We start from the raw sequence: 54,792 nt of genomic DNA, 5'->3' as shown, positions 1-54,792 counted from the left end.
GTTTTGGAAACCCTTTTCTTTTTGCATTACACCTCTCCCTTCTCGCCAAATTTTCTCCTCCTCGGCCCTATGTGTACCACCCGTTCTGTTTGATGCATGCATCTCTAATAGATGCTCCAAGTGACCTTCACTGTCTCACAGGAGACGAGAAGAGGGCCGAAGTGGACGAAGACCACAAGCAGCAAACACGTTCACAGGAAGACAACTGGAACCAGAACCACACTGCTGCAGTTCCCATAGCGAATGCCCACTACTTGGCATTGGTTCCCGGCAACAGGAGACCCATTGATCCGACCCTTGCGGAGCACTTTGCCAAGATTGCTCCCCCTCCACCTTTGATCAAGACCAGCACTGATAGTTGGGTTTGTAGAGAACAGCTGAGGAGGCTGGAGCAGCATCAAGAAAAGCTGAGAGAGATGCAGCATCGTCAAGAGCAGGAGAGACAGAAGAGGCAGTGGCTGGAGGAAGAGCGCCTCCGGCTGGAGCAGCAGAAGCAGCTGGAGAAGCAGCGCAGGGAGCTCCTCCAACTGCAGCTGCAGCAGCAGCAGCAGGACCACCGCCACCGCAGGCAGGTTCTGCAGTGGCAGCTGGAGTTGGAGCATCAGTACCGCATGCAGCAGAAACAGATCCAACAGCAGCAGCAGCTGAGGAGGAGCCCGACCGGGGTGATGCTGTCCCCGTCCTCTGGGCTCTGCACCATTTACGAAGCCATGGAAACCAGCGACGAAGAAGACCAGGCAAGCTCGGAACCGAATAGGAACACGCAGGTGGCGGGGAAGGGGATGCAATCCTCCCAAAACATCACGCAGGATTTCCAGAGGCAGGAGCGTCCCGTGCCTCCCCAGGACCTGGAGTGGAATAAAAAAGTGGACATGGTCCAACAGCTCATCAACCAGGCTTTGATTCTGTCTGGGGATGGAGACTGTCCTCCCCTCCTCCTCCTTCCTGTAGGGACTGGGGGCACCCTCAGTCCCTTAGAGAGCAGCATGTGGCCCAGCCTGCCTCCACAGTTCAGCCCTCCTGCCGCTACGGTCACCTCGGTCAGCAGCTACTCTCCAGACAGCCGCAGCAGCTCTCCCTCTGGAGACTGGACTGTGGTGGAGGTGGAGACCCAGCACTGAGGGCAACAGGAAGGAACGCTGATGTTTTTCTAGCTATTTATCCATGCATTCCAAACTGATCTTTATTTCCAGCTGTGCACCCCAAAGCTAATTAGTTCCCAAAATGTTCATCTATCCTTTTCATCATCAGCGAGTAATGCATCATAAGACTGAAATATTCCATATCTACTGTATTTAAGCATATCACATATCATCATAGGTGAAACTATACAGAAATATTTAGGATTAAACTAGTGTTAATCACTCGCTCAACTGATTTTAGGTAAACTCTTAAGTCACTTGTAGACGCCCTTTGTCAGTGAATACAAAGCCTCTCTTTTATAATTGTGTCCTTGCATTGCTGCATGTTTCCTTTTCAGAAGCACGTCGCATCACTCCTCAGCCATCTTAGCTTTAGAAATACTGATGTCATGTGTTGTGTGAGATCATCTCTTTTTGTATGAGAAAACTGAGGCCAAGCATTGGTTACCCCTCACAAATGAGGGATTACGCTATGACAAATTGCACTAATTTCCTTTATTTATTTATTGTGTGGGCTGAAGTATCTCAGCAGGTAAGTGGCCGTACCGTTAATGGAGTCATTTGTTTGGGAGGTTTTATATCGGCACTCCTCATGGTGGAATGTTGTGAGGGATCTTAGTAATCTACCGTGTCTCCCCCACCCCGTGGTTACAGCCCCCAGTCTGTGGTCAGAATACCGTGTTGCTGCGACTTCACTTTATATAGACTTAATAGAGCTGTCATTCGTGGAGGAGGAAGGAGTGAAGAGGAGAAGGACCTCCTTGTTCTGGTGTGAGGAACGGCTTTGTGGGCAGTGGGGGGTTGCTGCAGCGGTCATCTTCCCTCGCACATTCCAGGATTGTCGCCTCATTTCCCCGGTTGGCCTTTATTCAGGGGACTCTTCGAAGGTTACGGATGATGTCACGATGAGAAAAATCAGTAGGATGTCGGGATGAGACGATGGAGCAGTCTGGATGGGTACCCGGCTAAGGCCGTTAGGATGCGAGGGTGGAGGTTCGGGGGGTGGTATTCAAGTACATTTCTTTACATTATTATTATTATCATACGCACTATAATGAATTTCTGCATATATTTTCTCCTGTTGAGTGTTTCAGTGATTTGTGCAATACTGTCCCAAACATATTTGATGTTTGCGCCAGGATGAATCGGGTAGTCCGAACTTGGCAGGATATCTCGTGTTTGTTTTAAATGTCATGAGCGGCGAGGGGTAAAAGCCCCTGTGCGTTTCTCTTTGTGTCTGCAAAAGGTAGGTGATGTCTGTCCGAAGTCCCAGAAGCAAAGAAACACCGCTGCCACCTGCTGGCTGCATCAGTTAAACACCAAATCGCAAAGATCTTTTATGATAAGCCATTAGGTCTGTGTTCTGTACTCGTAATCATAAACTAAACTGTTATGAACTGCTATCATTGGTCAAATGCACTTTTATATGAGGCCTAACAGGAACCTCAAATGATTATTGAATAAATCATGACATTTGAGAGCAGTTTTATGTTTCTATTGCAGCTAGACCATGCATGACTGATCGGATTGTGTTTGTGTAGAAGGTATGTAGCCCCTGCTGTATGCTGCTATATTTGATATTAAGAGTTTTTACTGGTTTATCATGACTCTGTTATGCTGCATGCAAATATAAGAGTAGGCCTATATGTGCACCTATGTTGTTTAAATAAAGTCTATAGTGCCTCGAGCTCCTTTACACTGATATTTTTGTGCACCTTTGCATTGAAATTTTATATAACGCAAATTAGTATGCAGTGGACTGTTTCTAATCTGGATTCTGTGAGGTATTTGTCATGATCCTCTTTGGTATTGCAGTTCATGTGGATGTGGTGTCCGTGCTCATCTTGTTTTTGGTATGAAATTAGAAAAAATAATTATCTAGTATGAAATAAATTTGCTTGAAATCTATTACACATACTTGTCTTTTACTGCTTACGACAAACTTTTAATGCAAACTTCCATGAATGGTAGAATGATTGACCTCTTGTATGAGAGTCATTGGAGGATTGATTTTATTTTTATGAAAAGGAGACATTTGGTTTGCATCCATCAATCTATTTCCTTCCACTTATCTTAGGTTGAGTTGTACAGGCAACAGGTCCAGAAGGGAAACCCAGACATTCTTTTCCCCTGCTCCTTGTGGGAGGTTCTGAGATGTTATGGGGCCAGAAGGAATATATGATACCTTCAGCAAGCTCTGGGTCTACCCCGGAGTCTCCTCTCATGTGGTCATATTGATTCTGCAGCCACCTTATGCATGCTCTCAGGTCAATAACGCTTCCAGTCATCCATCTGTTGATGTAAAATGCTGCGCAGGCTCGCAAGGATTCCTTAAGTTAAATGACTGTAATATTATGCAAAGACCTGTAACTTATATTAACTTTACATTTAACTGAAAAAGGTACAAAGACAGCATTTTAAAATGATGAAACATGCTGAAATAGCTAAATACATATGCCCATTTTGAATTGCCCGGTGACACACTTAAACTAAATTTGAGTGGTGGGAAACAAAAGACAAGTTGTGTATTGTTAAACAACACCTGTTGGAACATCTCTGTACTAATTACGTTAATTGGTAACAGGTCATCCAGGAGAGGATGAAGCTGCCTTCCACACCACACAATGTACACGAACAATGCCCTCTATCCCCTGTTCCCTGCTTAGGAAATGCTGCGAATGAACTTCATCCACCCATCCATTTTCCATACTGGCTTCATTCTATTCAGGGTCATGGGGGGACTTTTGGGCCTGTTTTTGTACTGTGGGAGGAAGTTGGTGAGGGGAACTTATCTTTTTTTTTTTTTTTTAAACACCCTGCAACATCACAGATTCAGACAGAACTCTCTCTGTGCATCAAACAGGTCAGCCAATCACCTGAGATATCAATTACTACTGCTTTAGTAACTTTAGCACCAAAAGCAAACATTAACAGTCCCACAGCTATGCTAAGCTAGGCTAATAAACGTTAGCTTTACTTGCTAATGGGCTTGTGGGTTTGTTTTTGTTTTTTTTTGTTTTTTTATAGGTTATGGGAGTTTTAGTGGCCTTTGTTTACAGTCGGGAGAGAACAAGAAAGCAGCCACAGAGAGGGGGATGACACATAATAAGGAGCCACAGGCCGGGACTCCAACCTAATCTTACTGTAAGGAGGACTTGCAGTTTCTGTACACGGGGGCCACTCTATTTGCGGTTCCGAGCATATCAATAGCTTGAATAGAACTGTTTTTATTTAAGGGGATTATCGAAATACAACTTTGCAAATCCCAGCTGACCTGGTAAAGATTAAATAAGCACAACCTAACATCTGTCCAGTCTGACCAGGCAAACAACAGAACTATGTGACTATGTGTCCTTGATATTTCCACAGATTAAAGTGATTCCTGAAAATGAGTTTGTTTTTCCTCTTGTGGGTGTCCACTGCAGTTATTGTTTCTTTTTCTTCCTGGGGGTTTTCTTTCCTCAGGACAACTGTAACCAACGTCTCCCACTGATCATCCCATGCCGCCAGTCTAAGCTATACAGCCTCTTTTATCTGGTAGTTTTAGACCAGTAATGGATCTGTGTCTGATTCACCATTCTTTTGTGGTGATTTTTGAAAAATATCGCTTCAGATTTGTTTCTCTTCTCTTGCCTGGTGTCAAACTCCATTCTGCCCCACTGCAACAGCATGACTCAGCAGTAAAACAGCCCAGGTGCTGAACAGGCCTACCTGCAATACAGGCCTGTCACCCACTGGCATTGGACACATTACGAGTAAAAAAATGACCACAATGGAGAGTTCGAACAGTTGAGTGTTTGATATCCTACATTAAGCGGGAATGGGAAAACGTTTGCTTAAAAAAAAAAGCCAACGCTGCCCTGTCCCAACTTATATGAAACGTAAAGCACTCCTGGGATCACGTTCAAAGCGAGGCTGCTTTGTGACGGGATCAACAGGTTGAAGCAGGAGGGCGCTGCGCTGCCGCAGTGAGATTTTTATCAGCCGCTTCAGGAAATGTGCAAACACAGCACTGTTGGACCGCTGCGGGTTCAAAATAAAAGTCTCCCAACAAACACAGGCGAGAACCCTGTTACCAAAACACATTATAGCAGTTATTCTTTACGAAACAGTCAGAGGTGTCGAACACTTCGACAGTGAACATGGTAGATACGGACAGCCTATTTGCAGGTGCGGGCCGTGTGAACCGGCTACCAACTATTTATCAAGTGAACCTTTTATTCTGAAGGCCAAACCCGGGAAGTTGCTCTTGTGTTCTGTGGAAGACTCAACACTTGTTCCCCACTCCCCAGCAGCATCACTCGCGGCTGTCAGCCCACCCCAGAGCCGATCAGAGGTGCACCGCCACAGGGAAGATGTCCTCGGTTTCCTCCTAGCGATTCAATCAGGGAGTTCCGGTCAGTCCCGGCGTGGTTTCGGCTCCCCACGCGGTCCTGTCCACCCTGACGATGATGGGAAAGCCCCGCGGCAGCGCTCGCTCTCGCCCTGCAGGACAGCCCGCAGAGTTGACACCCTGCGGTCAGGAGGTGACGGTGTCCTCTCCCCTCCGCTTACCGGCTCCTCTGCTCCGTCTCATCACTTAAGGCGCGCGTGATCCGTTTGCGTTGCGCGTAACTCGCTCCATCAAACCTTCACCGGGACTATCGACGGTTCATTTTTAATTATTATTATTTTTAATTGCAATTATACAGGACATCCAGCGCTGGACTGCTTGTGTTTAACCAACGGGGGGATTTAAGCTGGCATTTCTACAATGATCCGACGGCTTTAATGTGACCCAAACGTCAACAGAAGTCATCTAACAGCTGATGCGCACGATGGCCAATAACAACGAGCTACAAGTGAGTTTCCTAACTTTTTTCCACGCTTGTACCACTACACACGTGCAAACTCGGCGCCTTCTCGTGCGATGCGATGGATTTCACACCGCACATCTGTGGAGTATTTTTAAGTATTTGCTTTTCAAAAGGTACGTTAAAACCGACACTGTGTTGGTTTTTGGCCTAAAACATCTCATAAAATTCCTTTTCGTGAAGCTCTTACCAGTTCAAGAATATTCAAGAGAATAGAAAATATCCCCAAAATCGGGAAATTTAAGAAGCAAGAAGCTGAGTTTACATTATTAATGTGACTGCTCAGTATTACCGTTTCACACACCAGAGAGTCTGACAGATAGAAATAACCACAACTGCTACTGCTTCCACTTCAGTCTGGCTACAAATCACATTCATTTAATCCCACGTTTTCGCAGCCAGACACTGTGTTCGTCCTCGGGTGAGTGGGGGGGTCTCAGGGTGACGGTGTCAAATGGGCACAGTGGACAGAGTGGAAGAGGGAAATGTTAAAACATTTAAAGGGCCGAGTCCTGGGCAGAGCTCTCTGTGGTTGGAAGCCCGCGTCAGAAGGTTACGCTGCTGCACAGAGCATGCGCAGTTTGTTTTTGTAAATACAAAATTCTGTGACCTGGAACGCAGAGCTGAAATAGTTGTGATCGATGTCTGACAGCAAAGCAATTACAGACACACACCACTCACGTTTCCCTCTTATGTGCCTGCACCTGCATGCCGAATCAGTTGTGGGAGACACCACAATTCAACATGGAATTTAGAAGTTTCCCCACAGGAGGAAGGTTCCTTCAGGTTTTTTTCCTTTTCTTGGAAAGCTGCTTTATAGATGTGGGTGTGTGGATCAACACTAACAGTTTATGTGGGCTGAGGTGAGCCACCAAGTCTTGCAGCGCCCCAGCTGTTGTTCATGGAAGCAGAGTAAGTTTTAGTCTTGGCTTAGCTGTAGGGGGTTCAGAGAAATGATGTATGAGACAATTGGCCTTTTATGTTCTTATTCATTTTTAAACTCTGAGTCATAAGGCCTGTCTGGATCTATATCTTTACCTGGCTTTCAGTAAAGACACTCTTTGAAAGTTATGTTGCATTTTGGTCAAAATACTATTATAGGATAATAGCATCAGTAACAGGAGACACAAAATCTATTTTTTTCACAAGTTGACACTAAATGTCTGTGATAGTCTTTGGTCAGAATACCACAGAGACACTGTACGATGCCTCCCTTTTAAACCATGAATGTACAGCTCTTTTCAAAGCAACTGTCTTTAGGATGTGAAGCGAGCAACTCGACTCTACTCCATTTGTTGAGTTCTCTAAAATATTTACGTTGCAGGGACAGTTGGCACTGATTCTTTATGTTAGGCACTGGACTGGAGATAGACGTTGTGGGGTGACGAGCCAGATCCAAGGTTGCCATGCCAGTCCAAAATAATGTAATTGCACCGTCAAATATCAGCTCCGAAAACCCTGGGGCTTCCCTGTTGCTCCAATCCTCTGTGTTTTGTTTCCCAGCTTAGTCAAATTAAGAGCTGTTGCTTATGTGGGAAATGTTTAACCCAAGTTTGCTCTTCAAACGACACAGAGCGGTGCATTCAGTGGCAAATGGGAAATCGTACTTTTACAACATTTTGACTTAGATTAGATAAAGAATGTCAGTAAGAAGTCAGGTTTCCCAGTAATGATATTAAATATTAAGTTAGGTTAATAGCAAATAAAAAAGCAAGATGAAAAGAGGTTCCTCTTCCGATGTACCGTGACTGCAGCATGATTTGAAGACAAAAGATGAGGAAGCTGAATATATCCTCTTTGAGTTGGGGGCATGACGTAGAAATCCACTGCAGACCTGAGCAGCTCACTGAATGAGATGTAAGGAGATATTCTCACACTTACACTGAAAAAAATAACAACTTATAGAGTTTACTTTTAAGAAAGCCTTGTAGCGGTTTGCACAAGAGATTCGGTTTGATTACATTGTTTAGAAAAATATGTGAGCAGTTTCTACCGGCTTGAAATTTCAGATCACAGATAGATGAATCTCTGTTCTGACTTTTCACACCAAAGACAAACAAGAATAATGTTTGAAAAAATGGTCATCTTTGGAGTTGAAGCGTTATTACACTGTGATTGTAATGCTTGGAAGGCAGCCAGTCGTGCTACTGTAGATGCAGCAGCTAAATAAGCATTTATTTATCTGCGTTTCCACCTACATGAGATCAATACAGATTGAGCATGTTGAGCCTTGCACTGCAGTCTGTGACGACAGCTAATGCGTTTATAGTGGAGCCACCGGTGATTGAAAAGTGTGAAGGTTGTCTTCGGTTTTTGACCTCTTTTAAACGTTCTGGCCCAGTTTGTTACGCAGGCTTCCCAGGTTTCTTTATTCAAAGAAAGACCCCCCCACCCCCCAGGGTGTCAGACAACATAATGTTCTTGACAGGTTCCACTTCTTATGCATTCAAACACACCGTTCATCACTGCGCCACAAACAGCACATGATGAGTCATACCCGGCCGTTTGCTGTAGAAATTTGCCCTGCTGTGCTGCAGACACCTTTAAATCTTCCCAGCCACCTGACTGGATCTATATAAAACTCCGTATTGATAGCTGCAATTGAGCAGTTTCTGCCAGGAGTGATGAATTCAGCCTCCTCAACGACTGCAACAATGACAAGGGCTCAGTCATCAGCCCTGCAGGCCGGCAGACAGACAGTGGGGGCGTGGGGATGGCTGATTGAGATCGAGGGGCCACGCTGGTAATGATGATAGGCTGAACCTGTCAGGAGTGCCCCATGACACATCAGTATGATGGCTATTCGCCCACTTGCACTTTCCTCCATTTATCTATCCTCAATACATCATCAAGGCTGAACTGAAGCTTGGTGAAGGTCATGACTGCTGATGTTATCAAGGAAAACAACTGAAATGGCCCATCTCTCACTCCTCTCATGCGCAGAAATGCGACTTTTCTGCCATTGTTGGCGCTCCCGAATTCATCGATTCGCAGCCTGTTTATGTGTTGGCCAACCTCCCCTTCAGATGGCCGCGAGGAATGCAAATCAAGCCATCTGTTGGGGATGTGGGCTCCGCGCTGATTCGATAACCCAACGTACACTTTGAGGGAGCCGTGCACTCTCATGAATTCTTTATTTCTCTTGGTTTCCTGGAGTCATTATCGGTAAGAGGCACGTCAGAGGAGTTGTTGCTTCTTCTCTCTGTGTTCAGGAGCAAAGACTCCAAATTACTTTTTTTATCGATCCTCCAAGAGAATGGAGGCAACCTGGCCAGCTGATGGTCTCACGTGCCTTCTATTTCACACTGGTGTTTTTGCATCACACCCACAACAATATTGCGCGTCTCCAGCTGTCATTGCTATGGATAATAGGATTAGGAGACTGTGGAATTCACTCTGTCTGACCTCCTTGGAGGGGAGCATTAATGCCCTCTGTCACCCACATAGGCTCAAACTCATGTATACCACCCAGCGCCTCCTGCTTGAATCCAGGATTATACTGTGTATGCACAAATCTGTCTGTCTCATAGACACCCCAGGAGACAAGCTTATGACTGCTGCATTACAGCTTCGACGCCGTTATGGGACATCTCGGAGGACGTGCGTCTCGCGCTGAGGAGGAACGCTGATATCGTAGACGCCAACGTGGCAAATAAAATCTCCAAAATGTCAAATGTCCATCTGAGCAGGATCCACAGCCCCCCTGTTTCAGTCGATTGGTTTCATTCAGCACTCCCATTCCCATTCAGCTGACCAGCCCAAACACCAGCTGTTGCACCCAGCAGTCTCTCAGAGGATTACTTATCACTGAAGGCAAGCAAAAAGAAGGAGACTGGTGAACCATAAACCCTCACTGACTGCTGGTCATACCAGTTACTTGTGCTCAGTTATATTGTCGTTTTGTCTCAGAGTTTTACGGGATTGTAACGTTGCACTATGAAGAATGGAGCAGATTCCACCTGGAAATGATAAATCTGTCAGTTTTAGTCAGGAATAAGAAAGTCCAAAAGAAAAGATGAGGCATTTGTTGGCCTGAGGAGTCAGCATCGATCGGTTCCTGAAGCAGTTTTGTAATGTCAAAGGGCTTTGAGGCTCTGTGTTGGTTGGGAAATAGAATGCTCTGTGGCTTCTGGTCTGTTTGTCTCTGGAAGAGAAAAAGGGAAGAACAAAATGAGGATGTAAATTTAATTTAAAACGTTTTTGTTTTTTTATTAAGCAGTAGTAAAAAGGATTATTAATAACCTGTGCTGGAAAATTAGAAGAAGAATAAATTCAACACTGAAGCAATACTGTGATATTATGTAAGTAAAACTGTGTTTTTGCTTTGACCACATGTGGTCTGGCCCCTGTATTTTAGCGTTAGTCGTTAATGTCGGCTACAGCGAGCTGACAGTCACTGACTCCCTCCTATACAGTTTATCCCATGGAAATTGTAGCTGTTTTTAAACGTATTTGGCCAATCAGTGCCTACAAATAAAGGTGAGATACTTGAAGACACCCTCAAGAAAATAAGCTTTATTACTGAATTATTATTCAACAAAAATATTACTTGATATTCTGATGTGGAAGAAATAAGAGGGACAGTTACACAGTTGTCCATCAGTGTCTGACATCAGCTTGCTGACATTTTTGAGCACTCTGTTAAGTACATTTTTCTTTTTCTTTCTTTTATGTACTACACAACTGTATCACTGTGTTTTTTGTCACAGATGCTGCTGTGATTCAGATCATCGTCTTTTTGAGAGGTTCTCATTTGGTTTAGCTTCAGCTAGTGGATGAATGGCCTCACATTCTCTTAAAGCTTTTTTTATTTGATGCAATAAAAAATGTATTTTATTTATTTTTTAAGTCTGTGATTACAAACTTTCCAATCTGTGCAGCAGCAAGGCAACCTCAACCCATGACACTTCCACCACCGTGCTTGACAGCTGTTATCAGGTTTCTGGTTTCTCTTACACTAACAGCTGCAGAGTTACATGCAGATATTGTGACAAAGTTTAGGGGCTCTTTTAAATGGCCATGCACAACTAACTAAGAAATTAAGAAACAGCATTTTCTTTCAAACTTGGCGTTGTATCAGCTGACCGAGGAAATATGACACATTCTTCCTGCTGCTGGAAAAAAAACCAAAACTGTGGAGTAAGCACTTCCTCAGTGCCGAAAGGTCAGTCTGTCCCTTTGTACAAAATCTGTGTTGAAAATGGAGCAACTATTGATTTGAAATTAAAAGAAAAAGTCTAAAGTAACTTATTTAATAGAACCAAAGAGATTTGATAAAAAGGTATTATGCAACTGGGCTGCACGGTGGTGTGGTGGTGTGCACCGTCGCCTCACAGCAAGAGGGTTCCTGCTTTGAATCCCGGCTGGAGATGGTTCTCTGTGGAGTTGGCATGTTGTCCCAGTTCACGCATGCATTCCCTCTGGGTACTCCGGCTTCCTCCCAGCGTCTAAAAACATTCATTAGTTAGGTTATTTGGGGATTCTAAAATGGACCCTTGGAGTAAGTGTGAGTGTGCATGGTTGTTGGTCTCATTTGTCTCTGTGTGGCTCTGTGATGGACTGGCGACCTGTCCAGGGATGTATCCTGCCTCTCAGCCAATGGCAGCTGGGATAGGCTCCAGCCTCCAACCCTGATTTATGTTTGAGTTGAAACTGAAGCATAGAGAAAGAGGAACCTTGGCAGTGTGACCCGTTTGTGGTTACTTGAGGCACAGAGATGAGTTGTTCTGCCACCCTACGGAGGTCATGTGATAGTCTCTGTGTTGGTCTACAGAAATGGTTTTGGGTTAATGGGGAGTGTTGGGCTGAGACTTCATGGGAAACGTGGTGCGTTTGGCGAGGATGTCGCCCTCAACAGTGGACTGTCTGTTCTGTCGGCCCAGAGGCCTTAAAAGTGAGACAGAAAGAAAAACCCCCAGCTATTATTACCTTCTGCAGAGTGAGACGCAGAGGTTGTTGCAAGTTAACCCAACTGCAAGCCGACCCTTCTAACTGTAACTCAAGCTGCAGCTTTTGTTATAGAGTCTCTGAGGCTGGACTGCTGGAACAGTGGGATGATGAGGCACAAACGGCAGCTGGGTGCCATTGTTAGCTCGACTTTTTTCACGCACCGTTCACAATTGACGGGATATGATGAGAGTTGTAACCGAAGGAGTATAAATAGCTGTCAAAGAATAGAATGCAGCATCTACAGAGGGAATTTCCAGATAAGAAAGTTGTGAGGAGACCTAGAGCTGGCAGTTTTTGGCATGTGACTGCGGATCTTTTTTAAAGATCACATTGTCCTGTTCTTCTTCAGCCTCTGGGACCCACACAACTAGATTACAAAGAACTGCTTCGGCACGCCTTGAGTTTTGTGCTGATTATACGTTTAATCCTGGCATTTTTGTCCCACAACCTCTCTTCAGTAATGGGGAAGACTTCTAATTGTTCAAACTGTGAACTAACAAGACTGTTCTCCTCCTCAAAGTGCGTCTGTGTTGTGAGCGCTGCTGTAATCAGCAGCATCGGTAGAGAGGGATAATCATCTACATAACAGAACGGACCTCTTATTCTCCTCAGCCCGTCTGCCATAATCATTTTTAATCTTCCTTGTCCATTACCATCATGCCTTCACTGTCCACCCCTCATGTCCAGCATTAACCACTGTTTGTGACTTGCTTGAATCTTGCGGGAGTTTAAAGTATTTGTAATAAAGTATGTCATTGACTCATCAGAGAGAGCATTACGACACAGATGTAAGGGGGATGATGTCTTGTTCACCACAGATTTAAAAGCATCTGTTTGATATTCTGGTGAAATCTCGGGGGGACATCCTTGCAGGATTTACACAACATCTTAGTTTGGATGTGTCCCAAGGATGGGGCATGTAGTAAGGAATGAAATCCAGTAGTATTCTGTATCTCATTCATCTTTTAGGCCGCCTGATTCCTCTGAGATTTCAGTGCTGTAAGATGCTGAGTAACTCGTTTAAAGGCATATAAATTTCTGGAAGCACCGTGTCGATGCTCAGTTTTATTGCAGTGATGAAAGCAGGTCATGCAGCAGCATGGCTATCTGTCAGGGGCCACCAATAACTTCCACTAACTCCCTGTGAGTTCACATCAATGACAAGAAGTTATTTTATAGTGACTCAGGGTGGCCTTAACACTGCACCATCCACCAGATGACTTCTTTACATCTCATTTTCAGATGATTTTCCCTTCCTTAAGGCATGGCTCTTAATCTCCCAGCACCGTCCTTACCCCTTTGGAAGCATACAGTCCTGGTTAAAACTATTGACATCCCTGAATTGTGAGCAGAGAATTTAAATCTCCTCAGAAATGAATGCCAATGAGCCGGTTGTATATAATCAGAATATTTTATCATGTCCAAAGTTACTGAGCGACACAAACCAAAACGGCTTTTGTATGCTGACTTAGAGAACAGAAACATAGAAAACATCATGGGTACAATTATTCACACCCTCCACTGAGGCCTATACATTTTCTTTTAGCCTTAGATATGCCTCTTGCGCTGTTTGTTGGTAAAGTTCTGCCGCTCCTCTGTTACTGCTATGTTTTAGTTTCAGTTTTCAGTAGTTTTAGCACTCTCAAAAGACTGTTATACACCAAGCCAACAAAAAGCCATCAAGAACATCTGGAGTGACGGTGAACGGCTACTCAGCATAGCCAGAGAATCCATGGTTTTACCCATTAACTGGTTTACAATGCTGCATCTTCCCATCATCTTCCAAAACTAAAAGGCCAAGTGATGCCAACGCCACTCCCACAACAAAATGATCACTATCCATATTACTGAAATACACACAAACTTCTATAGTCAGGAAACAACAGTGGTGTGATAAAAAGCAATAAGCATTTTTTTAAACTAAGCTGTCTTCCGGTTTCCAACTGATTACTGCCCCCTGCTGCACTGGAGAGTTATTACCTCTGGAAAGACGTAGATAGTACGTCCTCGCAAGCTTGTAGTCGAACGTAGCCTTTATGATTTGTTTGAGAGATCAGACACTGGTGGACACCCACTGGGGAGTGCTTCCATCTCCACTGGTCCCTGATGTCAGTTTGGTGTATTAGAACTTTATGAGCTTTCAATAGGATTTCAAAACTGTTGTAAAACAACAGTTTCTGTCTTCTCCTCCTCAACAGTTTTTATCATCGTTGTCCTCTCAAAAGTACCAAACTCTCGTCTTCAACTTGGCTTTCTGTCACTGGGTAGCACAGCTTTCTCTAAACACGCTTTGGTAATCTTGTGATTACAACCTGCTTGGTTGTGCATATTTTCACATTTTAAACATATGATATTTTTGTTGTGGTTCACTGACTTTGGAGATTCTATGAACATATTTTGATTGTACATATTTCTTTATTTGCATTTACCTCTGATTTTTCTTCTAAATTCTGTGGATGCAGCTCAGGAGAGTGAGTGGTTAAAGACGCTCTGGGTTGGGAACCACAAAGAGCCTCACGACTTCTGCTCTCTTCGTAAGATCCTCATTCAAGTTGACTTTTGCAGGTCAATAACTTTAGTTTCTACTTTTTATATATGCAGATGGTGCTCACTGAAGCATTCAGAGAAAAGTAGGTTATGTGTGTTATATTCAACACCTACTACGATCTCTTTTTTAAAACACACTTTAGCCTGAGTAGAAAATCTCCATCTCTTGCTTTAGACGAAAAACCTCTGGAAGTTATGTTTGGATTGTCTCACAGTCCTTCAACTATCTGTTTTTGATATTTATTTTCTTAAGCTCCTGTTCCGTGCATGTCGGGCAGATTAAGGAGGTGGACTGCTGAGCTCTTCTCGTCTGGGTTTTATTCCTCAGGCTCCTGAACACAGCGCCTGTTTGTTGCAGGAGCCCTCACAATGGACAAAGCCGGGAACACAAACACATAACCGCTTTACTGAGGCCTCTTGAGAAGATAGACTCCATCACAAAGATGCCATTCATGCTGATCTGCTCCTCCCCAGCTGTGGAGCCGACTCTGCTCCAACACACACTCACGCAGACACAGACAGATGTGAGCACAAGCCCTCATAAGACTCTCGTTCCTGCCAAAGTTTAAGCACAGTTTCTGTCCTGTTTGCTCAGACTCGTGCATGTGATGCCTCCGTGTTGAGCTCACATGCATAAGGCAGCACTGCATTTTGTAAAACAGCGAAAGGAGATTTGGTAATAGAATTTATCTGGAATATGAGGGATTTTAGGGATTAACAGGGCAGCAGACACACGGTCCAAGGTTCATTTAGTAAGCTGTTAACTCATTCAGAGGGGCACATTTTGTTGTGAGACCTTGAAATTGCTTGGAGTTTTAATGGATCTCATAAAGAAGGACCTGCAAGGATTCACCGTTTCTCTTGGATAAAGTTTGCAGACATGCAAAAGACTCATTAAGAGTAAAATATCCTGACTGCAGCCCTTCACTGCCCATTATGCTATAAGGCTGAACACGTTTTGCTGTTGTTTTCAGTATTTATGCTAATTTAGACTACTTCCTGCAGCCATGTAAGTGGTATGAATTGTCTCACCTGAGGCTAATCATAAATGTCAAACTTTAACTGCTGCATTAAAGTGACATACTGAGCACATTCTACTTCATGTAGCGCTGTTCTCCTGGGCTACATAAGTCAGCTCAGTGTCCTGAAGTCAACACAATGCATCTGAATGCTGCTCCAGTCTGATCTACTGTGTTGACATAATAGGGAGCAACATTTCCCCCTATTAGCACTCTCAACATCGAGCTGATATTGTCTTGAAATGCTGTTTTATTCATTATTAGCCTGGTAAAGTACTTTAGGCTTGTGACTTTGAGTGTGTGCGTGTGTGTGTTTGCAGGACAGACACAAGTCTTAACGTGGTTGTGGGCTGAAGCTCATCCTCTGCCATTTAATGTGTTTACGATGTTCTATTGTGAAATAAAATATTGCTTTATGACATTAGCGAATCATTGCATTCTGTTTTTAATTTAGATTCTGAGCAGTGTTCCAACTTTTTTAGATTATGGTTGTGCGCTTGTGATATTTTCATGTCCATCGCTGTTTTCAGCTGCTGGGCAGAAATGTGTGTGTACAGAGAGATTAAGTGGAATTCACTCCCCCACCTCCCCCCACAACCTCAGCCTCCAAACAAATCCCCCAGCCCCTCCTAACCCAAATCCGTGAATGGGACTGTGTGAAGGCACCAAGATGTGAGGAGAATATGAAGTTGCATTTATTTTCTCTCAAAGCATTTCTTGTTCTCTCTTCCACGAGCCGTGTTTAAGTTTAGAACAAACACCATGAAAGGGGTGAATGGCCCTGTTAAAGGAAAAAAAGAAAAGAAATCTGACCTCTGAACTGTACTGTCTGGTTTCCTTTCCACCTTTCTGTCTGTGCATCCACTCATACTAAAGCTTATGTAATGAATAAATAAACAAGTTTTCATCATCTGTGACTTCCACGAAATACAAATCCCGCTTCCAAAAACACCTCCTCATGCCAAACCTGGCTTAGCGTAAATTTATCAAATGATTAATATTCATAATGTGATTAAAATAATCGGGATGACAGTCTGTTCTCCAAGCCCCATCATTATTATAGCTGCATGGGAATTCTAGGTGTTGGTGCGAATCAGACATAAAATAACACTGAGGCCTCTTCCTGTGCCTCCACTCTGACAAAATGAACTGAAACTCAAACTATTTTAGATGTAGCAGAGTAAAGGTTAGACCATTAAAACTTAATTGCAGGTTAGGTTTTTCTATCACACACTGCAGCGGTGGTCAGCTTGGAAATGAGGTCAACAACAACAAAAAAAAGAGAAAATCTTAAGGTCTGCAGAGAGGAAAGCCAGACAGGGAGTTTGTTTATCTCTAAAACACGCTTTTATCTAAAAAGAGACCTACAATTAGCAGACAAGTCCTGTGCTACACACAGCGGGCTGCCCGATGCCACCCATGAACTGCAGTCCAACAGCCTGTTTGTGTGCTTTGTGATCACTGGACAGCTTCTTTTTTCTTTCCATCATCAGTATTTCCTTGGTTCGCAGGACCAAAGGTGATGTTTGCAGATGTTCAGTGAACATAAGCTTAAAACTTCATATTTAGAAGAATGAGAATAAGAGAAAATCAGCAAGTAATCACACACTGAGAAGTCAGAGTAAGGGAGAAAGCTATTTGCTATTCTTTTGCATGAGAAATAACCAGTTTTTAGACTAGTGAGAGATATTCAAAGCAATCAGCTTCTGTTCTGTTCTCTGTCAAGACGATCCCACACTGCTTCATTAATGTTGAGGTCTGGGCTCTGGGGAGGATTCATCCCTCCATAAGACCTGCTGCCACTGATTTTCAGTCCACTTCTTGTGTCATTTGGCATAGCTCAGCCTTTCTCCCTGTTTCCCTTCCTTAAGAATGGCTTCCTGACAGCCACCCTTCCATGGAGACCATTTCTGATGAGGCTTCAGTGAACAGTAGATGAATCAGCTGAAGGTCCAGATGCATCTCTCAGGTCCTGTGTCAGAGCTGCGCTTGATGTTTTCCTGTTTCCTAAGATTGTTTTTTTGGCCTGTCACTTCTTCTTTTGTCCTCTACTTTTGCTTCCTCACATTTCTTTAAGGACACAGTGCACATCATGCTGAGATATGCCAAGTTTTCAGTTAATAGCTTTTTGCTGCAAACAGACTATTTTAAGTCTGTCGAACTGTGTTGTCTTTGGTGCAACTACAGAAATGGGACCAAATGATGCGCCTTTGTTTAAAGATTACTTTTAAAATGGGTGCTTTGATAAGTTGTCTGTTAAGTGTAGACACAACACTGGTTCATTCTTGAAGCAAAGGGTACTTTTTTATGTTTTAAATGATACATAGGTCTGTTTGGCTTAACAAACAAAAAAACACAATCTACTTACAATCAGATACAAGAACTGCACTGAAGAAGAGTCAGAAAGCAGCCGGTGTCCAAAGAAAAAACCTTCCGAAGGCCTTTAGAACTATTGTTAAAGACCACTTTAAAAAAGTCTGGCTGCTTGGAAGCAAAATATAAAGAAATAACAAGTGGCCCAAGGCTCTTGCATGGTACTGTACTTGAGCACCTGGGTTCTACTTTACTATCCTTCATGCTCTAACTTATTGATAGAGGCAAAAATAATCAGTCCAGTGTTATATGAGGACACTAAACTGTCAATTACAGCGATGTATTCTGTGGGCAAACATCTCAGTCAAAGTCAAGTGTTCATATTTTTGTGGGATACTGGATCAATAGAATAACCTGAGCCAATAAATGATCTGCACTCTTTCTGCAGCACAGCTCTCCACCCGTAGAGCAACAGTTTTGCTTCATGGGTGCTTTGGTGTGAGGTTTCCTCTCCTGTCTGATATGCCACAGTCATCTCAGTTAAAATCTTGAAGATCTGGAAAGCTTGATTTTCTATTAAAAGAAAAGAACAAGTCCCTGTCAAACCCTTAAAGATGAGAAAGAGGCCCTTGATGTAACTTTTTGATTTGGAAAAAAACTTTATTTGATTATATTATGTGGAAATGGATTTGTGCTTGATGCATATATGTGTTTCTATGCACATCCACATTCATCCCTCTGAGAGCTGTGTTTTTCCCCGCAGAAATTTCCCTCTAGTGCATTGAAATATTTGAACTTCTGCAGTGGATTTTGGAGAGTGTGCCAGGAAGTTCGATAAACAAAGTAGCGAACAGGCTAACAAGTTACTAGCTTTACGGTCAAACTGACCTCTACGTGTTCAACACACTCAAGTTTAAACTTCACAGTCGTATTAAGCCATCATTGAATGGGAAGCTGCGTAACAAAATAGAGAGAATGTACTAAAATGATCCCTTTCTTTGGACTTACCTCTCCCCTTATATGATAAGTGCAGGACATTAGCCTCTATTAGTGAAACGAAATGTATCCACCCAAAAAATGTATTTCCCTACATTGAACACTCGGGGGCATAATGAGTATACTGTTGACCGAACACTTTACGAGGGTAAAGCAGGATGTTGATATGTAGAATATTTGCATTTGATTGAGTCAAAGGTTCAAGGTTTTGATATACTCACTGGAGAATGTCTATTCTGTATATTTAAATTCAGTTCAGTTTATATAGTGCCAAATCACAACAAATTTCATTTGAAGGCACGTCAATGATCAGTCCAATTCAAGCCAGTTAGAGTCCAATCAGTGTAATCACAATCCAATCCAATCCAATTGATTAAATTCAAAATTAGTCCAATTCATACATACAGAACTAGTTTAAAAACAATTTCCTAGCTATGGAAATCAACAGATTGCACCAAAACCTTTCAGTCCAATCTCCTGTCCTGAGCATACATGAGGCGACTGTGGAGAGAAACAACTCCCTTTTAACAGGAAGAAACCTCTGGCAGAACCTGACTAAGGAAGGGTGGCCATCCGCCTCGACCAGCTGGGGTTTGAGAGGACAGAAAAGAAGGATCAACAAACACCATAACAAAAAAGAGAAACAAGTTAATGACAACAATAATGCCAAATGTACATGATGTCATATGAGGAAATAAAAGGGGGAAAAACAGAGCAAATTGAGGAAAGGTGTGACAGATGAGGCCCCCCAGCAGTCTAAGCCTATAGCAGCTTAACTATGGGATGTTTCAGGGTCACCTGAGCCATCCCTAACTATAAGCTTTATCAAAATGGAAAGTTTTAAGCCTAATCTTAAACTTAGAGAGTGTGTCTGCTTCCCTGACATATACTGGCAGCTGGTTCCACAGAGAGGGGCCTGATAACTGAAGGCTCTGCCTCCCATTTTACTTTTAGAAACTCTGGGAACAACAAGTAAACCTGCAGTTTGGGAGCAAAGTGCTCTGTTAGGAAAACATTTTACAATGAGATCTTTAAGATATGATGGAGCTCGGTCATTAAGAGCTTTATATGTGAGGAGAAGAATTATAAATTCTATTCTGCATTTAACAGGTAGCCAGTGAAGAGGAGCTAAAACTGGAGAAACATGATCTCTCAAGTTAGTTCTCATCAGAACTCTGGCTGCAGCATTTTAGATCAGCTGGAGGCTTTTCAGAAAATATGTGGGACAGCCCAATAATAAGGAATTACAGTAGTCCAATCTTGAAGTAACAAATGCATGGAGCAGTTTTTCAGCATCAATCTGAGACAAGATGTTCCTGATTTTGGCAATATTACGAAGGTGAAAGAAGGCAGTCCTAGAAACCAGTTTTATAAATTCTGGTCAAAAATAACTCCAAGGTTCCTCGCTGTAGTACTAGAAGCCAAGGAAATGCCATTTAGAGTAATTATATAGCTAGATAGTTTTCCCCCAAAATGCTCATGTCCAAAGGTAGCAACTTCAGTTTTGTCTGAATTTAGAAGCAGAAAGTTCTGAGTCATCTAGGTCTTTATGTCTTTAAGACCAACCTATTGGTTCCATAGATAAGTACAGCTGAGTATCATCAGCATAGCAATGGAAATGTATGCCATGCTGTCCATGTTTTATTTGAACTGTGTAAGACTGTAACTTTAAGAGTTGTGTGCGTAAAGTTATGTGATCTTAGTTCCTGATACTGTGGTCAGCACAGTTTTAGCTGTTGCTATATTTCCCAGGTAGTGTGAGTGAGGCAGTTTGTGAGTGCTGGCATCGCAGCAGTTCTTGGACAGTTCTGAAGGTTTTAGCGTGATCACTGTGGAGGTAACAATGACAGCTCAGCCGTCACTGTGACGGCGACAGGCAGTATGGATGCATGGGGGCTGCAATCTCTGCAGCCACTTGTCCACTTCACGCAGCAAGCAACGAGAGTCACAGCTGCTCGGTAAGAAAATGTGTTACTACCTTTAGATAGATACAGACACAGCTATAAAAAAGATACAGAGCACAGAGTATTTGTGTGCTTAATCTAACACATTCTCAGCAAGAACCTGTGCATGAATTGGCTCAACTTCATGTTGTTTCACTTCCTATTCCCCTATGGCAGAGTAAAGAAGAACTAGATGTGCTTTTTGCCTTTTTATTTTACGTTTTACACGTCTGCCCTCTCTGTGTGAGAGTGTAACATTTTGTGGAAAGCACTGGGAGTCAGAGAGGGCCATCTGCAGCGCAGTGAGGGCTCGGAGGGCCAGTGACTCTGCGCTGCTGACTGTCCAAAGGCAGATGAGCTCATGACCTGCTTGCCTCTCACTGACAGGAAGAGAACAGAAGTCAGAGAGGAATGAGGCCGCCTATAGCTGTTTAAAACCACAGAGGGTTGGTGATCAGTCAGTGCTGTCGATATGTGATCTCTGCTTTGGAAGTCACTTCTCTGCTTGTTAGTTTGTGTGCAAGCTTCCAGTTGTCTTTCGGTCCATTTCTGCATGCAGTTTGCCTCCATGTGGCGTAGTCCTACCTGACATCAAGAACAGAACTCAACATGCAGGTGTTTCATGTTTGTTTGTGCACGTTAGGTTGAGAAGTCAAGAGTCGGTGTATTATTTTTTTCTAGATTTTCGTTATGTTGGCTTGGTGGTCTGATTTGCCCTGTGGCCCCATCTCTCAGGCTGATATATCCTCATGACTCATCTTTTTTTTCTAACAGTGTGTTCTCATAAGTGCTGCTAACTTGGTGGAAATAATGAGTTGTAATTCCACACACACACACACACACACCAACATCGACAAGGACAGGGTCTGATAGTCCGTTTAACATGACCGTATTCTGTCACAACAGCCTGTCTCTCAGCTTTGGAGACCCAACAGCAGGAAGCAGAGTGACTGTGATCTCTCTCACTTACAAAACCAACCGAACGCGTGTATGTGTGTGTGTTTGTGTCTGCACAGAGTGCATGACGCCTCAGTCTCTATCTGGCAAAGAGCAGAACAGGAAGTAGCGAGGTGGGGCGCAGTCTACGCTGTTCTCTCTTCCTCTCCTCCGCCTCGTTCACTCGCTCCAGATTTAGACTGTCTTTTGATTCCTGGCGGGAAGGACATCCTGGATTTTGAGGATACAGGAATAGCGCTCTGGTTCTGATTGGCACTGCTCCTCAGCGCTGAGTGTGTGTGTTTGGGAGTGTGAGCAGTGAGGAGGCCCAGCGATGGCCAGTGAGGACGTATTGGAGGTCCTACCAGGGGATCAGCCTGTTGACTCCCCGGTACCCACTGAGCAGAGTGACGCAGAGTCTTGGGTAGGCAACTGTACCCAGCGCCGGCCTCAACGGTGCCGCTTTCCCTGTGCTTTCTGTCAATCCATTACTGTGGCCATCTTTTCTATCAGCTTCCTTGTTCACTTCCTGTAAAAACATCTGCTCTCTGACAGCAAATCACTTGTGAGTTTTCATTCCTGTCTGCTGTGGTGATTTCACTTCGCTGTGTGAGCTGTCTTACACCTCACTCCAGAGGTTCTTTGTTGGAAAACACCAGGGATTTGGTTGCATTGTGTTAAACGTCAGAGCAAAAACTCTCCCTTCCTGTCGCTGGCGTTGTGTCGCTGGCTCTGCTTTCCCTGCTGCCGCTAATGGCTGCTGCCTCATCGAGAGCGATGTGTGCCAATGATCTCTAACAACGCTATTAACAAAATAATCCCATTTTGCAGGGGTGTTCATCTTCGTAACCTTAGTCCACCCCCAGCATAAGAAACCTGTTCAGTAACATGGCTGCCAGGTTGGGCTGTGACGCAACATTGCATTAAAGAAGCAGTTAAAAGCCTGCAAACGCTCAGCCTTCAACATGTGGTTTGGCTGGCAGCTTGGCCTGTGCCTGACTTATGTAGTGCATTGTGCTGCAGATGGATTATGGCTTTAATGAGAACAGAGCCGTGGCCCCAGCCTACGTGAAGCGGGATGGACACAGAGACCTAAGAAGTTGTAATCAGATCTGTTAAGCCTGCACGATGTAGTGAAAGGCCCAGAGCAGCCCATTATACTCTAGCAGAGGGGAGGGGACAGTACTCAGAGTCCGAGTGTGTGTGAGTGTGTCTTTGTTTTTATATCTTCATAAGGTCTGAAAATGAGGAGCTCAAAATACTTGTGGGGTCCAATGTGTTTTATGGGGACCAAATGATGGGCCCCATATATTTAATGGCATTTTAAGGGTTGAAAGTTGGTTCTATGGTTCAGGTTAGAATTTGTATTATTGGGTTAGTTGGTCAGTTATAAGAGTTTGGGTTAGGCATTCAGCTGTTGTGGTTAGGTTTTAGGGTATACCTTATAGCAACATTTGGTGAAGCACCACAAGGAGAGAAAAACAAGTTTGTGTGTGTGTGAGAGAGAGCGAGCAAGAAAGAGAAATAGAGAGCAGGAGAGAGAAAGAAAGAAAGACATGATAAGATACGGCGCCACAACAGTGAATGTACAAATGACATCTGACAATTTTCAAGAACTTTCAGTGGTTTGATGAAAAGCATCTACAGATAGCAAGGCATGGACACAGTATCACAACCAACTGTTTAATGCTTCATTCAACATAAAGTTTTTTAAAGTTTTATAGCTTTATCTAAGCATTACTGATACATCTGGACTATTTTATTTTTAGACCTTCAGTGTGACGATGTTGACTGTTAACTTAGTTGTCCCTTGTGTGGTGCCTAGAATAGTTTAATCATTTTTATTATACATGAATTATTCGGTATCTAAACAATGGATTTGTTGTCACATGTTTACATACAAAAATATAAAGACGAATACAGCAACTGTGTGAAACTCCAGTTTCAGGGGCAGAGCCAAGGGATGGCCAGGGTTGGCCATGACTGCTACCCACACAAGTCTGGCCATCCGAGATAACTCGTGGCTCAGTCCCTCAAAAGGCAGCTTGTGTACCCACAGAACTGGAGTTGCATCTAGCTACACTTATTTTATCAATCAATCAATTAATCAATCAGCCAATCAGATTTTGTTTGCACAACATCTTTTTTATACAAACTGAATTAGCACAAATTGTTTAAAAGCAAAGAATAATAGAAACAGTAGAAATAAGCAATAAAAGCAATACTTCCCAACCGCCACAACCCCACCCTATTCTCCCTGTTTTGTGTGTTTTTTGGTCCTGATTACTAATCTCAAAACAACTGAAGCAGATAAATTAATTGCTAAATTGTTCATTTCGGGGGGGAAAGAGCGTACTAATAGACCATTAACAGAAATCCAATTAAATTAAAAATATATTTATTTTACAGCACACATTAGAGATAAAAGAAACAGATAAACCAGAGAGTAAAACAATAAAATCGAAAGGATAAGAATAAACAGAGTTCAGTTAGAAAATAGACAAAAAGTGCAATAAAAATACCTGAATGTGCCAAGAAGTAAAAAGATAAATATTTAACACATTTTTTACGAGAATTATTTGTAAGTATTTCATGTTCTTTTAACGTAGAATTTTCATCTCAATCAACAATTCACAAAGCTTAACATTGAGAACCGGTCATCATCTCAATGACCGATCAGGAGTCACAGTTTACTTCTATATGCCATCCATGCCTTCATATGTGAATAGGAGGGACCAAAAAAATTTATCATATACCCCACACCTATTCCCCAATTCATTTCCCCTAAGAGCCGAACTAGATCTAGCATACCAAGAGAAGCTTTAACGCTTACACACCCACCAACAGTGAAAAATAAACATCCTGGAACGCACACACCTTGAGATGTCTGAATGAAACCAAAGGACTTATTGACCAGCATTTTATATTTGCCACATGTTTGTCATTCAGAAAAGAGAGGATCGACAACAGCACTAGTTTAAGTGGTGTACTGTTAACTTTCTGCAAAGGCCTGACATACTTCTGCGTATCATACAGTACAATGATGTTGATTCATCGTTAAAGTTATATCCAATAGTGCCCACCATAGACGGAGTCCCATCAGTGACAACAGACACAGTTCTGCTCATATCCAAGCCACTCTTTTCTTCAGTTTTGCAACTCCATGTTAATCATGCACTTTTTAATCAACTCAGCATTCCGCGAAAGGACTCTTAGCTTTGGCAAGGTGCCAAGAAACGTGCAGCGCTGTAAGCTCCCGCTCCTTTGTGCTGATGTCCAATTACAGATAGTAGAAACAGAGTGCTTAAGCGATCTTATCACGCTTGCTAACCTCAGTTTGATCTGAATTTGCAGGGGAGTTGACATTAACAGTGGCTGCAGGCAGAGTGTTGAAGCGTCACTTCAAACAGACAGCTACGGTCTGTAATAGTCTAACCATGGACACACCTGGAAAAAGTTTCTGGCTCTGTCACTGGTCACTGTGATTTAATTTGTGAATATACATATATTTTGCATCTTTGATCTGCAACACATTCACACAAAAAAAAACTCGAATACGGATCGATCAGACCACAGCACACGTTTCCTCTGATCCCAGATGCCTCCGAGCCCAGAGAAGTTGACACCACCTCTGGAAAAGGTTTCTCTTGCAAACATGACCCCCATATTGTGGTTTTGTAATTGTATTGCAGGCCAAAAAAATGACTAAAGCAAAAATGAATATATGTTAACAAATTAAACTAAGTTGAGAAAAAAATAGTAGGATTTAGAACAATATATCATAATAATAATAGGATTTTGAATACCATCCCACCTTTTTTTGATATGGGATTTTAAAAGTTTGAAAATATCCCAAGAAAGTAGTTTAATTTTGATCAGCCACAACATTAAAGGTGAAGTGAGAAACCTTGATTATCTGGTTGCTATGGCACCTGGCAAGGGTTTGAAGATATAAGGCAGCAAGTGAGGAGTGACCTCTTTTCGTTGATGAGTTGGAAGCATGAAGAAGTCCAAAGCTGGTCACATGGCCTAGTCTTTTATTTCACATCCTGTGCATATCGATGACAGTCTAAAAATTTACCCCATATATGTGGTAAATTTTTTGGACATAGACTTCGTTTATACAAACATATACTTTGGACATATATGTTTACTTCTTCCATTCAGAAGAAGTAGAGACCCGATTGATTTTGGTCTGTATTAATGCTGTTCTAAGCTGCTGTAATGTTGTTAGTGTTGATCGGCAGGAGAGCTGATGTGAGCACTCAGATCTTTACGTACTTAAACGGTGTCTCTGCTTTGATGCTGCCTGGCAGATTTCACATGCTCAGAGTTACTGTTTGCCCACAGTGCTTCCCTTTATTACAACCTGTGCAAACATATAAACCCGTGACTCGTGGAGGATGCTCATTTGACAGTTTCATTTTGTAGAAGGAAAAAAAAATCACAGTTATGACACACAAATGTGTAATCTGACAGATGAACATTGTCACAGTGTCTTTGTAAAACATAACTCCAAAACTATTACATGAAATACTTGGCAGTTACAGCCTTTTTTTTGGTCGAATCAACTTTACACAAATCATCTTTAACACTTACCTGCACAAGTCTGTATATGTAAATGAATGCAGAGCCATTGCGCTTACACTATATTACCAAAAGTTTTCACTCACCCAGCCAAATACTTACATTGTTCAGGTGTTCTAATCACTTCCATGACCACAGGTATATACATTCAAGCACCTAGGCATGCAGACTGCTTCTACAAACATTTGTGAAAGAATGGGTCGCTCTCAGGAGCTCAGTGAATTCCAGCGTGGAACTGTGATAGGATGCCCCCTGTGCAGCAGGTCCAGTCGGGAAATTTCCTCACGACTAAATATTCCACAGTCAACTGTCAGTGGTGTTATAACAAAGTGAAAGCAATTGGGTACGACAGCAACTCAGCCACGAAGTGGTAGGCCACACTAAATGACAGAGCGGGGTCAGCGGATGCTGAGGCGCATAGTGCGCAGAGGTCAGCAACTTTCTGCAAAATCAATCACAACAGACCTCCAAACTTTATGTGGCCTTCAGATTAACTAAAGAACAGTGCGTAGAGAGCTTCATGGAATGGGTTTCCATGGCTGAGCAGCTGCATCCAAGCCATACATCACCAAGTGCAATGCAAAGCATCAGATGCAGCGGTGTAAAGCACGCTGCCGCTGGACACTGAAGCAGTGGAGACACGTTCTCTGGAGTGAAGAATCACGCTTCTCCGTCTGGCAATATGATGGACGAGTCGAGGTTTGGCGGTTGCTATGAGAACGGGACTTGTCTGACAGCATTGTGCCAAACGTTTGGTGGAGGAGGGGGAGGGGGAGGGGGTGATTTTCAGGAGCTGGGCTTGGCCCCTTAGTTCCAGTGAAAGGAACTCTGAATGCTTCAGCATAACAAGAGATTTTGGACAATTTCATGCTCAATTTGGGGATGGCCCCTTCCTGTTCCAACAAGATTGCGCACCAGTGCTCAAAGCAAGGTCCATAAAGACATGGATGAGCCAGTTTGGTGTGGAAGAACTTGAGTCCTGACCTCAACCCGATAGAACACCTTTAGGATGAATTAGAGCAGAGACTGCGAGCCAGGCCTTCTCGTCCAACATCAGTGTCTGACCTCACAAATGTGCTTCTGGAGGAATGGTCAAAAATGTCCTTAAACACACTCCTAAATCTTGTGGAAAGCTTGCCGAGAAGAGTTGAAGCTGTTATAGCTGGAAAGGGTGAGCCGACGTCATATTAAACCCTATGGATTAAAAATGGGATGTAACTTAAGTTCATATGCGTGTAAAGGCAGATGAGCCAATACTTTTGGCAATATAGTGTAGCTAATTGGCAGGAAACATGGCACCAACAGGAGAACTGACAGCGGAAACGATGGAAACGATTTGACAACTCTTTAAAGAAGCTAAATCTGCTCATAGCGTGCAAAAAGATTTTGGTCCTTCCTGGTTAGTTGTATCTAAAATTTAAAGCTAGTACAAACAAAATGGGACTGTTTTAAAACGGAAACATACAAGTAGACCAAGGAACACGTCAAAGCGGCTGAAGGAATTAGGAAACGTGAACCACCAACGTGATGCGTTTTTGTTCAGGAAAGACACTTTAATGATGTAGCCATCAAACAGTCCAGATCTCAATCTGATTTCAAATTAATTGAGAAATTTGGGGGGGGGGGGGGGTCCATAACAGCTGAATGAACATCCTCCAAGAGTGGTAATGCTACATTTTTGCCAGGGGTTGTAGAAGTGTGCAGGTTGACTGTTTCCAGACTTGTCTGATGTAACCTCAGCCCTTTGAACTGGTTTGAACTCAAATTGAAGAATCTCTATAATACACAGTGGGCTAAATTCTTTCTTTTGTTCACATGACATCTACTCAACACACATCTACTCGACACATCTCCTCTCCTTAATCAAATCACCCTCCTTTTCTCTCTCTTCAGACTGATCCGGACGGGCTTTCGGTTCTCCAGCAGCTCGGTCTGGACCAAAACTCTGACTTCTCAGATTCCAGCGTGCAGCAGCGTCTGGATGAGCACCGTGAGAAGATCCGGAGGGAGATCCGTAAGGAGCTGAAGATCAAGGAGGGTGCAGAGAATCTGCGCAGGGCCACTACAGACAAGAGAAATGCCCAGCAGGTGGACTCGCAGCTTCGCAGCTCTAAGCGCAAGCTGGAGTCCCTCCAAGCTCAGCTCCAGGAACTGGATGCACATATTGTTGTCAAGGGCCCTGACGACAACAAAGGTACTGTAGCCACCAGGGAGGAGGGGTCTATAAACCTGTGTGCCACTGTAGGATGTGCAGACTGTCTTTTTTAAAGCTGGGAAGCACAATATTGCATTTTTGCCATGTGTTTATCGCCCAGTGCCAATGACATGATGATGTAATTGTGCATCCGTCCTTTAAAGCATTTTAGTCATCCTTATAACAGCATCACTAATGCATTGGTCTCAAAAGCAGTAGACTTTGGGAAATAATCCATCATACTGTTTTCTAACAGTACAGCCATTATATCAAAGCATAAAGCAGTGATTGTCTTACTTGATTTCCTGCTTTCTAGCAGACATTTGTTTTCAGATTTTTGAAAAATGTTCTTGGATCAAACCTGCTCAGATAAGTAATCCTCCCAGGTTGATCCTCAAATCCTCAAAGCTGGAGATCTGCTGGAGCTGAGGAAAGAGCAGAGACGGCCTCTTCTTCTTGGCCATCAAAAGCACAACTATGAGTCTTTACACTTTCAAAAAACTTCCATAAACCACCTCTGATTGACTGTTAAAGGAACAGTGTCTAACAAATTCTGACATCTAGTGATCAGGTTGGAGATAACAACCATCCCAAATGCCATCAGTTCACTATCTAACAACAATCCGCATCTATTTTAGCGGGCTAAATTACCATTGAGGACAAAGCAAGCAACGTCAGCATCGCTCCGGCGACCTTTGTTCCTCGTCAGCACTTATCATTAAGCCACTTCAGTATTTGTTATTATCTTCAGCCTACACCTATCTCACATTTGTTCTCCTCTTTATGTGTTCTCTTCTTTGAAGGGGTTGATCAACAGCTGTTTATTGATTGCCAGTTTTTGCACTACCTATTGCATATGATCCTCCATATTTCAAACGTCAGCCACAACCACATTTCTCCACTTGCCCTCTGAACAGTACCCTTCTTTTATGGTGGTAATATTCTCGTTTCTCACTTGCTGGAGGAGTTAGGGTTAGTTCATTTAGCAAATAAAATACATTAGAATATAAACATAGATTAGAGTGTTGACTGATACTTGAAACCCAGTTGGATACTAAAATATTCTTTGAATAACCACAGTGATGTGCAAAACTTTGGATCCACCACTCATTTGATTTATTTTTGTTTTCAAGGCGCTTTCTTGTAAAGTGGTTTTCAGCAATAGTTCCCCAGGCTTTCTGAAGGTCTACAGCAGATTAACAGTATCTGAAAGTGATGTCCTTAAGAAAAAGGAAAACATCGAGCAAAGACCTGACACAGGACCTGAGAGGTGCATCTGGACCTTCAGCTGATCCATCTGCTGTTCACTGAAGCCTCATCAGAAATGGTCTCCATGGAAGGGTGGCTGTCAAGAAGCCATTCTTAATGAAGGGAAACAGGGAGAAAAGGCCGAGCTATGCCAAATGACACAAGAAGTGGACTGAAAATCAGTGGCAGCAGGTCTTATGGAGGGATGAATCCTCCCCAGAGCCCGGACCTCAACATTATTGAAGCAGTGTGGGATCATCTGACAGAGAACGGAACAAAAGGCTGCCAACATCCAAAGAAGAGCTTTGGGAGGTCCTTCAAGGAGTCTGGAGAACTGTTCCTGAAGACTAATTAAAGAAATGACAGAAAGCTTGTCTAAGAGGGTTCAGGCCGTGTTGGAGAATAAAGGAGTTCAGACCAAATAATGACTTTCAAACTTGTTATAATCCACAAACTCTGTTCCTGCCCTATAAACAATATTTCCATTAATGTTTACATACGTTACAACAAATGGCTTGTTTCTTGTTTTTCTGGCAATATGTAAAGAAACTTAACATATTTTTTTTAAAGAGTTTTGACACTATACTTTGTGTGTGCATTTGCTTTTTTAAAAGGACTACCAGCACACTTGTGAGAAAGAGTGAAACTAAATCCCCATTATGAGGAAAAATGTACTTAGAATATCATGAGGGAAACTAGGGCTTGTTCAATGAGAATCTGTCAGAGCAAGAGATGTTTTGGAACCAGCACCTAGTGGTCATCAGTGTCATTACACTTGAAGTCAATATTTCATTGCTTTAAGTCTGAAACCAACAAAATCCATCTTTTATATAATGTCTATGAATAGTATAAGATGAAGCTAGACACCTTTTTAAAAGGTGAATTGATATAAAAATCTATCCTATGCTTCTGATGTAGTTATGAGCAATACTTTGTGAACTTAAGTATACATAAATCTCTTCCAGTAACTTAATCTTCTGCCAGATGATGCTAAAAACAAATGCACCAAAAGTAACCCGACCGTTTGCTATCCATCTGTTCTCCTTGGCAGATACCGCCAAATCTCCAAGCTCAGTCAATCGGACGTCGGCCAACCAGCACCGCATTGCAGCTTTGGAGCGGCAGCTAAACATTGAGCTAAAGGTCAAACAAGGAGCAGAGAACATGATCCCGATATACGCCAATGGGGGCACCAAGGTACACTGCTTTGTCACCATTCTCTGTACATTCTAATGCTCAGTGTGTGCCTGCCTGTTGATCTCCCTCTGCTTTCCACGACGCTCTTTCAGGACAAGAAGCTTCTCCAGACAGCTCAGCAGATGCTGCAGGACAGCAAGACAAAGATTGACATCATCCGTATGCAGATTCGAAAGGCCATGCAGGCCACGGAGCAGTCTGAGGACAACCAAAGTACTTATCAAGCCTTTGTTTTTATCCAGTCTCTCATCTTTCACCGCCTCTTTCATCCCACCTGCCATCCTCATAAACACTGCATATTTTATGATGCGAGTGGTAATCGATCGATTCCTGCTTCAGAACATCACAGTGCAAGATCTTCCAGTCAAACACACACATGCTCGCGCTCGAATTGTCCATTACAGCCCTCTCACCCTCTCAGGTTAGAGCCTTATTGATGTTCCAGCATCCCCTTGATGTTGTCCAACAACTAAAAGCCATGCTTCATGTAGCAGAGGTTAGGGAGGAGGCAGGACAGATGCAGGGGGTTCAGGAAGGGAGTGAGACACACTGACTCAGAGGACTGAATCAGAGATGACAAGAGAGTGCAGTGCAGGCGTGGAAGGATCGAGACATGAAAGAGGGAATAAACTGAGAGCTTAAAAAAGCTGCAGCAAAGATTCCTAACTCACTGACGCGAGCACTTAACTTATGAGATTATTTTGTTTGTCGTTCTATGGTTTCTCCACATGCTATCACTTTACCTCTTAAAAGCCGCTGAAATCAATATTTGCACATTAGTGTTGGCAAACATGGGCCGCTCGCATGTGAGAAGAGTCTTTCACTGTGATTAGAAATTATCTCCCAGCCTTGCAGATCTCTATGGAGATTTTTTTTTAACTAATTTGAATTCAAAACAGCTCAGCACCAAACACTACAGAGACATGGCTGCTAAAAAAGATAGGAAGTTAAGCAAGAAGTTTAAGATTTCACTTCGGAGCTGAAGGTCATAAACAGAGATAAAGTAAGACGTTAGGCACATTTTGACCAAAAGCACCCAAAACTTAATGGTCTGAGGCTTTTCTCAAGAAGCCACAGGATTATTTTAGCTATGATTCTTCTGTATTTTCTCTAAACTCTAAAGTACTAGCTGTAAAGGCTGACCAGCCTACAAAGCAGTCAAACCGGGAAGTGCGTTTCAACTGTATTGATGCAAAACCTGTTCATGTTCCACATTTCTACGGGTTTTTCTATGTACTAGAATGTGACCGCTGTCAAACAATTGGAGATGATTGCATTCTGACTCAGATTTACTGCTTCCTTGTCACGGTTGGAGTGCTCTTTTCCTCTCTCATTCTGGAGCTTGCTTGACCACCACGACTCGCAGTGCTGATTGAAGCATGTGCGAATGTCGTGTTTAACGGTAACAACAGTTGCTCTGGTATATTCCGACACACCGGATTTTACAAGCTATCGTTGGTATTAAACGTGAGATTAAAAGTGAGAAATAAAATGATGGGGATATTCCACCAGTCGAAGACGATTAGCTCTGCAAGCCCGAACACAAAAGTTCAGAGTAATCTCAAGATTTAGTCTAGCTGTAAAAATGCAGACTGCAACAAACTGCCTTACTAAGCATGAATGTGGCCACTGAGGCCCTCTGCAGAGTCAGTGTTTGGTTATTCCAGAAAACTGGTGATATCTATAAATGTAAATGGCTCAAAGATAACTAAAATACAGCTCCTTTTTTCTCCATGATTCCACATGCATGTGAATTTTATTCGACATTTTTGACAAATACATCCCCATAAATATCACACTGGAACTTTAAAAGCCCTTCAGTCTGTGTCGTTCCCATCTTTTTGTCCGCTGCCAGATATCTTCACTGCATGTTGCCGCGTCATATGCTTTCGACTGAATCTGGCACCTTTTCCCAGGTAAGCCGGACCTGTGTGGGGTGGAGCTGCGTGTGGAGGAGCTTTGGCATCACTATCGCGTAGAGCACGCCATGGCCGAGGGAGCCAAGAACATGCTGCGCCTGCTGGGTGCAGGAAAGGTCCAAGATAAGAAGGCCATGGCTGAGGTCAGAAAACAGAGAGGAGTGACGCTTCAGAGACTGTGAACACTAAATAGCTTTCTGATTCTGTATAAATATGACCTGAAACACCATCTGCTTTTTTATCCATGTCCTAAGAGTAGAGTAAGAACACCCATGTAATCAAATGAGGAAAAAAAAACACTTGGTCATTTATTTAGTCGGGAAAATTATCTAATATATATAATGATCTAATATACATAATGCATATGTAGGTGAGAAAAATATGTGAACCTCTGGGTTTTGCTGTCTATTTAAAGGTGAAGTCAACACAGGAAGACAACACATTCACAGCACATGTTCCAGATAGCAAGTTGGCAAAAATATGATACATCTGTAGCTTTCTTTCACCCACATTCAGCCTTGACTATCTACTTTTTTTTATATGCTGCCCAAACTCAGCAACAGCTTCACGGGAGATGTCCCAAGGATGCATTTTCTGTGGGCCTTTGGGCCACAACTGGTCATTGCAACACTCACCATAACCCCAGTCAAAGCCAGCCTGGGACATTTGGCCCACATCTGGCCAGAGCAACACATGCCATAGCCCAGGTTTGGCTACAGCTCACAATCTTTGGGCAGTGTGTGACTCACGAAACACTTAAAACGCAAATTTTTGATTTTGAGTTTTAGTCTATAAAAGCAAGGTTAAATAAGGATACAGGTACATTTTGCATTTCATCCTTAAGGAGTGGTGTGAATGGTTTGAAACAGCCGCTGCTCTTAAAGAACATCGATGCTGCTTGTCTGCATTTTGCTAAAGAGAAGGTGGACAAGTCAAAAAGCTGTGGGAGAAATGTTTTGTGGAAGTGTTCGTGTAGTGTTTGGGCCTTTTTTTGTTGTTGCTTCATCTGGGTGGAGACAGCATGCCATGAATAATGAATTACGCCTGTAGATTCTAAAGAAAAATCTCCGGATGCTTATCTGTGAGCTGATCCTCAACAGAAATTACTCAAGTTGTTTGCGAAAGAACCTAAAGTGAGCAGTCCATGTGAGAAAACCTACTAACATGACAGAGAAACTGTTCAAAGCACTGATCACAAGTTAATGTCAGTGTTCATTTGTTGTTATTGTGACATGAAGATTACACGGCGTGTGTATGTGTGAAGCAAAGGCTCCCTCTCATGCAATTAAATATTGGATAATTTTCCTCAACAGACAAAAGACCAAGTACTATTTTATGGTTCTATCCGTTGAATGTGTTTATTCTCAGTAGTTTTAGTACAATAAGTGTTTTCTTTTATACTGTTTCACATACTGTTACACTATTTGTAATATTCAGGCAAATTCTATATATATCAAATATATAGAATTTGCCTGAATATTTATTTATCATTCCATTTATTATCTTCCAAAAATGATGAGTTTTAATGGTGCTGGTATTTGGATTTTCTTGCTCACAACAAGAAAGTGAATCAGTGTGTTTAGCATATTATTCTTCATAATGACCTAATTTCATGCGTCATTACCTTTTATATGTGGTCTGTGGACTTTAAGCTTTGATTTGATTGTGCCATTGTCCCTTATATGAGAATTTTCAGTTTCGGAAGCACATTCGCATTTTTCTATTTGTACTTAAGTTTTCCTCTTCATTATTTGCACTTTTCCTGCAACTATTTAACGCCCTCACCAAGGTTAAAACGTGAAGCTTTGCAAAAAAAGAAAAAAAACCCTCTGTCCTCTGCAGGCTCAGTGTGGCCTGAGCGAGTCGTCCCAGCGTCTGGACCTGCTCAGGTGCGCTCTGGAGCAGCGGCTGCAGGAGCTGCCAGAGGATCATCCAAAAGCCTGCCTCATCAAGGAGGAGCTGGTGCTGGCCTCGTCGTCAGCTTTCAGCTCCCGCCACAGCACCCCATATGTCCACAACCAGTACAGCACGCTGAGCAAACCATCGCCACTCACAGGTAGATGCAGAAGTTACAAAGGGCTCTCTGTTTGGCAATAAATCGAGTCGTGGTTTATTTTCTCAACACTGGATTGTGATTGGATTTGTTTTTCCTTCCCAGGTACTCTTCAAGTTCATCTTCTGGGCTGTGTTGGGCTGTTGGAGGTCGTTCCGGGGAGGAACAGAGGAACCCCAGTGGTTCTTCCTTCATACTCCCCTGCAGACGGACGGCCCTCGTTCAAACTGAGCGGCCTCTACAGCCGCAGCACCAGCAGCATGAGCCTCAAGATCCCCAGCAAGAACGAGGAGCTCTCCTGTAAGTGTTTCTGCTCCTGTTGTGCTTTTAAATTAACTTTAGATGTCACGGTGAGGTGAGATGAGCTGAGGACCCAGAGCCTGACAACAACAAACAAAGAGAACAACAAGGCAGGATTCTCAAAAAGAGTTCCAAAACTAAGTCAGTGAAAGAAAACCAACCTAAGGGAAAAAATCCAAACCAAAATACAACCCAAACCAGGGACCGGAGGGGTGCACTACGAAGTGAGATTAATGGCTTAGTGAGCTGAATGTCAGAGTTTTCAGCGTAATGGAGGTGGCTCACATTTACCCGGCTGGATCACCATGGCACTTAGGCTGAACTCATAACCTGGTCGTAACCTGGTCAGTTACATTCAGAATTTAGGATTAAATCCTCTGCACCTTTCGCTAATCATTGTCCTGACGATATCCCAGAGAGCAAAACCAAAATGAAACATTTAAACATCATCAGGCAGAAATATCGAGTCGATGTTTGTAACCGTAATACAATTAAAAGCCCCTCATTAGCATTTAATGAATGTTTGATCTGTGTGTCAAATAACTAAGAAAAAATGAATAATCCCAGGGACATTTTAAAGTCTTTCAGTCCACATCTAGATGTGTTGGCATTTTGTTCGCCAAATGTAACCACGGTTCTGCATTGATTCACTGACATTCAGCATGTAATCTGTTGAATATTTGATTCATTTTAATCCCATCTAAAAATCCTCAGTTTTGAATCCTCATTTTTTAACATAGATTCTCAGCTATGGAATGCTTTTCGAAACCTGGCGAACTCTGAAGACGCCTTGTGGAGAGAGTATATGTTTTGTTACCATGGGAACCGTGCTTTCAGTTGGTGATGTAGATTGAGTTTTTATGTCTAGTCCTGATTGATAAGTACAGGCCGTTCTACTGCTGATATCATTTTTGACACAGATTAGGAAATTAGTCTCGGCCTACATATCAGAGAAAATTCAATCAATAAAAAGCCACTTTGATTTGGTGTATGACTTACATTATTTCCACGTTATGGGACAGCATCAGAGCTAAATGGACCTCTTTTCAAGTTGAAAGTTTAAGAGCTACACGTACAGCTGACATGACATAAGCAGCATGCAGATATTAATTCACTAAAGGAGCATTAAATGATGCATGAAACCCCTTTTTTATACGAGTGCACTCAGAGCCAAAGAGGGAAGCCTGAGTTAGCAAAGAAACATAACCGCTGTCGTCGTACCCGTCATCTCTGAGTGGAGTGTCTGGTTGTGGCCGGCTCTTGGGAACTTGCTTCGTAGTACACTCCTCATGACATTAGGTCTCTTTCCTCTCCAGTCCTCACCATCTTTTCATTCATAGATACAGATTTCATGGTGAGAATCAATACACAGTTGTTTTCTGTGTGTGTTTTACAGCGGAGGTGAGCGCAGTGCTGAAGCTGGAGAACACAGTGGTGGGACAGACTGCTTGGAGAACAGTGGGAGAGCAAGCCTGGGACCAGACCTTCACTGTGGAACTGGAGCGAGTAAGACACAGAAGCTCAGTCACTGTCACCGAGAGGCTGGGATTCAGAAAGGAAATGCAAATGAACTGATGGATATGCCTCAAAGTCCCTTTAAATGATACATATATGTATACATGACATGACACTGTTTATCATTCATTTGCAAATGCTGTTCCCGTATAAACGTGCTGTATAAACACAGTTCCTGAAATAGTTATCTTGAGACGTGCTGTTTTGAGATTCATCAAAGTGGAGAAATAAATCTTTATGTTATATCCCTACTGTGTGTTGTGTTTAGTCCAGGGAGATGGAGATAGCAGTGTACTGGAGAGATTACCGCTCTGTGTGTGCTCTGAAGTATCTGAAGCTGGAGGAGTTCCTGGACAACCAAAGGCACCAAGTCCAGCTGGAACTGGAGCCCCAGGGGCTGCTGCTGGCTGAGGTACAGGGTGGGAATAAGAAGAAGAGTAAACACACACACATACACACACGGGACATACAATCTAACATGAGCTGCAATTATCAAAAGTGTAAAAGTGCAAATGACACATAAAACATGATCAGCATCCAGATGCCATGTATATGGAGGTTCTTGTTCGATGGTACACACACGTATAGAATTGGAGCAATTTGTTGTTTTAACATCCAGTAATATTTACCTGTGTATGTGTCAGGTGACCTTCTTCAACCCCGTTATAGAGAGAGGCCGACGACTCCAAAGGCAGAAGAAAGTCTTTTCTAAACAGCACGGTAAGTTTGAGTGCTCTCACAAACACAAACACACACACACACACACCAAACTTTTTTTTCCCAATGATGCCTTTCATCATAAAGAATAACAGCTTTACAGGCTTAGAAGATGGCAGTACAGCTTGAGTTTGTAAAGTTGCATCTGAACAAAGCACAAGACTTCTGGAACAATGTCCTTTGGACAGACCAGACCAAAGTGGAGCTGTTTGGTCATAATGCACAGCAGCATCTTTGGAGGAAACCAAACACAGCATATCAGCATAAACACCTCATACCAGCTGCCAAGCACAGTGGTGGACGGCTGATGATTTGGGCTTGTTCTGCAGCCACAGGACCTGGATATTTATAGTTATTGAGTCGACAATGAACTCCTCTGTATACCAAAGTATTCCAGAGTCAAATGTGAGAACATCGCCCCCGCAGTTAAAGTTTGGCTGAAACTGGCTCATCAACAGGACAATGATCCCAAACACAGCAGCAAATCTACAACAGAATGTCTGAAAAAGAAAAGAATCCAGGTGTTACAAAGGTCCAGTCAAAGTGTAGACATCAACCTGATTCGTACAACGTCATACAGAAAATGATGATACAAAAGGTGGTTCTACAAGTTACAGAATCATGGAGTGGACTTTTTTTGTCTTTTTTCAAATGCTGAGCTGTTTACACCCCGATTGGACAGCGTCTGTAGGGTGGTTAACACACTCAGCGTAAAGCCTAAAGCTTTTAAAGTCCAGAGGGGTTATGAGGAGATGCTGCACATAAAGTGTGAATGGCCTTTGGTTCCCCCTGGAAGGGGGATTAAAAAACATCATTTCACGAAATGCAAACGCAGGTCCTGCAACAGCTCAGCTGTGTCACATTTTTAAAGACCTACCTCATTACATGCGATTGCTTGCATTTTGTCTTCATTTAGTTGATTATACCGAACAGTCCACCATGTGTGTTTTAGGTAAAGCTTTCCTGCGTGCCCGTCAGATGAACGTGGACATCGCTACCTGGGTCCGCCTGCTGAGGAACGCCATCCCCAGTGGAAGCAACACACCTGCATACACTCCCAGTTTTACAAGCAACACGCTCTCACAGGTTACAGGGTATGTAGATAAGTTAAATTTGTTAAAAATACCATTGAGAATGCTTGCAACTCTTTTGTAGTCTGAGGTTATATGTATCTAATGTTTGCATGTGGTGGAGGGGCCAAATGTAGGACTCAGCCAGGTGAAATCTGAAAAGATGGAAAAACAGTGAGGTTTATTAAACAGTGCTGTGGTTAAACACAGGTAATCAGTCCACAAATCAACCTTACTGACAGGGAGCAGGCAAAAGACAGGATTAGAAAAAAGAGCAAGAGTCAAAAAGACCCGGAGCAAACAAAACCGTCAACGATAAGGCAAAAGACAAAAACCAAAGATGAGCTCAGAGTGTGTATACAGAGCGAGTGATGACTGGTTACAACCTCGTGTAAATGGCAGGAGCAGAACAGTGGCGAAATCAGCTGAACACGAAACAGCTGCGGGGTAAACACAGGAAGCCAGAGTTAGAAATGAGTGAGGACAAAATAGAATTCAGAATAAGACAGGAAGTGAAGAAAAAGCCATGAAAAAAGCTGTAAGAGGTGTTAAGTTCCCTAAATACCAAGAAAAGGAGCGTCGGTGCTTCCCTTATTATCCCCTTTAGCACAGGAAACACTGGACTATCCATTATGAAAGAGAGGAAATAGTTTTATCCCACCGTTCCGAGTGACTGCAGCATTCAAGGTAGCGGCGTCAGACAATCTTTAGTCATTAACTCAGTTTCCCTCCCATGTGTGTATACTGGGGCAGTGGGACATTTAAATACCCAAGTCACGCTCGACTCAGCTGTGCATGGAACTGTTCTGACTGACAACACCTGATGCAGCGCAGCTTACAATATTTTTAGTGAAATCTTCAGTGCAAAGTCTGATGTTTTCTTCTTTGTTTTTTGCGAACGTACACTTTATAGAGAAATCTCCATTGAGAAGCTCAATCTAGACGGCGACTCTACTCCCAAAACTGAAGTCAGGAGAGATGTGGTGGAATCGCCCACCTCCTTGGTGAGTATGATGGATGGAGGCCATTCAGAAAAGGAGGCAGACTGAGGATGGCCACCTCCAACCACTGTTGTGTCTACACATAGTGTAACAGCTTAGTAAGGAGCCAATTTTAAATGGAATCTTTTGACACTTTGTTACTCGCGGCCTGTTGCAAAGGCATATCATTGGTTCCCATTTCTTTGCTTTCATCAAATAACACATTTTGACAAACATAAAATAGTATTGTTTCACCAATGAGGTGATTTCCAAAGAGCTGTTAGCTGAAAACTGGCACATCTCAGCATGGTGTGCAGAGTGTCCTTGAAACGTGAGGAAACTGGACAAAAGTGGAGGACAAAAGAAGAAATGGCAGACTTTAAAAAAACACTATCTACAGCAGATGAACAGTATCTGAAAGTGATGTCCTTATAAAAGAGGAAATAATCCGGCAAAGACCTGACACAGGACCTGAGAGACGCACCTGACCCTTCAGCTGATCAATTTATCGAAGAGCCAGAAAAGTACTGTCAATTTTTGTGCATCTGCCAAAATTTTGTTTTTGCCTTAAAAGAAATGAGGGGTCAGGAATTCATTTTTTTTCTAATCAGTTTTTTTGACTGTTTGTTCATTCTAAATCATCACAAACCCATTAAGGATCTTATCCAACACCCTTTGGCTCACCCTGTTTATGTTGGTGCCAGTAAAATGACTTTGAGCAGAGCGGCAGACAGACAGAATCCGATGAGTAGAAAGAGAGTCAGAGGGGGAGAGGGCAGTAGCAGATGGCGCGTGCAATGGGGTTGGAGTATTATGGGATTAATTACTCTGATGTTTTTTAGACATCTAATTAACAGCAAGGGGGGGGGTGCGTGGCTGTCACTCGGCAGGGGATCTGACAATCAGACGTAATGAGTGACGGGCCGCTTATTTTACAGATGTTAGCAGTCCTTTTGTCCTGACTAGTGGTTCCCCCCTTGCTTTATTTACCGCTTTATGCAATCGTATGTTTTCATTATAGCAGCGTTTCACTTTTAACCTGCTTTGTTTTTTTGTGCGTGTCCCAGGAACAGACACCAGTCATTGAGCCCCCGTCGACGCCGGATGTCCCTGCTCACGAGCAGCCAACCAGATCGCTGTCCCACAACTCTTTACGCAGGTGCAGATACACGCCTCACACCCCTCTCTCTCTCTGTCTCTCTCTCACCCTCACACACACACACATATAACCACCCACACACACGCACAATAACCTAACACCTGAGCATGTATTTCTGCAATGTGGCCAACGCAACGTGACATCAGGAACACACCCCCGCACAATATGGGCCTGTGCTGTAACCTCTTTTTTCTAGCACCTTATAATAAAGTCAAGTCATCATTAATGCAGATTACAGGATATGTTAGCACATAAACACTGTCAGGGTCATAATGTCTTTTGCTTGAGAACAAATATTGTTGAGCACATGGGAAACCTATAGGTGTGACATGTTTTTGCTGTATGTTGCATGCACTACCTTTCTAATCTGCCTTTAATCTCTCTGTCAGAACCAGCAAAGGCCCTTTGTGCCTGCAGGATTTCAAGATGATCGCAGTTCTCGGCAGGGGCCACTTTGGGAAGGTACTTATTGTTTCGGTTACCTGTTACCTATAAATCGTGTGCAATATTTGTAGAATATTAATTCATAAAGGGTAAAGCGTAAACTGGACACACGCAATCTCCAGTCCCTCAAACGGTAATGCAGCAAGAATCGTCATTCTTTAGGTGATCACACACATACTACTAAAAATATTGTAAGCTGCGCTGCATCAGGTGTTGTCAGTCAGAACAGTTCCATGCACAGCTGAGTGACCACATCAACAAGGGATTGCTGTGAAAAACCTTTGTCAAACACAACAACAGAGGATTAAGTACACAAATGTAATTTAAAACGTTACTGTACAAAAAAGAAGCCTCATGTTAACTTTGCCCAGAGCTAGCGTTAAGTTCTCTGGGCTCGGATGCATCTGTGACAGACCATAAGTAGAACATGAATTGTGGTCACATCAGTCAGTGTTCCATATCTTTATAACACCTGTCACCCCTCATCATTATCCAGTATCCTTACACAAATTTATCACAAAAGTATTTTTTCCAAGGCTAATGTTATCTCCTGTTTATACATCTCAGCATTTAATTGTTCAGCTCCCTAAACTGATTAAAATCAGCTTTTACTTTTTTGACCTCCTCAGGTGTTGCTGTCCGAGTATAATAAGACAGGCAGCCTGTATGCCATCAAAGCCTTGAAGAAAGGAGACATTGTCGCTAGGGATGAAGTAGAAAGGTAACCAGCACTTCCTATTTTTACCCACATTTCTTCTGCACACAAACACCTCATTCCCCTCATAATACACCTCGTACAATGACTGTCTCATGACCTCCCCCCCGTTTGTCTTCAGTCTGATGTGTGAGAAGCGGATCTTTGAGACCGTCAATGGCTCCCACCACCCCTTCCTGGTCAACCTGTTTGCATGCTTCCAGACGCCAGAACATGTGTGTTTTGTCATGGAGTACACTGCAGGAGGAGACCTCATGATGCACATACATGCCGACGTCTTCTCTGAGCCCCGTGCTGTGTGAGTTCTGCTGCACGTGTGTTTCATGAAAGAAACAAAAAAAAAAGAAGTGTGGAGCTTCTTAGAAAGCTCTGTCTACGTCTAAGCTCCCTCTAATACTTTTGTGTGTGTGTGTGTGTGTTTGACAAACTCTCCCTCTCTCACTGCCTGATGTCTCATCAATAGGTTCTACTCTGCCTGTGTAGTCTTGGGTCTGCAGTTCCTTCATGACCATAAAATTGTGTATCGGTGGGTACTCGGATCGTCTCCATCTTTGCTTACCACTTACGATACAACATGGAGGGAAAAGTACCTCCTCTCTTTTGTCAGCATTGGATATGAATCCTTTTTATTTTCTTTATCAGGGATCTGAAATTGGACAACTTGCTCCTTGACATAGATGGTTTTGTGAAGATAGCAGACTTTGGACTCTGTAAAGAAGGTTTGTGCTCCATATTTACTCATCCACCACAAGAGGAAACATTCCATACACAAAGAAAAAGTGTCCTTATTGAAGTGTCTTATCTTTTCAGCCTTAAAGTCTAATATATCTTATTGCATTTTTATTCTTATTAACATTTTTCCCCCAAGGCATGGGCTATGGAGAGAGAACCAGTACATTCTGTGGTACTCCTGAGTTTTTGGCTCCAGAGGTGCTGACAGACACATCGTACACCAGAGCAGTCGACTGGTGGGGGCTCGGAGTGCTCATCTATGAGATGTTGGTTGGAGAGGTGAGGATAAAAAGGCTTTCCCTTCTGTTCAGGGGGCTTTTGCTGCCTGTCATATCCCGAAAAATGACAAGTAATGTATTAACCACTGCAGAAAGTATTCAAAAACAGGCAACTTTTTAAGCGGACCTTTCAAAGAGGTGGCTTGCAGTCCTTTAGATGTAACTCAGTTTTTTGCTCAAGCTTCTTCTGGCTTCATTCAAACATGTCACATATTGAGAGAACTGCTGCATATGAGCTATTCACCCATGTGCCCCTCTTCAAGGTCCTAATCAGTTTGCACATTTGGGCGTGGAAATAATATAGAAGGCTTTACTCTTGAAGCTTTTGTTGCACTCGGAGTAAAGAGTGTAGATGTTGTGAACTCTAGAAAACTTTGTTTCATCTGGGTTAATCTTTTCATTGTCACCTTTGATGTATGTATGTCACACCAGTTGCCAGTATGAATATTTGATAAAGATTGTTCCATTTATTTGGCTCAGTCAACATCAAAGAAGGAAAACCATTAGAGTAGAAAAGTCTGCCTGAAAAGAAGATCATCTAACAAATGAATCCTAATGAGTCCTTGTGCTGCGTTGAAAGTGATGTATAAATAAGGGTGGGTTCTGATTGCCCAGTTGTTCCCTATGAAGTGGACCACACAGGGTTTTAAACTAAAAAGAAAAAAAGGGATCTTGCTAAACAGTAAAAATTAAGAAGATTGTTGGTGTTATTAAAGGTTAGAGATTTAGTTACTTCAAAACAACTTTGGAAAGCTCAAAACACTTCAAAAAACGAGTTGTTGCTTACATTAAAGCTAGCCGATATTCTGACATTCCCAGAGGTTTAACATTGTAAGATTGGTGTTATGATTAACAGAAGAGCACCAGAGCGCACAGTCATCACACAGACATATTCAGTTGCTGCCAGGTTGATAAAATGGGGTGAATTTCAGAGAGGCGCTTTCTTAAACTCTTTGCAAGGAAGTCAATTTTCGTACAAAATTAAACTTTAATGGGAAGGAAAAGTAACAGTCTCACTCAAAACAGGAGATAAACTATTTTAAACAGTAAAATAAAGATTCGAGAAATAGGGTCCTCCGCCTCACATTAAAGAAAATTCATTCATGCCATATGTATTAATGAAAAAAGTTGTATCACAACAAGATGACATGCGAAGACGAGAAGCTGAAAATAAGTGATAGAATATTTGAATTGTGTAACAAAAGTCCTTACTGATAATGTCTTATAAGTTCAATCAGCCTCAAAACAGTGGTGGATCCCGACTCCATATTCTGAATATTCTTTTACTCATAATGTCTACCATGTGACTTGTGTTTATATCTTCAGACCAAAGCCGTTAGAGGCATTGCTCTAAAGGCACACAAAGGTATGATATGTAATAAAATTCAATGCAAATTTCTGTGCGTCTTTTTCAGTCTCCATTCCCAGGCGACGATGAAGAGGAGGTTTTTGATAGCATAGTGAACGACGAGGTGCGCTACCCGCGCTTCCTCTCCACCGAGGCTATCGGCATCATGAGACGGGTCAGACAGGCGCTCATTAATTCTTCCTGATTTACTTTTGCACGTTTTTAAGCTATAAAAAACAAACATTTTGAAGCCTGAGAAATGTTATATATATATATATATATATTTCCAGAAAGTTGTCGTTCTAGGTCACAAAAAGAAGTCCTGACTTCTTTGTTTCATGTTATTAGTTGTTGAGAAGAAACCCTGAAAGACGTCTAGGTTCTGGGGAAAAGGATGCGGAAGATGTCAAGAAACAACCATTTTTCAGGGTGAGTATCTCCTTTTATTTTAGGCTTTCCTAAGGTACTGATCAATGTTGATAAGAGAGAAAATGAACTATACCACAAACCAAATGTAACCAATCATTTAGGGTATGGACTGGGAGGCACTTCTTCAGAGGAAAGTCCCACCCCCCTTCGTCCCGACCATTGTAGGAAAGGAAGATGTCAGCAACTTTGACACGGAGTTCACCGCCGAGCCTCCCACGCTCACACCTCCCCGTGAGCGCCGCACCCTCTGCCCTAAGGAGCAGGACTACTTCAAGGATTTTGACTACACCTCTGACCTGTGCTAGGGTCTGGGTGCCAGAGTCAAAGGATTATCAGCTGCCCACTCTCAGCCCACAGACTCGTGACAAGCTGACTTCTTGAGCTGTAAAGGCAGAGAGGAACTTGATGGCGATGAGAGGCAAGGATTGCTGTTACTCTGACCTCTTTCTCTATGTCATTGAGGGGTTGAAGCACCGGCTGGGCTGGACTTGTGTGATCCGATTGCGTGTCACACACATCTGTGGTGCCACACATCTGCTGACATAAGACTTTCTGGTGTGGCTTTTAGAGGAACGGGAAGTTGCGATGAAAACAGGAGATAATCCAGATTATGTAATAAATGGAAGATCAGATGATGGGTCCTGCTGTTCATTTGAAATCCTCAAAGAACCTCACAATCACAGATGCAAAGAGTGAGAAGTGACTTTTCTGACCGAACTTATTTTTTTCTCTCTAACCCTTCCCGTATTTGCTCCTCTCTCTTGTCGTTTTAGCCCTACTGTTTGTTGCTGCTAAATGTGTGTTTAGCTGTGAACGGTGTCCCTGCCTCAGTCTTGAATGTATCCTCTTCAGCTGCAATCATGCATTACCTGTACATTGCCACTTGGGGGAGCCAGAGGAAAGATTCTGCTCATTTTTGTTTGATCAGCGCTGCCGCCTGATTATGCCAAAGAAACGCAGAGAAAGTGGGAGATTTCAGCAAAAAAGGAGGTGGGTTTGGGTCAGCTGCTGTTTGTTTGTCTTTGCTCAATCGTAAGCCACTTCTCCACCATCCTTCCTTTCCACTGTCTTTCGGTACATAAGATTTTTAACAACAATCATTTTGGTCTATGACAAAAAAGCTTTTACAACTTTTGTGATGTGAACATTTTTCTCCCCCACCAGTGTTTCCCCCTCTTTGATTCGCTGGTGAAATGTGTTGGAACTGTGACTCAGTAAAGATGTGAAACCAACGTGGCAGCAGTGGTCATTTATTTTTTTCTTAGACGTTAACAAAATGTTCTCTCTCTGTTTGGTTGCCTTACAACCTGCCTTTAAGATTAGTTTTTGAATGGGGTTGTATCGTTTACACACATCACGTTTGCACATAATTCTTTGTAGAGTTTCTAATGTAGCAATCATGGCTACAAGTTTCATGGGGAATATTTCTATAGGTTAGTGGCTTAAAACTGTAGAATAATGACTCTAAATTACTCTAAATCTGTGGCCAGAAATGTGTATCCAAATTCTTTCCACAGGATTAGTGAGGCTGTGTGTATGTGTGGGTCTCTGTTATAAATCTCAATCATCAAGAAACTATACACATGTGCAGGAACCTGATTTCTACACCCATATTTAGACATGGATGGAAGCAGACTCTCCCCTGGTTTTTCACCTCATATCAAGCATCGTATGCATCACAACTAAATTGGCTTGATAATGAAAGCAACAATGGAAAAGAAGCACGGTCCTACTCTATATACGACTGAGACACACATCAGTGAAGCAGAAGAAAAAGAAACCTGTTTCATGTGGTGATATGTCAACACCCAAAATGTGCATCTGCTTTCACATCACATCAGGGCTGCAGCGGAGGACCAGCAACTTCTGTTTCATCTACAAAGGATGAATTCACATTCCGCATCGGATATGATCTATATGGAGATGATCAGTAGGGAGATCGCATTGGTTCGAAGAATGTAAAAGGTGCTCACATTCTCACCGCACATTCTTTCTTTATAAATCCCAGTTTATGAGCAGGAAAAGGCATACATATTTTGCTTTGTGTGCATCGTTTATGCATCTGATCCCTTGTCTCATTCTCATTCTTCAAGACAGAACCGCTCCAGACTTGATGGGTTCTGCTGATGGAGTGCAATCTTAAATTTAAATTATGGGGTAAGGGTCTGGGATCTGATTAGACTAGTCCAAGGCATTTAAATGGGTGTGATTTTGGCTCTATCTGTAGGATTAGGTGGTAAAGTGGTCAGACACTCCGGCTTTGCAGCTCCTTCAAAGTTTCTTTTGGCCTCTCTTTTCTGGTGCATTGTCTTTTCTTGGCAAGTTGATTGTGGTAGAGATTTACAAAAAGTACACACATGCACATTAAATGGGTTCTAAGTGCTGGACAAATACAAAAAACAAAACTCTGTGCAAACACGAAGGAATTAGAAATTACCACCTTGTTTTTAAAGGGAACACTGATTTATTTTCATGCCATAGCCTTTCCATTTAAAAAAAATGGATTTAATACCACTCCGTGGCATGTTAGTAAGTTTTATTTTGCAGTCTTGAGCCACCCGTCGTTTCTGTCTGTATATTACCTTGAAAACAGGAAATAGGTGCAGTGATTTATTAAAACATGAAATGAAAATACAATGTATAATTAAAAAGCAGTTTCAGTTTTTACAGTCTTTTTTTTAGTATTGTCAGAGGTCAATATCTGGTATGAGTATCTTTTATTCTTCAACACATTTCTTGTCATTTCATTAAGTAGTCTTCAGGAATAGTTCCCCAGGCTTCATCCCAAAGCTCTTCTTTGGATGTTGGCTGCCTTTTGTTCCGTTTGATCCCACACTGCTTCAATAATGTTGAGGTCCTGGAGAGGCCAGTCCATAACTGACAGTTTTTTGCTCCTACTAGTTTTTGGCTAAATGCTCTTAGAGAATCCCCTTGTTAGTGCAAAAGATACTATTCTGATCCTGTCAAATTGTGTTTTCTTGGCATTTACAACTGCAACTACAGAAATGGGAACAGAGTTATGTGTCCTTGCTAGTGACTAAGACCCTGAAGATACAATTCAAAATTGGTTCTTTCATAAGTTGTCTGTTCTGTGTCGATACAACACTGGTCCATCCCTCGAGTTAGGTGCCTTTTTTTTATACTTGAATGATTAATTGGTCAGTTTGAAGTGTCTTTACTGACAAAAAACACCACTTTCCTCTCAAAATAGGCAGGTAAAAAGACCAGATGAAAGACCTTCAGAAAGCCTGCAGAACTATTGCTCAAGACTACTGTTAACGATTACAAAAAAAATTAGCTTGAAAGCAAAATATAAAAACATATTGGGTGACTGAAGACTTTTGAGCACTACCATATATGTACTGATAACCCAGCCCAAAGCTGTGCCTCTCCAGAGCTTTGCCCTTTAGATTACAGTTGGACTTCATTTATAATGAAAGCTCCGGGTTTTAAATTCATGGACACTTTAAAAGTTTCTGGATCGTTCATAATAAAGATTTAAAGATATTTCATAAAAAAACTAAAATCCCTGAGAAAATGCCTCACATGGTTTTATTAAGTAAAGTGGAAGTTCAGCACAGCGCTGGGACGGAAACATAAATTAACTGTTAGTAACCTCAGTTTTGAAAGGACATTGAGGTTGTTTTTTTCCCTACTGTGAAGATCGGGTGAAGAAGATGATATTTTACTATCTCCTGATTTGTGAGAGCTTTCAACTGAGGGAGAATCAGTTATGAATTAAGGCTTTTCTAAGCAAAAATTGGGAGCACTAGTTTTCAGGTTTGTATCGTTCAGACTTTCTGTGTACGACGTAATTTCACTTTACCAGTTTATTTTATTTCATGAAGGCCCACAAAAAAATTGCCCGTTTAAATTTCAGGTGATGATGCAACAAAATACGACAAACACCAAGGGGGCTGAAAACATTTGCAAATCACTAAACAATGGGGTCGCACAGAGGCTCCATTTTAAGTGAAAACCTTTTACGTGTTCGGTCCAAAAATATCAGCCCTACTGTCTTTAACTCGACTTTGTACTTGCTAAACTAAACTGGAGGTAAATATTTAATCTGGGGGTGGGAGTCCTCCACAAGGAAATTGCAACAATCAACACTTCATTTCCTGCTGAAATTTTCTAAAGGCATGAGTAAGACGCATTGAAATAACGAATACATCAGTGAAGGGGAAGAAGGGTGAGTCTTTAGATAAAAGAGCCGCATCATTTCAAAGAAAAGAGTATCGTTTCCAAACCTCAGGCCAACAGCGTGTAATGCCGATTATGACAGAACAACCATTATAAAGATTTTGCATCCCTTAATAGAATTATGGTGGCAGATGATCACAGCCAAATGTTAAGAATAGAAAACTCTAGACTCCTAACAATGACTTTGTGTGTCACACGGCTTGTCATGACATCAGCTTGAAATACAAAATCACTGCAGCAACATAGAATGTGTCCAAAACAGAAAAACAAGGATTTTGACAGACAACCAGTTGCATAAAGTTGCCTTGAATACACGTGCAGAAGAGTGGACAGATGGTAAATGGTACATTGGTTTTGGGTCATGCTGACACCAGAACAGACAAACATCAGACCCATGACAACATCAGTTCCCTGAACTCATAAATACTCAGATGGATCAAACTTGCAGATAAAAAGCAATACCGGCTAAGAATACCTGAGCGACCGAAGGTCCCAGCTGTTGTTAATAATGGACATGTTTGTGCTTTAATGGACATAAACGAGAACATTCGTGGAGCTTTTAACGGGAATGAAAATGGACATAGAAAAAAGAGCACCAGACACAGAACACTCTTTGCAAATTAGTCCGAAATTGCTTTGAAGAAATTGATTATTTTTTGTTTGAAAAAAAAAAACTCTATAGAAACTGCAGCAAACAGGGAAAAACTTTGGACTTTGTGGGTTTTGTTATGTTCTTGTCACTATCCCTTGCTGTCTTTAGATGTCTTGGTCTTGTCCCTTAGTCTTCATTGACACTCATGTCCTGTTAATTACTCACCTGTTGTCCCTCTACTAATCAACCTTCCCAGTATTTACTCTAGCTGTTGTATGTGATTTTTTATGCTTGAATTTGACCGAATAATTATCACAGCTATTTGCTGCAGTAAAGTACTTTGGTGAAGTTACCATCTAACTAGCTAAAATAATGAGCATTCAGCAGCTGATTGAACCTTTATGCCCCTTGTGAGTTTGGTGGAAATCAAAATTGATCTAAAAGAATTTTTTTCATATCACTTTTTCAATTTCAGTTCACATGACGGAGTTGTAACGTGCTTACTATGCAGTTGACCAATCCCTTGCTACATAAAGCTAAATAAGCTTTAGTCAACACATCATTTAGTCACCAAATGCTGTCAAAACCTGTGATACTTTCGTTATTTGGCAGAAACCACAGCTAACTACATTCTGGAGGGTTCATTTGTAAACAAGTGACAATGTTCTCTTAAGTTGGGTGGAGAAAAGGTGGGTGAAAGCTGCTGGATTTTTGAAAATCAGTATTGTAAAGCATCTATAGATCTGCTGCTGTGTTTGGGATCATTGTCCTGGTGATGACCCAGTTTCAGTCAGACTTTAGCTGTCAGAGAGATGGCCTCATATTGACTCTAGAACACTCTGGTATCCAGAGGAGTTCATGGTGGACTCACTGACTGCAAGGTGTTCAGGTCCTGTGGCTGCAGAACCAGCCCAGATCATCAGCCCTCCACCACCGTGCTTGGCAGTTGGTATGAGGTGTTTGTGCTGATATGCTGTGTTTGGTTTTCTCCAAACGTGCCGCTGTGCATTATGACCAAACATCTCCACTTCGATCTCGTCTGTCCATCGGACATTGTTCCACGAGTCTTGAGCTTTGTTCAGATGCAGCTTTACAAACCTAAGCTGTGCTGCCATGTTCTTTTTAGAGAGAAGAGGCTTTCTCCTGCAGCCCTTCCAAACAGACCATACATACAGTCTTTTTCTAATGGTACTGTCATGAACTGTAACATTTAACATGTTACTAAGACAGTGTGTGTGTGATTGTTTGTCTCGTTTGTTTCTGTGTGGTTCTGTGATGGACTGCCAACCTGTCCAGAACTCCTCCTGGGATGATTGACAGCTCTCTTGAACGTTTTCCACTTGTGATTAATCTCACTGTAGAATGATGGACTCCAAATAGTTTGAAAATAGCTTTAAAACCCTTCCCAGATTGATGAGCTGCAACAGTTGCTTCTCTATGATCACTGCTGAGGTCTTTCCTCCTTGGCATTGTGTGAACACACAGCTGAATGCTCCAGACCTGCAAACTGCCAAAACTTCTGCTTCTATAGAGGTGCTCACACCTGCTGATGATCAGTTAATCAAGTGCTTTTGACTGGCAACACCTGGCTTCTTCTGACCCTCTTACGTCTTATGGAAGCAGGAAGGGTGCATTTAGTTTTCATTTTGGCTTAGTTTTTGCTCAATAAACAATGACACGGTGTAAAAAGTCATGCTCTGCTTGTCCTTTAATGTATTTGCCTACTTCGAAGAGTCAGATGATCTTTTGCATTGTGTCCAGTACAACTTTTTAAAGACAACGATGGTGTACACGCTTTTTCATGTGACTGCGTTTTGTTTGTGTGCGTGTGCGTGCGCATGCTGCCTCTGCACTCCCGGCCCGCTCCCCCATTCACCTGCCTGTCAAACTCAGAGTTCACCCTCCTCCTTCTCTCCTTTCCCCTCCTCTCTCCCTCTGGTCCTCCCTCCTGTTGCCATCTATGCTTGGAGACGTTTGCAAAACCTTTTATTCGCCCCCTTGCCTTTTTCTCTCTCCACTCTGTCACACCATCCCGCAGTCCCTCCCATACTGCCCCTTTAAGTGTGCCTTTATAAGCGCTTCACCCTTTCAGTCCAACTCTGTGTGTGCAATTAATATCCTTTTTTCTTTTTCTTTTTTCTTTTTGCCACAAGTCGCACATCAGCCGACTGCGAAGTTAATATTTTTCTTTCTTAACTTGTCAGAAGATGTAAACACGCCTGTTTGTGAGTGTGTGGCTGCGTGTGCGTTTAGGAAATGAGGGGGCGTGTGTAGAGTTGAAGATACAGACCTCCTCAGCCACAGCACCAACAGCTGGGCCAGCAGTCAGCCTCTGTGCATCGCCGCAGGTGAGTTCGACACATGTTCCCTCCAAATCAATATCTGCCGAGGAAGAAGAGCTTTAGCAGCCGTGAAACATCCTTTCTGACGGGACAGAAATAGTCTAAAACGAGTTTGCTCGCGATTTCTATGTCGGAGTTAATACAGTTACTTTAATTAACAGCCATACGGAAAAGAATATTTGAAGAAAAAAAAGAAGTTTGGGTATAAAATGGAAAAGTTTTGCTGTCCTGTCTTGTGCTTCAGATTATGCAATGCCTTTAGTAAATGTTTCTGTGCGTGAATTCTGCTCGAATATGTCGACTCGTGAGCTGTAAAATATTTAAGACAGATATTAAATCTGTTATTCTAAAATAGAAAAGCACCTCAAAGCATTGTGGATTATATAGGTGTGTTTTTTTTCTTAACCCATTCAGGGTTTGTTTAAATAAATGTAAAGGTGATTCAATTGTCATTCATATGACAAACAAACGCACCGCATTTTGACTTTGAGTGAATCTTAACATGTTTTCAAGTAAATTTCATGGTTAATTAATTATTTATTGAGTTGTGTGACTACACCTGGCTACTTTGTTACATATGTGAGTCTGTAAAGCGCTCACAGACAGGTTTTTTTGTGTGTGTGTGTCCCAAAAATGTAGCTGACTGGGCAAATGTAATTTTTTTCTAGGATGTTGTCAGGCTCTCTGTCACATCAGTCCAGTTTCACAATGCCTTCGCTGTCAGAGATTCAATGGACGTTTTTCTGGCTTCTGTTGTTCTGCGAGAGACTGGCAGGTAATGTAAGACCATTAGGGTGCAGCGGATCCTGCAGTCTCAAATTCTTTTTCTTTTTTTTTCTGTTTTAATAGCAGTCAAAAGGAAACTGCAAATCAACACAATGATTCTCTGGGGAATTTTCCAGTCCTTACTGGCCTCAAAACAACAGACCTTCATATTGGAAGAAAATATAAGAGCCTGCAGGATCAATCTCACACATAACTCAAATCATTTATCAATTGTCACATTATGAATATAGACTTTTATTTTTAAAAATATGTGCCCTGTCATCCTCTATTCAAGGTGTAGAGGTGAGATGTCCACTGTCTGGTCCGGTGGGGCCACAGCACCCTGTCCAGGGTCTGCTGGAGAGGTTTAAAGCAGGTCCAGGTTGTGCTGCAAGAGAGCGTGGGAACAAGGAGACTCATGTCATTGCATTGAGAAGAGTGACAAACAGCCCTGAGAATAAGGTAACGTGTGAACTTTCACGTTAGAAAAATTATGGGAAAAAGTTCAGGCCCTCGACTATTAAAGGCATTGAAAGAAAAAAGTTACTAACTTTTCATAGTTTCTGAACATGAGGTGTTGGGATACATTAGTGTTGATTACAATGACGACATTTAAAATAATTAGATATTACTGTCGTGCTAATCAAACACAATAGATAGTAAAGTTAATAAAATAGTAACTGTCTCCGTGAGATTTCCAACATCACTGGTGGGGTTATAGCGTTTTAATGCTTGCTGCTTAAATCTGAAGGTTCTTCGAATTTCCCGCCACCTATGTTGCCTACAGGGCTTTTCAGTTCAGTTATGTTTTGTTTTCTTTATGAAAATAGCCAAAGAAGCGTTTGAATTTTGCGAGGGATTAGATTAATATTGCCATATTAATTAGCAGATCTTGTGTTCAGTGGTGTGATTCTTTTATTCTTGGTAAGCTCCAACTTCTTTCTTCTTTTTCTTCCTTCTTGTTTTGTCTTCTCCACTAGGTTTGATAGTTTTTAGCCAAACAAAACTAAATCTAAACGAGCAACAAAGATCTTAACATTTCTCACAAGATGGTGCTCATGTCTCAAAATACAACAAGGCGTTATGTATTTTTACATTCTCAGTTAGGTTTTTAAATAAAAGTTGTTTTTTTTTTTACATATTTTTTTATTCAAATATTTTGGTTACTATTTCCTTGTTAGCTAGCAAGCTAATGTTAACCATGTTAGCTGTCAACTAACATTGTTAGTCTTTCAGTGCTTTTTCCTGTCTACATTTAAGAAGTAAGTTCACTGTCCCGTGTTACCACTGAGTTTTTGTATTTAAGGTAAAAAAAAAATGGATGGTTAAAATGTCTGCTAGCTATTGTGTTTTGGGGAGTAAAGAGAGCATCTGTTACATTGCTAACAACTGAAGAAATTGATACAGTATCCAGGTAGCCATGTTTCCGTTGACATTTTCATGCATGTTTAGAAGACACGAATAGGAAAAAATGTGACTGGAAATGGTAAAGACAAAAAAGAAAAGTTTCACAAATTTCCAAAAAAATAAAATGCTTACTTTAGAGGTTTTGTCTGTTTCAAATGAGACATTATGCACATTAAGGGGAATGGAAACAGTTTTGAAGACACTGACTAGCTGCTTCTGGTCTGAACTGACAAACAATAAAGCCTTGACTCACCAGGTCTTCCCTGAAACAATATCATATCGCAAATATTCCAAAAGATTGAAGTAATTCCTAAAGAAAAGCTTTGCCCATTTTCCTCTTGTGGATGTCCACTGCAGTTGTTTTTTTATTTTCCTTTATCAAGGTAGGAGCTCTAGTTTCAGGTTAGGACAACTACTTCTTCTATTGAATGAAAACCATGAGCAACGTTGTCTAAACCACCACACTCTCTTGAAATGATGCTGCCTAGTTTATTCATTTCAAACCAGTCAATGGAAAAGCGTCTGACTCACATTTGATTTTTGCAGCATTTCAAAATCTTGCTTTAGATTTGCTTAGCTAGTAAATAGATAAAAGGTATAGGACATCTCATGTGGGTCTGAAAAGTCAAGCCAGTCAATATGTGTTCTTTCAATTGGGCAATATAAGACTATTTCTGTGGTCACTAAGAAGTCCGTGTCACATTTTATGTTTGATTATCTTGTTTTCAGGTTATTTTTTATGTTTTCAGGTTCTTATGTTTTCAGGTTTCTAGGTTTCTTGTCATGTTTTTTTCCTCTGTCACTTAGCTTCACTCAAGTCATCTGTTTTCTGTTTCACAGCTGCACCTTGTCACTAATCACCTCCCACAGTATATAGTTTCCAGGTTTCCGTCAGTCATT

General features: G+C 42.2%; 2 protein-coding genes across 7 annotated transcripts in view; both read left to right on the top strand.

Moving 5' to 3' along the window:
- Positions 1-5,408: 5,408 nt before the first annotated feature.
- pkn1b (protein kinase N1b) lies at positions 5,409-45,813 on the top strand. 3 transcript variants are annotated; one of them, XM_072368164.1, is made up of 22 exons: positions 5,409-5,983; positions 28,179-28,479; positions 30,779-30,924; positions 31,017-31,137; positions 32,841-32,986; positions 34,686-34,899; positions 35,002-35,196; positions 36,593-36,702; positions 36,980-37,123; positions 37,356-37,431; positions 38,381-38,522; positions 39,412-39,502; positions 40,546-40,637; positions 41,027-41,099; positions 41,711-41,802; positions 41,918-42,094; positions 42,260-42,322; positions 42,439-42,515; positions 42,665-42,807; positions 44,222-44,329; positions 44,503-44,583; positions 44,685-45,813. In XM_072368164.1, the coding sequence occupies exons 1-22, from the start codon at positions 5,951-5,953 to the stop codon at positions 44,886-44,888; spliced, it is 2,829 nt and encodes a 942-aa protein (XP_072224265.1). In that variant the 5' UTR covers positions 5,409-5,950; the 3' UTR covers positions 44,889-45,813. The 3 variants fall into 3 exon arrangements, with proteins under 3 accessions (XP_072224265.1, XP_072224264.1, XP_072224263.1); XM_072368163.1 differs by lacking the exon at positions 5,409-5,983 and adding an exon at positions 20,630-20,777; XM_072368162.1 differs by lacking the exon at positions 5,409-5,983 and adding an exon at positions 21,797-22,122.
- Positions 45,814-51,524: 5,711 nt separating this feature from the next.
- engl (endoglin, like) overlaps positions 51,525-54,792 on the top strand; it is a 15,435-nt gene continuing 12,167 nt past the window's right edge. For 2 of the 4 annotated variants that reach the window (XM_072369282.1, XM_072369280.1), the window contains exons 1-3: positions 51,526-51,726; positions 52,389-52,495; positions 52,781-52,947. In XM_072369282.1, coding sequence (XP_072225383.1) covers positions 52,390-52,495; positions 52,781-52,947 — 273 coding nt within the window. In that variant the 5' untranslated portion in view covers positions 51,526-51,726; position 52,389. Of the gene's footprint in view, positions 51,727-52,388; positions 52,496-52,780; positions 52,948-54,792 lie in introns of all 4 variants that reach the window. The other 2 variants (XM_072369281.1, XM_072369279.1) reach the window with 2 other exon arrangements.

This window comes from Leuresthes tenuis, unplaced genomic scaffold (assembly GCF_036924035.1).
Source record: "Leuresthes tenuis unplaced genomic scaffold, fLeuTen1.0.hap1 SCAF_17, whole genome shotgun sequence".
Classification (NCBI taxonomy): domain Eukaryota; kingdom Metazoa; phylum Chordata; class Actinopteri; order Atheriniformes; family Atherinopsidae; genus Leuresthes; species Leuresthes tenuis.
Note: the sequence above shows the minus strand (reverse complement) of the source record. Positions and strands in the feature narration are given on the sequence as shown.

What these genes read in the sequence shown, in the direction of transcription:
- pkn1b (XM_072368162.1), top strand. Translation starts at nt 22,033, where the DNA reads ATGGCCAGTGAGGACGTATTGGAGGTCCTACCAGGGGATCAGCCTGTT. An exon ending in AGGGGCTGCTGCTGGCTGAG is followed by an intron (nt 37,124 to 37,355) that starts GTACAGGGTGGG and finishes TGTATGTGTCAG; the next exon opens with GTGACCTTCTTCAACCCCGT. An exon ending in GCTAGGGATGAAGTAGAAAG is followed by an intron (nt 41,803 to 41,917) that starts GTAACCAGCACT and finishes GTTTGTCTTCAG; the next exon opens with TCTGATGTGTGAGAAGCGGA.